The sequence below is a fragment of the Stomoxys calcitrans genome, chromosome 3 (assembly GCF_963082655.1).
Source record: "Stomoxys calcitrans chromosome 3, idStoCalc2.1, whole genome shotgun sequence".
Lineage (NCBI taxonomy): Eukaryota > Metazoa > Arthropoda > Insecta > Diptera > Muscidae > Stomoxys > Stomoxys calcitrans.
The window spans coordinates 91818057-91880747 of NC_081554.1; the positions used below are offsets into that span (position 1 = coordinate 91818057).

The window sequence follows — 62691 nt, forward strand, 5'->3', positions numbered from 1 at the left end:
CATTTGGATATCGGAAGGTTTTGTACAACTCACTGTTTCTAATTCCAAAGAAATCGAATAATAAATGCGCCTGCTATGGCTAAAATTGGTGGAATTCGAGACCATATTTGATTCAACAAAATCGGTTAACGAGTGCGCTTTTTATGAGCTTAAACCCCAAATCGACAGTTCGACCTATTTGGCAGCTATATCTAACCAAAGTCGTATGTGGATCATACTTGGTCCGTATATCGAGAGTCCTGATGCAAATCACTTTTCACATTTCAGCGAAATCAAGTTATAAATTCGAGCGAGACCATATTTGGCATAGATGTCAAGGAGTCTAACAGAACTCACTGTTCCGAATTTCAATGAATCCGGATTATAAATAGGGCTTTTGAAGGCTTAAGATCCAAAATCGGCAAATCAGTCTATTTGGTAGCTATATTCAAATATAGTTCGATATGGACCACAACTCTCTTTTCTCTTTAATTCGCTATGACAGAACATTTGTTCCACTAACCGACCATATAATAGCGTTCCAAGCGCCTCGATCTTCTGCGCTCATTCTCTGACACCAACTTTCGAGGTGTCTCTCACCACTTGTTCTTTCCATCGGGCTTTTGGTCTTCCCGGTTTGCGTGTACCACCGTGTTTGCCTTCAAAAGACTTCTTTGCTGGAGCTTCTTCATCCATTCTGACCTAGCCAACGCAGCCGTTCTATTTTGATGCGTGAAACTATGCTATCGTCGTCATACAGTTCATACAGCTCGTGGTTCATACGTCGCCCATATTCTCCGTTAACGCAAACTGGTCCATATATTTTACGAAGAATCTTTCTCTCAAATACTCCAAACACAACCTCATCTGCTTTCAAAAGTACCCATGCCATGGAACATATAACATATAACAACACGGGTAATATCAGTGTCCTGTATAGTGTAATCTTCGTCTGTCGAGAGGTGGCCTTGTTCTTTATCTGCTCGTTTATCGTTTGGGAGTTGAAACCATCCATTTCGTGTTATCTCCATTTACTGCCAGAGGCATTTTTTTTAAGCTGCAGTTACTACTTCCGGTGACAGACCTATGATAGCGATGTCGTCGGTATAGGCGAGTAGCATGTGTTCTCTTGTGATTAATGTGCCGCATCTATTCACATCTGCATCTCGTATAATTTTCTCCAGCAGGATATTAAAGAGATGACACGATAGGCTGTCTCCTTGTCTGAAACCTCGTTTGGTATTAAATGGTTCGGAGAGATTCTTTCCTATTCTTACTGAGGAATGCGTATCAGCAAGTGTCATCCTGCAGAGTCTTATTAATTTTGCAGGGATACCAAACTCAGACATGGCTTGAAATACCTTTGAACATAAAGAGGTATCTAAAGCCGCTTTGTAGTCAACAAAGAGATGGTAGGTGTTGATTTATCCTACTCGGATCTTTTCCAATATTTGGCGCAGTGTGAATATCTGTTCCAGGGTGGATTTACCAGGTCTAAAGCCGCATTGAAGGGGCCCAATTATCTGATTGACTTTGGGTTTTAATCTTTTACAAACAACCCACAGTTCCGAATTTTAGCGAAATCTGGTTCTACTTCCGCATGTTACGGCCTTAAGACCCTATACCGGAAGACAGTCTACATTGCTGCTATACCAAAATATAGTCCGATCTGGACCATATTTGTCAAGAAAAACCCACCGCTTGAAATTTCAGCAAAGTTGAATAATAAATGCGCTTTTTTTGGGTTCAAAACCCTAAATCAGTCTATACGGCAGCTATATCCAAATATGGTCTCATTAAGTCCTATTAAGAACATAGCCTGTTTACGGATGAAATACGAATCTGTGCAAATTTCAGCTCAATATCAAAATATTTTAAGTCTGCAACGTGACTACAATAGACGGACAGACAGATAGACATACGGGCATCGTTAAATCGCTTTATAATTTTACGACGATCAAGAATATATATTGGAGGCCACCGTAGCTCGGAGTTCGAATCCTGGCGAGACCATCAGAAAAAATTTTCAGCGGTGGTTTCCCCTCCAATGCTGGCAACATTTGTGAGGCACTATGCCATGTAAAACTTCTCTCCAAAGAGGTGCCGCACTGTGGCACGCCGTTCAGACTCGTCTATAAAAAGAGGCCCCTTATCATTGAGCATAAACTTGAATCGGACTGCACTCATTGATACTGCAGTTTGCCCCTGTTCCTTAGTGGAATGTTTATGGGCAAAATTTGCAGTTTACAAGAATATATAAACTTTGAAAGTTCGGAAATTGATATTTCGAAGTGTTGCAAGCGGAATGACTAAATGAATATATGTATCACTTAACCTATAGTGTTGGGTGCCGGGCCATAAGGGAGTAATAGGTAATGAAAGGGCAGACGATTTAGCGGTGAAGGCCAGAGGACTGCCGTCAATAAACTTGGTTAACCCGAAGCGATGAATGCGCATGCAACCCTGTGGACAGCGAAAATCCTATGGGGGATCCAGATCGTGAGAAGACGAGGCTATTACTAAAAAGAAATAAGAAGGAGGTCAGTATAGCTTTTGGTATCATAACGGGACAAACAGGACTACGAGTTCACTTATGTAAAATCGATGAGACAATGGGGGGAACTATTCGAATATGGGGAAGATGATGAGACGTTGGAGCATTTCCTTTGTCATTACCCGGCTTTCGCGTCTAACATACACCGGTACTTAGGTGGGAACACAATACCAGACATGAACCAACTTAGAGGATTTTGTAAGTAGCACGAAATTCCCAATATAAAATTTTCTTTTTCGAGGTTACTTTTTAGTTTTTTTCTGGCTTACGTGTATGTCCATAATGGCATGGGCGGATTAATTTCCACACCCTCTTTTCAACCTAACCTAACCTACGATAAAATTCTAAGAAAATGTTTTCTAAGACAAAATTTCTAAAAATATTGCCCTAAAGACAAAATTAAAAAAAAAATGGTTTTAAAAACACTAGTTTAATAAAAATTTGTCTTAAAACAAAATTTTAATAAAATTTTTCCTTGAAACAAAATTTTAATAACATGTTTTCTAAAACTTCATTTTGATTCAATTTTCTGTAAAACCAAAATTAAAATTTTGTTTTTTTAAAGAAAAAATTTTGAAATTTTTAAAACAAAATATTATTAAAAATTTCTTTGAAGTTAGTATTTTCATGAAAATTTCTGAAAAGAGAAACACTTAACAAAAATTTGTCGGAAGAGAAACATTTAACAACATTTTCTCGAAAGACAAACATATAAATTTGGGAAAAAAAATTTCAATTTTTGAAATATTTGATTTTCTTTCAAGGAAATCTAATTTATTGATAACGGATGGGGGCGGACCCTACAGTTACCCCCAAAACACCAACCAAAATCAAAAGTGGACCGATAAGGACAATATGGGTATCAAATGAAAAGTATGCGGGAGTATACAACGAATCTGGCATACAAATTAATTTCGATGTATAGGGGGTCACCCCACTTCCACAAAAACGCCTAAAATGGGCACATTAACCAATCACGGATATATGGGACTCGGTCTGTTTGTTCCGTATAGACTGAAAAACGGCAGGACTGATTTTCTCGAAATTTTCGCATATTATGTAGGTTGGTCTGGAAGGAAACATAGGCTTTATAATTTTTCGGTATCGGAAGGGGAACCCTCCCCATTATGCCAAAAACACAACCCATAATCAAAAGTGGACCGATCAGGACAATATACGTATCAAATGGAAGGTATTAAAGAGTAGATTACGAATATGGTGTTAAAATTTAAGTCTAAGTACTCATCGGGCCGCTCCACCACCAAAACTCCCCAGCGGGATTTGATATCCATATTTGGTCGAAATGTTTGAGGTGGCATCCCTCCCCTAATGAGAACATTGCCCTAAAGAAGAACATTTCCACCAGGAACCGAGAAGGGCCAAATTCTCACACATCAATGAGTGCTTTCCGATTCAAGTTTAAACTCAATGATAAGGGACCTTTTATAGCCGAGTCCGAACGGCGTCCCGCAGTGCGACACCTCTTTGGGAAAAATTTTTTAAATGACCATGCATGGCGTTGTTCCTCACAAATGTCACTAACATTAAGAGGGGATAAAAACCGCTTTGTCCGATGTTCTCGCCAGGATTCGAACGCGTTCAGCGTCATAGGCTACAATGGCACGAATTCGATATCCGCATTCAGGGCAAAGTGTCCCTACCCTACCCATTTTGGCTAGTACATATATATTTACATCTCCCTATTTGCACTTATAAAGCCGTAGTTATTACAATTTGTACATATTTGCTCAAAATTTGATACGGATACTATAACCCCTCAGAAAACCTCCGCCGAGGTCCATCTGAATTGGTCCAGAATTAGATATACCAGCATATAGCAGATATAGAACCGCCCGATTTTTGTCTTTTCTTACTGGTTTTGACACGTCGCAATGAACATATAAAAGTGTAACTCTATAAGAGAGTTGGGTCTACATTTGCAAAATGTTGTCCTGTATAAAAAGAAAATGTATTACTGTAACTTTTTTTTCAGAATCGAAATCACCATAAGACATCAGCACTGATATCTAATCGTGAACAGTGAAGATTTTTGATTCAGACACAATTTTTCCAACAACCTACGATGAATACAGATCAGTGACGACCTCTCCTGGTGCCCCGTTGTCCGTTGGAGAGTTTCCCGGCAAATTTGTGTTAACGAGTAGTTCCGGTGTTTCCCCACTAGACATTGCCACTCTAACTTCTGAATGTATCCTACAGGATTTTCCGTGGCCAGGCGTTAGATGTATCCTCCGCGGAGCTGCAAAACTACAGCAAGGATTTGTTCTGAGCCTTATAGCTCAATTCTCGTCCCGGTTGTGTAGTGCCCTTGTGGCTTTCGCCCTGTTGAAGAGTTATCTGCAACCATTCGTTAGACAAATCAGTTCTGGAGGCTACCCTGGCGGTCGCTGCTTGCCCTCTGTTCTCGAAGGCGGCTTCTATAAATCGTGTGCCATGCATAGAGAAGCCAACCAGTAATGAGACTTATTTATTTCAAGGCTAGTAACCAGAGATGGTTTGTCGGAAACTCCGACGTTTATGACATATATTTCCGACGTATTATAAATACATACGTCAAAAACCTCATAAACCTAGCCAAAGAACTAGTTTTTGACAGAATTGAAAAATAATTAGGAAATCGTACGATTATTTTCAACATTTGTAAATTTATAATATGGCAACACTGGTGCATAGGTTTACTTCTTTTTATATATGTAGGTATATGACGTTTTCGACGTTTACAACTTTTTGACAGCCGAAACCTAAAAAGCCGACATACAGACCATCTCTGCTGGTTCCTACTGAATCTTCAGTGCTAAGCGACGGAAGAAGAAAAACATTTAGACTACTCTTTGTCAGAAAAGTATTCTGTACTCTGACAGAGAGTACCTATTTTTCTTTGTTTTAGTGAAGTGGTTTTTGTGAAGTGTAAAATGATGGCTTGCTTTCATTTATCATTTATCAGTAGCTGAGTTGCGATCCGTTTGCTTTGCTATTTTGTGAGGGACACTTCATAGGAAAGCGAAGGAAAAAAATATGGTCAGATACCATAGATGCTAAGTTCGCGAGGGCCGAATCTTATATACACTCCACCATGGATCACATTTTTCGAGTTCTTTGCGCGGTATCACTTTTTAGGCAAACAAAGAATATTGAATAAGAACTGTTATGCTATTGGAGCTATATCAAGTTATAGTCCGATTCATTGTAGAAGTCATTGAGTATTATTTCAGTCCATTCGGATAAGAATTGCGACTTGTAGGCGCTCAAAAAGCAAAATCGGGAGATCTGTTTATATGGGAGCTGCATCAATCTATATATCGGTTTAGACCATATTGGACACGTATGTTAAATGTCATGAGAGAAGCCGTTGTACAACATTTCTGCCAAATCGGATGAGAATTGCGCCCGCTGGCGGCTCAAGAAGTCAAGATCCAAAATCGGTTTATATGGCAGCTATATCAGATTATGAACCGATTTGAACCATACTTAGCATAGTGTTTGAAGTGATACCACAACACTACGTGCAAAATTGCAACCAAATCGGATAAGAATTGCGCCCTCTAAAAGCTGAAGAAGTCAAGATCCCAGATCGGTTAAATGGCAGCTATATCAGATTATGTACCGATTTGCGCTATAGTTAGCCAGTTATTGGAAGTAATATCAAAACACCACGTGCGCCCTCTAGAGGCTCAAGAAGTCAAGACCCAAGATCGGTTTATATGGCAGCTACAATCCCAACCGATCCACACTAATAAAAAGTATTTGTGCAAAATTTCAAGCGCCTAGCTTTACTCCTTCGAAAGTTAGCGTGCTTTCGACAGACAGACGGACGGATAAACGGCCGGACAAGGCTGGATTGACTTAAAATGACAAGACGATCAAGAATACATGTACTTAATGGGGTCTCAGACGCATATTTTGAGGTGTTACAAATAGAATGACAAAATTAGTTTACCCCCATCCTTCACAAATGTCGCCAGCATTAGGAGCGAATAATTCAAGTAAGGTAAGAGTGGCAATCCTTTACAGACTCACTTAGACAATTTTAAGTCCATTGTGATACCACAGTAACGACATACCAAGGCTTATGGTGGGAATCGAACCCACGACCCCCGCTTGCTTTTTCTTGCTTAGTTTCTCCAGTTAGCCAGAAATTAACTTCATCGCTGAACATAATTTTTCGATAAGATTTATTATTAAAAAATACGACATTTTGGTAGGTCATTGGCGTCAGTTGTTGTACGTTGTTGTATTGAACACTTTCCACTTTCACATATAACGTTTGGACACAATTATCAGCCAGTGCTGCCAACCCAAAAATTTTATCTCGTTGTATTTGAATACGTTTATGTCATGCCTGCTTTCGCGGCTAACAGACTGCGGCACTTAAGTGGGGATACAATACTGGAAATCAAAATCGAGTTTCTGGTTTTAAACGTCTAGTTCCGACCATACTTAATTTATCTTGTTATGGTCGGTCGGTCCGTGTTCTCTTTCCATATCGTTTGTCCGTCTGTCTCGTTTTTGTAATCAGGATGGAGGTCGTATTTGTTATCCAATCATCACGAAATTTTTACCATATCACTTTTTTAGCCTAAAGGAAAATGCTACGTAAAAATCGGTTCAGGGAATGGCAGCTTTACAAGTTGTCACCACCGGTGAGGTTGGAGGAGAGGAGAATTCTAGATTGAGCTTTGCCAAGTTAAAGGCACTCAGAACCGTTTCTTCGTATTCCCCATCCCCTCAATCATCTACGATACTCCAGAACACCATTCAAAAATTTCTAGAAAATTGTCCTTAAATGATTATTCCAACAAACGAAACAAATTTTGTACCGTCAAATCACTCGCAAAAATTTTTATTAGGAAAAAGAGAGTAAATTTGTTTGCCAAAACAAAAACAAGTCCTTGAAGCATTAGTAACGGAAGAAATTGCCATCTGCCGGTTGACGAGAATAACCATTATTGACCATCTGTGTATGAGGTCCACTGTTTATTAACTTTACACTGTGGGGTGATATCTTCTCCTTCAAGCCGCCTTAATCACAAAGATACAAACCAAAAGGATTAAAACAGGAAAAACTCTAATCGTAATTTTCGAATGAAAAACTTACCTATTTTCAATGGATGCCCATTTTTCTCAGGTTTCGGTAATTTTATGTCGATGGTATTTCTAAGTACCCTGAATGTTTGCGGCATTTGACAGCACGTCTCTGGCTGCAGTACATAATCGATCAATTCAGGAAAAATCTCCCTAGAATGTATATAACGTGACTGCAGCTTGAAATCCAAGGAGTCCTTAGGTATCTGCGAAGTGGCAACGAAACGTTTGCTGGCACGAGCGGAAGCCAATGTTTGATGATAGAATAGACGTTCACAGGGCTTTAAATTCGCATGCCATTCACCATTCGAATCAACTTTTGGTGGCGAGGGCAAGGGGCAAATCAAACGTCCTTCTCTTTGCAAATGTGGTGCATAGGAATAATTGCGCACTCTTAACATGTTTTGTATTTTCTTAGTAGTTGTTTTGTTTTTGGCAATTAGTGTACGGGAGGAGTTTTGGTTTGTTGTTTAATTTTCAGGAATTAATAATGTTTATTTTTTGTGTATTAAAATGTTTTCTTGTCTGTTTGTTAGTTCAAAACAACAGAATTATAAATTGTTGCTTAGCAATCGGGCATTGTTGTTACTAGAGTTGCTAAATATTTTTTATACCCACCACCGAATGAAGGTGGGTATAAAAATACTTTATATGGTCGAAATATCCATTTCCGACCATATAAAGTATTCTTGATCAGCGTAAAAATCTAAGACGATCTAGCCATGTCCGTCCGTCTGTCTGTTGAAATCACGCTACCGTCTTTAAAAATAGAGATATTGAGTTGAAACTTTGCACAGATTCTTTTTTATACCCTCGACCATAGGATGGGAGTATACTAATTTCGACATTCTGTTTGTAACACCTCGAAATATGCGTCTAAGACCCCATAAAGTATAAACCGATCTTGGGTCTTGACTTCTTGAGCCTCTAGAGGGCGCAATTCTCATCCAATTTGACTGAAATTTTGCACATAGTGTTTTGATATCACTTCCAACAACTGTGCGAAGGTTGTATCGGCTCATAACCTGATATAGCTGCTATATAAACCGTTCTTAGGTCTTGAATTCTTAAGCTTTTAGAAGGCACAATTCCTATCCGATTTGGCTGTAATTTTGCACGTGGTGTTTTGGTATCGCTTCCAACATTTATGCGAAGTATGGTCAAAATCAGTCCGTACCCTGATATAGCTGCCATATAAACCGATCTGGGATCTTGAGTTCTTGAGCTTCTAGAGAGCTCAATTCTCATCCGATTTGGCACAAATTTTGTAAAACGGCTTCTCCTATGTCGAATCGATCTTTAGCTTGACACAGCTCCCATATAAACCGATCTCCCGATTTGGCTTCGTGAGCTCCGAATCGGACTATAACTTGATATAGCTCCTCCTCCGTCCATATTCATTATTCTTTGTTTGCCTAAAAAGAGATACTGCGCAAAGAACTCGACAGATGCGATCCATGGTGGAGGGTATATAAGATTCGGCCCGGCCGAACTTAGCACGCTCTTACTTGTTTGTCTATAAGCAGGTTGTGCTAAATCGGACTATTCCTTGATATAGCCCCCATATAGACCGATCCTCCGATTTAGGGTCTTAAGCCCATAAAAGGCACATTTATTATCTGATTTTGCTGAAATTTGGGACAGTGAGTTGTGTTAGGCCCTTCGACACCCTTCATCAATTTAGCCCAGATCAGTCCAGATTTGGATATAGCTGCCATATAGACCGATATCTCGATTTTAAGTCTTGGCCCAATAAAAGGAGCATTTATAATCGGATTTCACTGAAATTTGACCCAGTGACTTATGTTAGGTTCGGATCATTACCTCGTTGCAGCAAAGGTTCGCACCCGTTTGAACATGGCGAGGAAAGTACGATCTGACACTGCACGGAAACTGGACATTGAAAAGCTGCAAACACAATAAATGGCAGCGGCATACTCAACTCGACTGACCCAACTGCTTGATGAAAGCTCTCCTTTTTCCGTTGATATAATGGCGCAGTGGTAAACTATTGTCCACTCCACGGAAAATGCCGCGAAATCCGTACTTGGGTACCGGAAGCCTCCTCCAAGAAACCCATGGTACGACAAGAGTATCGAGATGCTACTGAAGCCAATAATGCGGCATATAGAGCAACCCTGCAATCAGTAGCAAAGGAGAGAGGAGAAAGACGTGAGTGTGAGCGAATTGAGATGTACAGGAGTCAGAATGAAGTCCCGAAATTCTACCAAAGAATTAAACATCAAGAGACAAAGAAGGAAATCAGGTAACTGACACAGATAACATGCTGAGAATATGGAAAGAACATTTTACCCAACTGCTAGTGTCCGATGTTGACGGCGAAGAGGATACGGCAGAACCAATCAATGATGATGGTATGGAATGTTTACCTCCTAGTCAGAATGAGGTCCAAGTAGCAGTGACCCGACTAGAGAACAACAAAGCAGCAGGAGCCGACGGGTTACCCGCTGAACTATTTAAGACCGGGGGCGACACGCTGATAAGGCGTATGCATCAGCTTATCTGCGCAATCTGGCTAGAAGAATGCATACCCGATGATTGGAACCTCAGCATACTACAATATGTCCCATACACAAGAAAGGAGACAAGACGGAATGTGCCAATTACAGAGGAATAAGTGTCCTCCCCATCGCATACAAGATACTCTAGAGCGAACTGTGTGAAAGATTGAAACCTAAAGTCAGTGAGATAATTGGGCCCTATCAATGCGGCTTAGACCTGGTAAATCCAACCTAGACCAGATATTCACACTGCGCCAAATCCTGGAATAGACCCGAGAAGGACAAATCAACACCTACCATCTCTTCGTTGACTACAAAGCCGCCTTCGATACTCCTTTACGTTCATAGGTATTTCAAGCCATGTCTGAGTTTGATATCCCTGCAAAATTAATAAGACTCTGCAGGATGACGCTTGCTGATACGCGTTCCTCAGTATCAGCAAGCGTCAAACGAGGTTTCAGACAAAGAGACAGCCTATCGTGTGATCTCTTTAATATCCTGTTGGAGAAGATTATACGAGATGCAGATGTGAATAGATGCGGCACACTAATCACAAGAGAACACATGCTACTCGCCTATGCCGACGACATCGATATCATATGTCGGTCACCGGAAGTAGTAACTGCAGCCTTTGAAAGAATCGAAAGAGAGTCAATGAAAATGGGTCTGGCTGTAAATGGAGATAAGACGAAATGGATGGTTTCAACTCCCAAAAAGCCTTGCATAACCGAGCAGATAAAGAAAATGGAGAAAGTTGGGAACCACAACTTTGAGACAGTCAGTAACTTTATCTACCTCGGCACCGACGTAACCGAAACGAATGACACCAGTTTTGAGATTAAGCGAAGAATAATACTGGCAAACAGATGCTACTTTGGACTAAGTAAGCAGTTTAGAAACAAGAAAGACGAAGGTGACACTATACAAGACACCCATACTACCCGTGCTGTTATATGGTTCTGAAGCATGGGTACTTGTGAAAGCAGATGAGGCAGTGCTTGGAGTATTTGAGAGAAAGATTCTTCGTAAAATATATGGACCAGTTTGCGTTAACGGAGAATATAGGCGACGTATGAACCACGAGCTGTATGACGACGATAGCATAGTTACACGCATCAAAATACAACGGCTGCGTTGGCTAGGTCATGTTGTTGGTCTTCCAAACCAGGAAGACCAAAAGCCCGATGGAAAGATCAAGTTGTGGGAGACACCTCGAAACATGGTGTCAGAGATTTTAGAATGAGCGCAGAAGATCGAGGCGCTTGGAACGCTATTCTACGTTCGGCTAGTGGAACAAATATTCTGTCGTAGCCATTTAAAGTAAAGTAAGACTTATGTTAGGCTTTTCGACATCCGTGTCGTGTATGGTTCAGATCACTTTATTTTTAGATATAGCTATTAAAAGATCAAAATTTTGTTATACACAATTGAACAATGATTTGTACTTATTAGTATTTGGTCCAAATCGGAACATATTTCGATATAGCTGCTATGGGGCATAAGGTATGCATTTTTCACCGGATTTTGGCGAAAGGTGGTTTACATATATACACGAGATGGTGGGTTTTCAAATTTCGGCCCGGCCGAACATAACGCCTTTTCACTTGTTAATATTATGAATGGTGCACAGCAACGTAACTATAAAAGTTAACCAACATTTAAAATATTTTTTACAGGACAAATTGTTGAAGTTAAACGGAAGGATCAAAACATCCGGAGACATGAGCCTTCTTGGATACGCATTATTTTGTTTGTTAAGAGTATGTTAATTGTAATCTACTTTTAAATAAATATCGTATAAGTGCTATACCAGATACAAAATGTTTCAAGACCCACAGGTCCTTGCATGGAATTTAAATTTATACTCAACTCCCAAGAGTTGAGTTCCAACCTTCCCGATCATTCTACATGCCAGTTTGAGGCACAGACATTAGAGAAGCTAGACATTTTCCTTGCGGGATGAGGAGGGAGGGGGCTGCAACCCAACCCAAAAATATTACTTTTTTTGGTGTTTTAAAAGAATGCAGTAGTTCGTGTACATAATTAAACTTGTCATTATGATCGTTCGTTTTTCTGGTCCCAAAATATAGAATAAAAAGCAAAATACCTTTCTCTTTCCATCAAAACTTGTTACTGGTCGAAAAGTTCCTGCTCCTATTATGCCTTAATTGGTGGACTGAATTCCTTGAACACCAGTAACTGGTGCTCTTGATGTTATTTCACGAAAGCTCCAAACTGATTGACTATTATAGACTCTCCAGCAATGATCTGATCTGTTATGTTATTTGTACTACATACGAGGGATGCGGAGTCGGGGTCTTGGAGTGGGAGTCGAGCAATTTTGCGTGGAGTTGCAGTCGGGAAAATTATCTCGACACTGACTCCGGACAAAGTAGTAGAAAAAAATGCAAAATTCTTAAAGTGTTTTTGTATAAGTTAGGTTAGGTTGAAAAGAGGATCCGTCCCATGCCACTATGGGCATACATCTAAGCCAGTAATCGGCTTGTTGTGTGCTCTAAATACTAAAAAAAGTAACCTCGAAAAGGAAATCTAAGTTGGAAATTCCGTGCTACTTACAAAATCCTTAATGGTTTTCCATACCCTTCCCCTATGTTGGTTCATGTCTGGTATTGTGTCCCCACCTAAGTACCGGTGTCTGTTAGACGCGAAAGCCAGACAATGACAAAGGAAATGCTCCAACGTCTAATCATTTTCCCCACATGCCCTACACATGCTATCACTATTGTGATACCAATAGCTATACTAACCTCCCTCTTACTTCCTTTCAGTAATAGCCTCGGCTTCTCACGATCTGGATCCCCCCCATAGAATTTCCGCCGTCCTACCGACCGTTTCGCTGTTTCACAGGGTTGTATGCGCATTCGTCGCCCATTTTCTTGACTCGGACTGCTTCGGCCCGATAAGCTTCGGGTTAACCAAGTTAATTGGCGGCAGTCCTCTGGCCTTCGCCGCCAAATCGTCTGCCCTTTCATTCCCCCTTACACCGTAATGGCCCGGCACCCAAACAATGCGGATTGTGCCATTCTCAGAGAAGGCGTTAATCTCCTTCTTATACTGCAAGACTATTCGTGACCTTACCGTCCTGGTTGTTATTTTACTGCCGGTAAAGATTTCACACTCGACGTCCTCGCGTTAGCACCACACCACTTCACGCATTAAGTGATAGCTCGGATCTCCGCCTGCAGGACCATATTATGGTCAGACCGTCTAAAACAGATCTCAATCCCTGGGTACTCAATATAGACCCCCAGGCTCACTTTGTCCTCTAGCTTTGATCCAGCCGTGTAACATGGTCTTCCAGATGGCAATACTAGGATTCCGTCAATCCAAGACTGTTCCGCTGGCAGCAGTGCCTTACACTCGACCTCAAGGTTCATCTCAGGTATCCGATCTGAAACCTTTTCCCTTCCTTCCAGGTTTTCTTTCATCGCCTCGATCAAACCGCGATGGTATGAGCTTCTCCCATCCTCAATCCATTCTACCTTCGCCTTAAGTCTCATTGCCGCAGCGGCTGCCTCACATTTAATCTGTATGTCAATGGGTCGGATATCTGGAATAGTCACCAGTGCCCTAGTGGGCGCGGTCTTCATCGCTCCGCCTATGCCAAGACAACAAGTTTTCTAAACCTGTTATATGGTCCTTATATTGGTCTAATCATGCTTCTATAGAGCCAGTGGACTATCCTCGGATTCAGGCCCCATTTTCTCTGGGTCTAGCCCAGTCATATGCCATACTCTTTCTGCCCTTCTGCATAGGTCGTTCGGATAATTACCCCTTAGAAGTATTATGACATCCTCAGTCAGCATACGTAATAGGTCATTTATGGTCGTCACCCATAGGAGTGGCGATAAAATGCCACCCAGTGGCGTGCCTTGCGCCACTTTCTCCCTTATATTTATGTCACGGAACACATAATTTATCCACCTGTTCCTTATCATATAATTTATCCAGTCTCTGAGAACCGGGCCCACCAGGTACTGGTCTAAGGATTGGATCAGTGTGTCGGTCCGCACATTGTTAAAAGCCCCCTTGATGTCAATGCATACCGTCAGTGTGTACGCCAGTGCACAACCTGGTACAGGGCAGTCTCCACCGACCTTCCCTTAACATAGGCATTCCGTTTGTATTTGAGCAGTTCGCTGGATGTCCTAATCTTTGTCATGGTGTCCGCAATACGTTCCATGGTTTTGAACGTATTGTAGACACCTGCCTCCTACCAGGCCTTTCGGATGCAAGGTGGTGTTTATACCCAAGCCAGGCAAGGCAATTTATCGACACCAAAGGCCTTCAGACCTATAAGCCTTACGTCCTTTCTACTCAAAACTATGGAACGTATTGTGGACACCATGATAAAGAATAGGACATCCATCTTTTTTGATTGTCAGAAGATCGGAGGTTTTGTGTGTTACGAATTAAAATGAAAAATACTTGCCTAGTCGAAAGCATTAATCCAATCAATCAATCATCATTCTTCGGTTCTTAGAAGCTGGCTTGACTGAAGTTTGGTATGTAGAATAGAAGTATGCCCTACAACTTCATTTATTTTGTATACATTTTTAGCAGAATCCATGGTGGTAGGTTCCCAAGATTCGTCCCGGACGAACTTAGCACGCTTTTAACTTGTTTAAAAATCGATTTACACATCATTTGGATGGATAGCGTGAGCATTTAACATCTGCTCCGAAACTGATTGACTCTTATATACTCTCCACCAAGGATTTGTTATGTTATTTGGACTACATACCAGGGCTGCGGAGTCAGAGTCTTGGAGTGGGAGTCGAGCCATTTTAGTTCGTCAAAGCCGAATCTTATATACCCTCCACCATGGGTCGCATTTGTCAAGTTCTTTGCCGGGTATCTCTTTATAGGCCAACAAAAGATAAAGGATAAGAATTAGTATGATATTCGAGCTAACTATTAGGGCTATACTTGACTTGGATGTTAAAGACAATAGTAGATCCCATTGTGCAAAATTTCAACCAAATCGGATAAGAATTGCGACCTCTAGGGGCTCAAGAAGTAAAATCGAAAGAAGGGAGCTACATCAAGTTTAAGACGATTTAAGCCATGCTTGGCACATACATTAAATTTTATTGAAGACGTCATAGTCCGATAAGAATTGCGCCCTCTAAAGGTTCAAAACGTCAAATCGGGGAGTCGGTTTATAGGGGACCTATACCAAGTTTTGGGCCGATTTGAACCATACTTGGCACGTAAGTTGGAGAAGTCATTGTGCAAAATTTAACCAAAATCCGATAACAATGGCACACTATAGAGGCTCAAGAAGAATAATCTGGAGATCGGTTTATATGGGAGCTACATCTAAATATGGACCGATATAGCATATTTATTCTAATCTAGGATGGAGGCATTCTGATCTAGTCATTCCGTTTGATAAAACTCTAGATATTCTTCTAAGATTTCATGATTTCCACAGACAGACGGACATGGCTATATCGACTCAGAACTTAACTTAGCTGAGAGCTACCCACAGGTTGCGGAGTAGCTGCAAATGAGGCCGCGGACAGTCAGCGATTTCAAGAAGAGAGTCAAAGTGAGGAGTCAGGTGGCATTGACTCTTAATTAAATACTGAGTGCCAATGATACTCGAGATGACAAGGCTACTTATTGGCGCCTTCAAATAACAAATGGCCAACATCAGCGTCTGTTCCCATGTTAGGGGCGGCTGGAGGATCTTTGAGCAAGCGGCTCGCGACATCGAGGGATACATATGCGATCCCACAAAACCCATGCGGTTAGGGTGTTGGGCCAGTAACCCGCCCCCGGAAAACTAAGGGTGTTTTTTTAGCTATTATCTTTTTTGGCAACACGGCAACACTGTCACTGTCAAACATCTTCCGTGCTTCTGCTATTTTATGTTTAATTTAATCGACCCACTGAAGCGGTTTTTCGGGCTGTTGTGACTAAATTTCGCACCAAATTTACATTGTTAGACATTAGAGTGCGAACTGAAGAAAATATCGCAGCTGTATCGGCCAGTGTTAATGATGACCATCAGTTATCGATTCATCGCCGTTCGCAGTAATTTGGCCTACCGCAACATAGAATTTTGGGTGAATGGGCTCTTGAAAAGTTGGCGAAAAATCCACATTTTTATCGGGAAATGGTTTTTAGCGACGAAGCTCAGTTTTTGCTCAATGGGTACGTAAATAAGCAGAATTGTCGATTTTGGAGTGAAGACCAGACAGAAGCATTGCAAGAGGTACCAATGCATACAGAAAAAGTCACAGTTTGGTGCGGTTTATGGGCTGACGGCATTATTGGACCGTGCTTCTTCAAAGGAGATGCGAATCGTAACGTAACTGTGAATGGTGAGCGCTACCGTGAGATGATATCCAACTTTTTTTTGCCCAAAATGCAGGAGATTAACTTCATGATATGTGGTTTCAACAAGACGGTGCACATGCCACACAGCACGTGTAACAATGGACTTATTGAGAGGCGAGTTCGATGAACATTAAATTGCACGTTCGGGACCGGTCATTTGGCAGCCTAGACGTGCGATTTAACGCCTTTAGACTAATTTTTTTTTTATTTATTTACTTATATTGTAAGTCAAGAAGATTCTTGTAGTTATAGATTGGAAAAGAACAATTGATTCCATTTAATCTCCATGGTATTGTTAACGTATATACATCCAAGGTGAATAATTAAATCGTTTGTAAAATCGTTTGTTGCAATTGCTGCTTGACAAACATCCAATTAATTGATATATTGGTAATAATTTGAATAAAATTGTCCAATGTAATTAATCAGCCACCATTTATTCAAAAGAAAGTCACGATAACTACGCCACGTGATAAAATAGAATTTCCCTTAGAACCTGTTTTCAAGCTTGCCATCTATGACAGATTAACCTTTAAATCACTTCACTAATCAAGAGCCATTTTCTATTCGGCACGAGACGTTAATGTAAATTTCCTAACAAATAAGCCACTATTAAATAGATGGAAGACTTCGAACTGGTGTCAATGAGTGCTGTGCAAATCAAGTTGTAGATAAATGTCCAATCAGAAGCTTTTCTACGCTTATGGCTGCCCTATAGACCGATCTCCCGATTTACGGTCTTTATCCTGTTTACTACCCGATTTTTTCTGAAATTTAGTTAGTTTAGATCAGCGATGCTGAGTCCTTTACGTTAGCGTCGATGGCAAGTAACACAAATTCTAATGCTATTTGTTTCAATCAGGCTGAGCGGGACAAATGAAGGGACATTGAGAGTAGAATACAAATCATACATCAAAATTTCTTATATATAAAAATCAATTTTGTGTTTGTTTGTCGGTTTGTTTGTTTTTGTGTTCCTTATAGACTCCAAAACGGCTGAACTAATATCCATGAAATTTTCAATGATGATGCTTAATGATCCCATGGTGAAAATAGTAATAGTGATATCTGAAGGGGGAGCGGAACCTCCCCCTTGCCCTAGTTTTCAGAATCTCCAGATCTCGATGACGGGTGTTGCGATTTATGCGAAGTTTTGTGTGCTCTCTTATAGTACCCCAAAAATAAAAATTTCGTATCCAAATTTCTGATGGGGTACCTAGGGGGCCGCCCCACCCTTAAACCTACCAAATATATACATAGACCAATCACGACAATATGGGACTCAAATGATAGGTATTTAGGATAAGAAAAGGGGCGAATCTAATACCCAAATGTGGGGCCAAGTGTTTGGGGGGCCGCCCCTCCCAAAAGAGGACAAATTTACTACCGTAGCAATATGGGGCTCAAGTGTATATAGGACGTATTTGCTGGCCATTCCAATATGGGGCTGTAATAGGAGGTATTTTAGAGTAGAACACGAATCTGATATATATTTTCAGGGCCAAGTCACCCGTCTTGGGGGATTTTCATCCCCCAAACTGGTCATGTTTAGCGACTATGGTAATATGGGCTCAAATGAGAGGTATTTGGGAGTAGACCACGAATATGATATCAAGTTCGGGACCAACTGCCTAGGCGACGTCCCAGCCCCATAACAACTCCCAAATCTGACGTATTTGCTCACCATGACAATTTGGGTATTAAAAGGAGTGGATTCGAGAACAATACTGATATATTTTCAAGGCTAAGTGTTTGGGGGACCATCCCAATCCCCAAAACACCCCTAATCTAGCATATTTACCGACCACGTCAAAGTGAGGCTCAAATAAAGGAATTTGAGAGTAGAAAACGAATCTGATATCCTAATGTGGGACCATGTATTTAGGGCCCCTTTTCTAAAACACCCCCCATAGAGTACAAATTTTGGGGCAAGAGTTTGAGGACGCCTCATCTCATAAACTCCCCTTAAACCAATGACAATGTGGGGTTTAAATAATTGTATTTGAGCACGATGCTGATATTTCAGGGCCAAGTGTCTAGGCGACCACCTCGCCCCCGAACTCACTCTAATCGGACATCATGACAATATCGGGCTGAAATAAAGACTTTTAAGAATAGAGTATATCAAACACGCAAACGTTAATGACTCAAAACCCTCCGAGCGAATTTATATTCTTATACTGTTAGTCAAGCGGTATACATATACTATTGGGTTGCCCAAAAAGTAATTGCGGATTTTTTAAAAGAAAGTAAATGCATTTTTAATAAAACATAGAATGAACTTTAATCAAATATACTTTTTTTACACTTTTTTCCAAAGCAAGCTAAAAGTAGCAGCAGATAACTGACAGAAGAAAGAATGCAATTACAGAGTCACAAGCCGTTGAAAAAATTTGTCAACCCCGACTATATGAAAAATCCGCAATTACTTTTTGGGCAACCCAATATTATCTTAGCATGGTATTTCACTAAAGGCTCTCCAATTGTCGAAAATACATATTCAAAGGATAATTTTGTTCCATATAAAGTAAAAGAAGGCGCAGCGGTTCAGCTAATTTTGTACAAAGGTAGGTATTAAGATCGTTCACTGTTGAAATTCTTCACACAACATTGTTTTCCTTGTTATAGAAATCCTTACAAAATCATTTTTTTGAAATAAAAAGACATATAGGGCAATCCTCCCATCGTATCATTTAACACCAGCATTATTTTGTTGCCTGCGAGTGTTATCACAAAGAACAAAAGTGGAAGAGCTATATTTGTTAGGTTAGGTAAGGTTTAAGTGACAGTCTGCCATCAGACTCACTTAGACATTTTCGTCCATTGTGATAACACAGGAACAGAAGAAGGAAGATGCCTTCTAGTTCCTACCGTTGAACCTTGCAGATCGCATTAAAAAGTCCAATAACTTGCGAATGTTCACCTCCTCTAAATCAGACAGGTTCTCAAAGAAATGAAAACCTAAAGTGGAACTTCTTCTGACTGCTAGTGCGGGACACACACGCAGAAGGTGTTCTATAGTCTCTTCTTCTTCGATGTCCTCACAGCTTCTGCAAAAGTCATTTGTGGCAACCTTCAGTCTGTCAGCATATTTTCCGATTAGACAGTGAACTGTAATGACGGCCACAATGACTGAGATATCTATTTAAGCGATAGACCTCTTCGAGTCTAGATTAGGCCACATAGTTTTGAAATACTCATAGCCCCCTCTTTGTGAACATCTATCATTCGTTTTCCTTCGGGCCTGATCCTGAAAACTTAGCTTACATGTCGCTGGAGGCAAGCCCACAGATTTCAGTATCCCTGAAATGTATAGGGTGTGTATCAAACGGAGATATGATGACCAGTTCCAGATCTTTAGAGTACACCGCAAAGCCCACCTGGTCGTTTAGTTTGAAACCATCCGTATAGAAGTCTATATGTAACTTCTGCTATCAGGGATATCGTACAATAGTTCCATTCGGTTCTATCAGGAATAGTGGTACAGTAATTTTTATCAAAAAGCGGCTCAGGTATGGTTAGGTTTAAGTGTCAGTGTAATCCACACTGCCTGAAACATCAAAAATTGTATCAAGGATAACACAGTGTCCGTAGCCGCCATATGTCCAATGAGAAAGCTCACTTAACCTCACGGCAGTGGTCGCTTAATTTGTCTAGCCGCAATGTCCAGAATGTCATAAAAGCATTATGTTATCATTGAAATTGTTGTAGTGTTTCAAAAAAGTAAATGTAACATGTGTTGTTACCTGTGAAAAACGAACATAGTACCATCCTTTAAAGCTGAGTATTCCGTTCAGCGGAACGTTGGCTAAAAATAGACGAAAAGTAAAGGGTGATTTTTTTGAGGTTAGGATTTTCATGCATTAGTATTTGACAGATCACGTGGGATTTCAGACATGGTGTCAAAGAGAAAGATGCTCAGTATGCTTTGACATTTCATCATGAATAGACTTACTAACGAGCAACGCTTGCAAATCATTGAATTTTATTACCAAAATCAGTGTTCGGTTCGAAATGTGTTCACATTTTGACAAATTTTGTTCAGCGATGAAGCTCATTTCTGGTTGAATGGCTACGTAAATAAGCAAAATTGCCGCATTTGGAGTGAAGAGCAACCAGAAGCCGTTCAAGAACTGCCCATGCATCCCGAAAAATGCACTGTTTGGTGTGGTTTGTACGCTGGTGGAATCATTGGACCGTATTTTTTCAAAGATGCAGTTGGACGCAACGTTACGGTGAATGAACACATTTCGAACCGAACACTGATTTTGGTAATAAAATTCAATGATTTGCAAGCGTTGCTCGTTAGTAAGTCTATTCATGATGAAATGTCAAAGCATACTGAGCATCTTTCTCTTTGACACCATGTCTGAAATCCCACGTGATCTGTCAAATACTAATGCATGAAAATCCTAACCTCAAAAAAATCACCCTTTATTAATCTGTCTATAGAGAGGAAAATTGCAAAAAAAGATAAAGTGGCAACACTTGAAACCATTTCCGGCATCATTTTTGTATGTTTTATTGGTTTCAATGGTTTGTTTTCCTTTTTTTATTGGCTAGAAAATAAATTAAATAGGGAAAGCAATAAGCACAGATAAAAAACATGTTGTGGTGTGGAATCAAATCATTTGGTTGCTGTCAAATTCTGCTCGCAGAACAATTAACAATATCCACGACTATACCGAAAGTAGAATAGAATACCAACCCTAAGGGAGAATCTGTATAATTCTTAAAATATGATGTCGTGCTCCCGAAGGAACCCTGCTTTGCTTGGAGGGGAGGAAATGAACTGACGGGCGCTGGCTGCTGGCGTTCGAGCACCGGCTGTGGCTCAGTCGAAAAGGGCGCGGTTCTTGCCAGTTCACCTCCTCCAAAGCAGGTGACAAAAAACAAAAATCAACCAGCTGATGGAGGGACACTGATACCTACACAACAACCATGAACAATACTAGACAGACACACACTACCATGTTGACACCACTTAGCATTCAGCTGGTGTCAGGACGCACCCTCCCCACCATGGTGCCCTCTTGCGTCATAATCTATGAGGACACCCCAAATACACCTGTTTGTCCTGGACCGGTAAGTTTGAGCTACCCTTTTTCTTACCTGCTTTTTAGCCTTCCATATTCATTAAATAATTAGAACAGGAAATACTTCGAAATAACGTTATAAACTTCAAGTTTTGGCTTTATTGCATTTCTGCAGTAACTAGAATCTAACAAATTTATAACTATGATTAAATAGGTAAGCGCAAATAAAAAAAACAAAGAGGAAAACCAAATAAAGCAATTCTGAAATTCAATTTAAAAGAATGAGTTAATTCAAAATTTCATGTTTTAAATTCATAATTCGAAATGGATGCAGGAAAAATAAAAGGAAAATTTCTCAGTTTAACAATAATTTAATTCTTGCTTCTTCTTCCAGGAATATGGGTCATCGAGTCTTCCTCGGATCTGGCCTATGGATGGCTATTAATGTTGAAGCTGGTTTCGTCTAGCTTCGGTGCTTGCCTTGGAGCGTCGTCAACCCTGCTTGCCGTTTACCCTATTTCCTGTCCGTCCGTCTGATAATGGTAAGTATCATGTGGGTATAGTCTTATGTAGCTATTTCTTTAAATAAAAGTTATGTTCTTGCAGGATTTACTGGGGTCGTGCCTCTACAGAGCGGACATCAATGTGGGAGCAATGGCTCGTAAGTGTCTCTATGTAAAATACTTCCTGGCCTAGGGTGAGCTCATCCTAACACTGAAAGTTCGCCTCCTAAGTTCTGGCGATGTTTTAAATAAGAACCTGATGTCTGTTCTGTCTCAAACCTTAATTAATTACTGCTTTTCTTTTATATTAAACCTTTATTTTAAGAGTATGTGGTCCAGTATCTGTCTGTCCGTCCGTGCACGTCAATCGTATTGTCTTGTTTCAAGTATGGAAATGGGATTCGAAAGTGGGTACCTTGGGCGTTGTCGGCTGACCAACGCCGTGTTGCTATCGCCTGACTGGCTGATATTCCAACGTTGGGACAGTGGAGGTGGAGTTTATGTCTGGGTGAGTATTTATTGATTTTCTTTTATTTTATTCTTTGCAGGTAACTTTATTTTCTTTTCAGGTTAATCTTTCCCCCCTTTTTATTTTCAGGGATTACTTTCTTTTCAGGTTTTCAACGTTTCTTTGCAGGTTTTCTTTTGCAGTTTAAAACAATTTTTAATAATTTTTAGTTATTTCATTTTTCTCACGAATTTCAGAGTTTTTCAATACTTTTTCTCAATATTTCCTTTTCAGATTTTTAAATCTTTTTGTTTCAGGTTTTAAATGTCTTCTTTTTCTTCTCTTAATGTTCGTTCAATTTGCCTTTAGATTTACAAAATTTTTTTAATTATTAGATTTCTTTCATTTCAGTTTCTTTTATTTCAAATTCACAATCATTTAACAATTTCCTTGTAGATTTAGCTGTCTTTGTTTGTAGATTATTGCCATTCTATTTAGCTTTAAGTTCATTACATTTTACTTTGCTTGTTTGGTAGCCCAGGCAAGATTATTAAATAAAAAAAACACTATTTCACCGCGGTTTCTCTGTCTTTTTATTTTTTTTTTATTCTTGGGCTTTCACTCCACCTCCGGTAGCTTCGCTGTCCAAATCCAAAAAGAACGCTTCATCTTGGGGACTCTAGCCAGCTTGGCTTTGGTTGGTCTCCATCATGAAGTTGGTCTTCCAGCCGGCACCAACAAAACATATGGGGGCAGCCATAATAACAGGTTGGTGTCAGCTGGTTGTCTCCCTCTCCTTGATGAGGGCCAACCATAGCCAGTAGGTGTCGCTGGAGTAAGGCAAGTCACAACCAGGTGGCGCTGTAGTGCCATTATTCGGCGCACACCACAATGAATCAGATTTAAAATTAATAACAAATAAGATAAGCAATTCAAGTTATGTAGATCTGAGAAGGACCCATGGCCGACAACAAAGTGAATCCATTTTATGACCGCAATAAAAAGAAAAATAAAAACAAATATAAATTTAACATCTTAGATCGTCATGTTAAATGCGTGTATTCTTTGCAATGCTATTAGCAAAAAAACACCAGTTGAACACCATACACGAATTTCAGTACGATCCACACACTCGTATTTGTGTGTACACATGCACGTAAGCAGCTGATAAATTTTTTGATACCATATTAGTTTTTTATGTAAATGGCAACATTTTGTCAAACCTACGAAAGAACGATTTACGGAAATTTTCCACAAAAAAGAACGTAGTACAAGCCTTACGGAAATTCTCCGCCAACAAAATAGTATCAGCCTTTATCCAGTAACAATTTGCCAATAAAAATTTGCAAAAGAGTAAGAAACTTCTACGGGAAAAAACAATCAGAAGACATTTGCAACCTTTCATTTACCAAGCTCTCCAAATGTTTTTCGCTCTTACACTCTCATTTACTTAAAAACAAACGAATGACTTTCCGTAAAAGTGTGTGCAATTTTTTGAGTACGCGAACACTCTAATTGCTGCGTAATGTTGCCATATCTTCTAAATTACCTTCAAATGTACGAGAAAACCAAATTTGTTAACAAGGGGTTTATCCTCACGATAAATTAATGATCCGGATAGCGAACTCAAATTTTATTTCATCTATGAGAAACCCACCCTTAGTTTCCAATATGGGTTTCTGTCTTTCTTTTCTTTTTGCTGTAAATTAGATTTTGAGCTGCCTTTGGCGAGCTGCCTTTGAAGAAAAATAATATAAATAACGACACATAAGCTTGGCATTTGGGATCCGATACTGAATGTATCATTTAAGATATATTGCGCCTATAGAGAGCGCAATTTTCATCCGATTAGGCTAAAATTTTGTACAATGGTTATTGTCTCGACTTCCAACTGACTTTATTGAATTTGGTTTTATTCGGTCTGTGTTATTATTAGAAATATCGAATGTTGCGATTATCGATAGTTTACCAGCTCTAATGGTCAATTTACATGGCACATCATGATGTGTGGTTATTGTTATAGAATTGGTGAAAATAAGGGTGTATGCGTCACATATATTCATAACCATCAGTCATGGCTGAAAAATCAAAATCATTGGATTTTTTCCATGATTGCCGTCTATTGATTACCGTTTACACATAAATGTATATATTGAAAAACACATTCTGTCCAAAAAAAAGTTATAACAAAAGAAGAAAAGTATGGAAAATTAAATAAAATCAAAGAAAAGAAATATTCGATGTACTTTTCTTGGCAAAAGCTGTAATCGACACATACGCACGATGAGTACGACCATGATGTATAGTATAAAAACCGAGCCATTTCAATGCATTATAAATGCTGGTATTATATTCGTTTTTAGCGAAATTTTTTCATGATTACTTTTTTTTAAAAATAGAATTTGAATCAATAAAACTTGCTGATTTCATTCTGTAGGACATTTCCTCACTACTTATGAAAATATTCATAAAAGTATTATGTTATCATTGAGAATTTTTGTAGTGTTTCAAAAAAGTAACCGTGAAAAACATGTTTCCTTTGAAAAAAAAATGTTGTACTGGTTCAATCTTACATTCATATTACACTAGGATTGTTTTTAAGTTCTCCTTTTAAGCCATTAGTAGCTTAAAAGAGGCATTTATTTATTTCACAGGTTTTTAGATTATATGTTTTTTATATGGATTTTGACAACTGTTCACATGAAAAGCCGAATAGAGAACCAACGAAGACAAAGTAGGAGTAGTTACCCAACAACAAAGAATGGAGTGCACTACCTGTCAAAACCAGTGATAAGTGCAACTCTGATTTTGAGTATGTTACTAGTTCGCGCCATTTTTCTTTGCTTATGTGTGCTATGGTTCTTAACTGTAAAGTACACACACACAACCGAAATCTCGTTGACAGATAGTGAACTCTTCGAAAAAATCCTCAGCTATTTGCTCTATACTACCTGTGTTAATTTGACTTGGTACCAACCCTTATAGAATAAAACGAGACGATAGATTTCCTATAGATGAATTTTCTCACTCTTTCATTGGCAACCACGACAACGATTAGAAATCTGACGTTTTTTTTGTTTCATTCTTAAGAGTAACCTAAGGGTTGGTATTCTATTCTACTTTCGGAATATTGTTAATTGTTCCGCGAGCGGAATTTGACAGCAATCAAGTGATATGATTCCATACCAAAACATGTTTTTTCTCTGCGCTTATTGCTTTCTCTATTTAATTTATTTTCTAAACAATAAATAAAGGAAAACAAACCATTGAAACCATTAAAACATACAAAAATAATGTCGGAAATAGTTTCAATGTTTACCACTTTATATTTTTATACCCTCCACCATAGGATGGGGGGTATACTAATTTCGTCATTCTGTTTGTATCTACTCGAAATATTCGTCTGAGACCCCACAAAGTATATATATTCTTGATCGTCGCGACATTTTATGTCGATCTAGCCATGTCCGTCCGTCCGTCTGTCTGTCGAAAGCACGCTAATTTCTGAAGGAGTAAAGCTAGCCGCTTGAAATTTGCACAAATACTTCTTATTAGTGAGGGTCGGTTGGTATTGCAAATGGGCCATATCGGTCCATGTTTTGATATAGCTGCCATATAAACCGATCTTGGGTCTTGACTTCTCGAGACTTTTTTTTATTGTTACTTTCAACAACTATGTCAAATAAGGTTCAAATCGGTTCATAACCTGATTTATCTGCCATATAAACCGATCTGGAAACTTGACTTCTTGAGCCTCTAGAGGTCGCAATTATTATCCGATTTGCCTGAAATTTTGTACGACGGATTCTCTCATAACCATCAACATACGTGTTTATTATTGTCTGAATCGGTTTATAGCCTGATACAGCTCCCATATAAATTGATCTCTCTATTTTACTTTTTGAGCCCCCAAAGGGTGCAATTCTTATTCGAATTGGCTGACATTTTACGCAGGTCTCCAACATATAATTTAATTGTGGTCCAAACCGGACCATATCTTGATATCGCTTTTATAGCAGGTCAAATCTTCTCTTATATCCTTTTTTGCCTAAGAAGAGATCCCGGGAAAAGAACTCGAAAAATGCGATCCATGGTGGAGGGTATATAAGATTCGGCCCGGCCGAACTTAGCACGCTTTTACTGTTTTTTTTTTTTTTGGCATTTTCCTCACTATAAGTGTAGTACTACTTTTCCGGATATTTTTAGCCAACGTTCCGCAAGCGTTTTTTTATATGGAGTTTTATAGCATTCCGCTCAAAAATCTGAACGGAATACTCAGCTTAAGAGAGAAGAAAAAGGAATTACAGAAAAACACAAGTAAATTAAAAACTAGGAGTTAACACGAAAGTTAAAAAGTATTTTGTAAAAAATTTTTGTAGAAAAGCAAATAAAATACCAACAATCATTTGAAAAAAATGTTAAATCACATTCGTTGATTATACACAGATTATCTTGAAATTCTCTCTTCTCTTTATTTTCTAATCTTTGTACATGATGCCTCTTAAAATAATCGATGGTTTATCTATAATCATTTACTGTATGTGAATAAGGATTGGTACTCTATTCGGCTTTTCGCGCGAACAACGGCCAAATGAAAAGTATGTGAAAAATTAAAATGCTTTGTTAAGTCTAATGACTTAAAAATAGCAATTAATCCTATTGTAATATGAAGACAGAATTGTGTTGGTGCAAAAAATAAGTTAAAAAAAATTAAAATATATTGTTGACGTTTTTCCACAACTAAAAGCAGAGTACCCTGCTTAAAACACAGCAATTGATTAATCGATTGTTTTAAACACATAAGGTCAATTTCGACTTCTTCACACAAAAAGTCTTATAATCGATATGTAGAAAATCGATTTTAGATCTCTGTAGTGGATGAAAATGAATAGAAGAAGAATTATTTTTTTCTGCTAGTGATTGAGTGATTAATGTTGCAATTTATATACTTCAAAGTGCAGCATTACTATTCGTGAATTTAATACAACATTTTTAGGAAGTAATTCCACTTTCTTTTAAAAGATTGAGAGCGGATATTTTACTTAAGCGAAATTGTGAAAAAGAAGCGACCCACATCGATTCTTTCTAAAGTTCATAATCGCTGTTTTGGGTGGAGTGGCGTGAAGAGCTAAAAAAAAATTTGCAAATTTGGAATTTTGCACAATAAAGTGTGTTAATGAACATTTTGTTGTACTAAAAAAAATTAAATTAAATTGAATACCACATAACAAAAATATGGAGGCTCTTATACCTGTCATCAATAAACTACAAGATGTGTTCAACACGGTGGGCTCAGATTCCATTCAACTGCCACAAATTGTGGTGTTGGGCAGTCAGGTAAGTGACCGCTGCGCGTTCCATTGTTATATGTATGCGTATGTAAATTACGGCAAATATATGTCACCATCAAAATTTGTTTTAGGAAAATTAACAACATTTAAGTAAATTTTATAAAATTATATAACTTCTTTCGCCGACCGGCACATGTTTTCTAGTGCCATTAATTATTTATTTCTATGATTAAGTGGGTACTTTTCGGTTACATTGTCAAATAGCCATGTTTTTAGAGTTTATGTAATAATAAGCGACGATTTTGTTTTGTTTTTGAAGAAAGCGAAGAAAGTCTACGAAAAATATATGTACATATGTGTAGTTATGTGTTTTTGTGGAACACAGCAAAAAAAATCAATAATCCTACGGCAAAAAAAAAAACATGAAAACAAATGTACACACATTTCTAGTATTGGCGGGGGGGAAAGAATAAAAACTTTTATTTATGTTTCTCTTTTCTATTACTTATGTGCTGCAATTTCGGGTACATGGACCGCCAATCCACAGCCGGTATTTTTGATTTTCTAAATCGGATTTTTTCTTCGTGTTATGTTGCTGTTTTTGTTTTTTTTTAATTTGGTAATGGCATCAGTTCTAAAAACAGCTAAGATGCAAAACATTGCCTCATTTCGCAATTCATGAGTTCTTCGACTTTTCTGCGTATTTTTATGCTAAAATTCTTAGTTTTCAAATATTCACTTTTGTTACTTGTTGTACCTATTTGTTTACATATCTTCAATTTCATATGTATAAAACTTGATATCTTAAAAACTTACATTCGCCGCCCACTTCTTTTTTGCTTTTTGAAACAAAATGTTACATATACAAAGACCACATTTTTTTTGGGCAAATATTTGTTAATGACTCAAATGGGAAAAATGTGTGGAAGAACTCTAAATTTCTGATTCCATTCACACTTGCTCGTATAAGGCCACCTTTTGCCTTGACTATTACTTCCCGAGTCAGCCAAAAAACGAGTTGCAACTTGCAAGCTGCACGTTATTAATCTGCCCCTATTTTGGTCCATTTTCGTACAATGGCTTTCTTCACCGCATCCATACTGTCATAATTTTTGCCTTTACTTACCCCCATAAAGCTGCCATTACACGATCAGACATGTCATATGTAATTTCAAAAATTGCAGCTCTTAAAGTTGAACACAAGTTGAACGTACCAAAAATTTAATATGACAAATGGATATTGGAATAATCGAGCTTTTATTTCATCAACTATACGCATAAAGGCCACTGTAGCTCAGGGGTTAGCATGAATCCTGGCGAGACCATCAGAAGAAAATTGTCAGCGGTGGTTTTCCCCTCCTAATGCTAGCAAAATTCGTGAGGTACTATGCCATACACATCTTCTCTCCAAAGAGGTGTTGCACTGCGGCACGCCGTTAGTACTCGGCTATAAAAAGGAGGCCCCTTATCATTGAGCTTAAACTTGAATCGGACTGCACTCATTGATATGTGAGAAGTTTGCTCCTGTTCCTTAGTGGAATGTTCATGGGCAAAAATTTGCAAAAATATACACATAAATGCCGATTAGAGCGCGCTCTATTCGTACAGGACGTAAATAAGACAAGTCTTATGAATACAGAAAGTGTAAAAGGAGCTAAATATGCAATATGCAAATATCAAATAGAAAAGTCCATCGGATTGGCAGTCACTTGTTGGTTCGTCCATGGTCTACTACCGAAATGTTTGCTTGCCTACGGCTCCAAAGCCATTTCCAAAATGTTTTCCAGATAATGAGCCTCAGTTCCAGATAATGAGTCTCATTTATTTTAATGGCAGGCTCGAAGAAAACGATTGGAGAGCGGCCATTGGCGGTTACAGCTGCCAGCCCGGCATGGAAAAACCATGAGTCTCGAGAAGCTGCTAGCTACCGCCCGGTAGCTAACAGCGTCCACAAGATGCGCGTAGTGGAATGCTCTAGACTGAGTAACTGTAACTGCAGTCGAAGTCGATATCGAGTAGAGAGTCTCAGTAAGAATTCGGAAGGCACATGACTTATGCCTAAATACTAAGAGCCTATATAACACGAGTTATTGGCACCTTTAAATAACCATTAGCCATTACGTTCCAAAGGCGATTGGTACTGTGCACCGGAACAAGATGTTATTGTAGCAGTAAGTTGTGTTCTATCTTCAGAAAGAACTGGGTCTGAGTCGAGCCAGACCGGGTATTTAAACAACGTGTAACGTGTGGTCCCATGTCGCAAACGGGACACACATCCTGTACGTTGGCATCAATCCTTGTTGTTGTTGTTGTTGTTAAGGCGGCTGCATCTGCCGGATTGTAATTGGGCTAGAACTACCCTGGTTTGCCGGGGAATGTTAATTTCTTCATATTAAATGGATGGCGGTCGTTCTCCAAGGACCACATTTGCCCAGTAGCTATTCACCGCACTTGCTATCGTGTCTGCATGAATGTTATTTTGACCCGCTATCTAGATGGTCTTTCTTGTAGTGTTGAACCTCTCGCTTTAAAACAGTCTCGGAGATATCACGGCGCTTGGGAAACTCCCTGTTTCACTCTACTGGGTCTCGACTTCTTATCACTATTCATAAGCTGCGACCGCATAGTTGATTTATGACCCAGCGTTTCAGGCCTGGCTGGAGGGACGTATTGGCGATGTCCTCAAACAGTTTGGCATGGCTGACGGTGTCGAAAGCTTTCGATAGGTTCAGTGCCACAAGGGCCTTCCTATAAATTGAAGCCACGACAAATGTGTGCGATGATGTCATGCAAGGAGTTGTTTTCGAAATCTATGCTGATACTTGGGGAATGGAAAATATCCAACGAGGCTCGGGAGCTGTCCATCAGCTCGGAGACCACGGATATGACGAATGGCTCTATTCCTAGCCTTGTCACTTTTGGGATGCTCAATAAATTGACCGACGAAAGACTCCATCGGTTCGAAGGTGATTTAACGGTAGGCCACGGCTTGCCTAAACCGGCACCTAAGCTACATTGTTTAAGTGTCCCAACCATATATTTCGCTTGTGTTCGTTGACTACCCTGTTTACTTCCAGATTCAGCTCGTTGATTCTGCGACTACTACAGGAACAAGTTGGCTCATCTATGTAGCCAGACGAAGATCGCTACTTGCACATACAGAAGCCATTTGATTGCCCGCGCAGGGTGGATTTCGGTGAATTCGACCATTCATCGCCGAACCATTTAAGATGTTGTTGCAGTTTTTTGATATTTTCCTCCCGGGGTACACCACTTGCACTGGGCTATAAAAAGGAAGCCGTTTAAGCTTTAAACTTAATTCGGGCAAAATTCATTGACATGTGAAAAGTTTACCACCATGTTCCCCAGTGGAATATACGTGAGAAACATGCAATTATATTAGACTTGGACCCTGTTTTTCATATCAGACTCGTATTATAGTCGAATGCTTTACTTTTGTTGTTGGTGTTGTCGTTATAACAGTGTGTTATGCACTGGGGTAGCAGCCCTTGCCATCTGGTCAATACGATACGTACAACCGGCTGCCATGAGATTGCTTTAGTTGAAATGGGCTATGACTACTCTATTCTAATAAGAATTCTAAAAAAATCATATATAATCCGCTCGTATCCGGTTTATATGTAAATTTCGGTCGGCCTACATATCTGGTTGTGGAGTTTAAGGAATGGGGATGGATGGATGAACATATATATGGCCTTAATTTGTGACATATTGGGTTGGTGTTTTGGGGTATTTCTGGCCTTCATGAGACTTGATGCCAAATTCAGGCATAATGTTGTTGTTGTTGTTGTTGTAGCAGTGTGTTACACACTTAGGCGGCAGCCCTTGTTGTACGCACCGGGTCAATCCGGTGCGTACAACCGGTTGCCATGGGATTGCCATACTCATATTTTGCTCTCAAATACCTTCAATTTAAGTCCTACGTCGCGATCGATTGATATGGAAGCTTTTAAGACTTGGCCTCTGTTATTGTTGCAGCCACATTTTCATGTGGAGGTGGCGATCCTCGTCAAGCTTCTGTAGGTGAGCAAGCTTCTTTCGGTACAAAGGATTCTTCGCCGAGGGAAGAGGGTGGCCATTGGTTATTTAAAAGCGCCAATAACTCGCCTTGTCACATCGAGTATCATTGGAACCCAATTATAATGTAAGAGCCGGTGCAGCCGGGCATCTCACTGAGACTCTCCGTCCGATACCGTCGATTGTCCTGCCGTTGCGGTTACTCCGTACGGAGCATTCCACTATCCGCAACCTATGGACGCTCGGTAGCTCACAACGAAGCTTATCGTGACATCGATGAACACCACACAGATCGGACCTGATCTTGCCTCTGTGGTTCTCACAACTATCCCCTGCCGGGAAGACTTGGCCCCTAATTTTAAGAATCGAATTCTAATGCCTTTAGTTTGAGTTCCACGTACCAATCTGTGTTTTTTTAGGGAACGGAAGTAAATATAATCTTGTTATTTCCCTATATATACTTGAATCCATGCAACTAAGTTTATTAGTCCTATTAATGAATATTATTAGTCCTATAATGAAGAAAGTGCCACATTTAATGCATTTCACGATGATAACCGCATGGCTGTGCACATGGTTAAAGTGGAAGTACTACTTTTAACAGCGATAAGATTTAGATTAAAATATAGCCACGATCAACAGACTAAGCGTGCAACGCTGTTAATTACTGTGAAAAATGTTTGAAGTCTTCTATTATCATCAAGAGCAAGGTTGTCCCCCAGCGATCAGTACTATGAAATGAATAAAACGGTTACCTTTTGCTACTGACCTGCACCCATGTATATGCTCTTTAATAGTTCGTCAATATCGATGCCGATTCTATCGTTTCAAGTACTAGGAGACACCTCGAAACTTGGTGTCAGAGATTATAAAAAGAGCGCAGAAGATCGAGGCGCCAATCCCATGGCAGCCGGTTGTATGTACCGGATTGACCCGATGAATTCCTTCATCGGCAAGGGCAGCCGCCTCAGTGTACCACACACTGCTACTACAACCACAACAACTGTTTGGCAAACTGTTTTAGAAGTCCTTTGTGGTATTTTATTATCAAATAAGTTCGATATGTTTATTTATATTTAAAATGCTCTGAATTTACGAACTATTAAAATTTTTGAATTCTAGTTTTTGTCTATTGTTACCCACTTGTTATTACAACACATTTTGTCATTCACAGCAAACTTTCGCTTGAATTCTAAAATTGTGTCAATGTTTTTTTATGGTAATGTAGTAGTTTTTATGTCGTCATCAACGTATATTTTTGGCTATAACAACTGTCTAGTGGTCAATTAATAGACATTTTAAACAAATGAATCAACAGCAACAGGGAAAATTTAAAGTCGCATTGCTTACCCCATGAGATTTAATAGGCGGATAGCAACCGACGAATCAGTGTTAAAGATAAGTATTAAGCCCACTCTAGACTCAGGTTATTTTTTAGTTTAGTTTTATTATTTTTTTTTTTTATTTTTAAAATTGTATTGTTTTTTATTGGAAATTCTAAACATTTGGTGTGTTTTACCTAAAAGCCAAAGTCCGAACGGCGTGCCGCAATGCGACATCTCGTTGGGGAGAAGTTTTTTGCCTGGCATAGTACCTCACAAATATCGCCAACATTAAGAGGTTACCACCGCTGAATTTTTTTCCGATGTTCTCGCCAGGATTCTAACCCGGGTGTTCAGCTTCATAGGCGGACATGCTGATCTCTGCGCTACGTTGACTTAACTTAGTAATCAACCGGAAATGTCATTGTGTTATGGATGTTTCCAAGATGTTGACTAAACTTGATAAATGAGAGGAAGTATCTGTGGCGTTGTACAAATTTTTCGAGGGCAACATTGTACAAATTTAGCTTCCCTGTTGACTGTTTGCAAACTGTTTTAGAATTCCTTTGTGTTATTTATTCCCTACACCACTACTGTGGTACAGGGTATTATAACTTAGTGAATATGTTGGTAACACGCAAAAGGAAGAGAGATAGACCCATTGATAAATATACCGATCGACTCAGAATCACTTTCTGATTCCATTTAGCTATGTCTGTCCGTCTGTCTGTCTATGTTAATTTGTGTACAAAGTACAGGTCGCAGTTTGCATCCGATCGCCGTCAAATTTGGTACAGGCATGTTTTTCGGCCTAGAGACAAAGCCTATTAAAATTGGTTTTGTAGTAGGTTTTATGTCGTCATCAACGTATATTTTAGGCTATAACAACTGTCTAGTGGTCAATTAATAGACATTTCAAACAAATGAGTCAACAGCAACAGGGAAAATTTAAAGGTGCATTGCTTACCCGATGAGATTTAATAGGCGGTTAGCAACCGACGAATTTGTTTTCAAGATAGTATTAAGCCCCACTCTAGACTAAGGTTATTTTTTATTTTTAAATTTGTATTGTTTTTTTATTTATTGGAAATTCTAAACATTTGGTGTGTTTTACCTAAAAGCCAAATTTAAATATAAGTAAAGTTTGCCATTCTTTTATGTTTCTTCATATACGTTTGCAAAGCGTCAATTTGAAAAATGTATATGCGTGACGAATATTTAATTGTGGTTAGTTTACATATTCACATATACTAACAGATGAATTCATCATTATGGCTATAAAAAAGCGAAAAAAAAATATGTAATGAGGAGAATTAGACCACTATAATGTAAATTTACCCTGGCAATTTTATACCTAGCACCGCAGGACGGGGGTATACTAATTTTGTCAAACCGTTTGCAACAGATCATAATGTTCACCTTCGTTCCTTTTTATGGCGCCCTCTCATGTGTTATAAAACCTCTCTTATATTGAGGTGTATATTTTCTTTCCTCATTAATAATTAAATAATTTCATTCAAATCAGTTGCCTTGTGTCTTTTCCGTCGCATTTTTCACATTACATTTTTAACCGAAAACATGCTACCATGTTGCAATATACATTACTTTTTAACTGAATGTGCTAAAGTGAATATAACTATTGTACTACATTAGGTTTGGCTAAAGGGTACCCGTGGAGCAATCTCGGTTGCAACACCCTTCGCTCGGAGGCCTTAGGTACATTGTGTTCGGCCCAAAAGCCAGCAAAGAAATTTGGTATGTAGATATGGGAATCCGAATCTGAAGTTCGTTTTTGGGGCAAAGGCACCTGGACCTCTTAGGGGTCGGGCTGATGCAGGGTGGCATTGATATTAAAAAAATCAGAAGAGGTGAAGTACTTCCTGCACCGCTTAAGAAAATCCAAACATTTGAATGCTTCTTTCGACAATTGGAATACGTATTTTTACCAGCGGGCGTCACACACTGTATCTTCATGCCCAGAAAATCAAGTGCATCTGACTGCTCAATATCTATACCGTCGATACATATCGACGATTGTAGTGAGTCAGTGAATCACTTGTGAGACAAGAAACGGCACTGCGTCTTCTATGCGATAAAGTCTACTCTGTTCACTCCACACCACTCGGAAATAACCAACAAATCTTGGGAGGGCGTCTCATCCATAATGCGCGGTCTCTCCACAATTTCCTGAGGACTGGGCGTTAGTACTGACTCCAAAAGCGACTAGCTTTGATAAAAGTGCACCGTGCCATACCCTATCAAATGCTTTGGAGATATCCAGAGCCACGACCTTACTCTCACCAAACTGGTGGATAGAGTGAATCCAACGTTACGACAGAAATGCCATTAGATCCCCCGTAGAGCGATTCCTGCGGAACCCATGCAGTAAGTATCTCACAAGATGGTCGTTAACCATAATCGCCATAACCTTGGAGAGCGCGGATCATATCGTAATTGGCCGGTATATAGTCGAGTGGTCGGTTGATGGTGAGTATAATGGAGGATTGATCCAAAGAAATGACGGCTTGCCAGCTGCTGCACAACCTCGTAATCCTCGTGGGACCCATACCCATTCACCGTGCAAAACGTGGAGCCTTTAATCTGCTTTCCCACAGTTATGTAACGAACATAGGAGAAAGTGCCATGAAATGCGTTGCGCATTAAAGTCTTCTAGAACCAGACGATTATGGCCAGTCAGTAGGCCACTAATGTCAGGCCTGTAAACATGGCCATTAGTTGGGATACAACAACCAACTCTATATCGGCAGTACCGGACTTGTCTGTTATCCCCATACATTCTATGTTGGGGTCACTAGCGCCAGGCGCAGGCGAGAAGGGTCTATACTGCACGGAATGGTGTACCACGAAGGCCAATTCCCCACCTCCACTCCTTCGGCGACCTTAGGTAGCACATTGTATCCGTGACAAAAGTGCATGCAACGCTGCAACCAATATATTCTTCCGACTCATAAAATATACTAATTCGTCAATCTTGCCTCGGAGACTGTTGCAATTTGATTTCAAGAATGGTACATTATCGGCACTGGCCGACATTATTGGATTATATTTAGATAGACTAAGGTAGAAAATGAATTGCGCATTTTATATTAAATCTTCAAAAAATACAATTTTTATTGTTAACGTGTCGTTTCTAATTTATATTCTCTTTTGAATTTTTATTTCTCTTTACAGAGCTCAGGCAAGAGTTCCGTACTCGAAAGTTTAGTTGGCCGTTCCTTTTTACCTCGAGGAACTGGCATTGTTACCAGACGTCCGTTAGTCTTACAGTTGTTGCACTGTCCATTGGATGATCGTGAACATCGTTCGGCAGAAAATGGTAGTTTTTATATTTTCAATCATTTGTACAGCTACAAATTGATCTCTTTCCTATCGCAGGTACCATCAATGTGGAAGAATGGGGCCGATTTCTACATACCAAAAAAACATTTACCGATTTCAATCATATACGCCAAGAAATCGAAGAAGAAACAGACCGTATAGCTGGTAGCAATAAAGGCATTTGCCCGGAACCGATTAACTTAAAGATATTCTCTACCAGAGTTGTGAACCTAACGTTGGTTGATTTGCCCGGCATCACCAAAGTTCCAGTGGGCGATCAACCTGAAGATATCGAACAACAAATCAAAGACTTAGTATTGAAATATATTGAAAACCCGAATTCTATTATATTAGCCGTGACGGCGGCAAATACCGATATGGCCACCAGTGAGGCATTAAAATTGGCCAAAGATGTCGATCCAGATGGACGGCGAACATTGGCTGTGGTCACTAAACTCGATCTCATGGATGCCGGAACAGACGCTATAGATATACTATGTGGGCGAGTCATCCCGGTAAAATTGGGTATTATCGGCGTGATCAATCGTTCTCAACAAGATATTAAAGACAACAAAGATATTGAAGACCAACTGAAAGATGAAGCTGCATTTTTACAACGAAAATACCCTACACTGGCCACTCGCAATGGTACACCATATTTGGCAAAAACTCTCAATAGGCTTTTAATGCATCACATCCGTGACTGTTTGCCCGACCTGAAGACTCGGGTCAATGTAATGTCTTCACAGTTTCAATCTCTCTTACATTCGTACGGTGAAGATGTGTCCGATAAAAGTCAAACCTTATTGCAAATTATTACCAAGTTTGCTAGTGCCTACTGTACGACAATTGATGGTACTGCACGCAACATTGAGACAACTGAATTGTGTGGTGGTGCTCGCATTTGTTATATATTCCACGAGACTTTTGGACGCACACTCGATTCCATTCATCCCTTAGCTGGTCTAAGCAAAATGGATATACTTACTGCTATAAGAAATGCTACAGGACCACGGCCAGCGCTCTTTGTACCGGAAGTGTCTTTCGAATTGCTTGTGAAAAGACAAATTCGCCGATTAGAGGAGCCTTCGTTGCGCTGCGTTGAGTTAATACACGAAGAAATGCAACGGATTGTTCAACACTGCGGCAACGAGGTGCAACAGGAAATGCTGAGGTACGTTTGAATATACATAGAAAAGAAAAACAGATAATGGTTGAAGGTATGCCAAATTTTATATGTTTTACGTACGAACCAATAACAGTAGATACCAGCAGCTGTAAGTCACATATTTAGGTTAGGTTAAGAAATATATAGAACCAAAGTGTATTTAATAAGGTGGCCGCATCAGCACAGCTGATGGAACTTGATATGTCAATTCATTTTTAAATTCGTTTTATAAAAATATAAACTTCAAAATAAACATTTTATAAATTAATATCTGTGTTTGCTGCAATAATAGGGGCCAAGTGGGCTGGAGAAGTTCTCTCCACCCTGCCATTTCAAGCCCCTATTGTAGTGAAGAATGGCGAAAGCACTAATTTAGACTGGAAAAAAGGTCTTCGTATAGTCATAGCCCTGCATCTACTCCCACAATTGCAGGTAGTGCCATACTAGGTACTCAACCGTCTATAATGCGTAAGTCCGCTATGTCCAGCTAGTGTGACGTCAAAGTCCTGAAACTGCAATTTCTTGTCGGACCCCTTTCAGTATTGACAGCGGTAGCTCCACCGGAGCAGAGGTCCCCTGAAAACACCAAGTTACCTCATGGTGGTGAATAGCACCAACTTTATCTTTTGGGGTTAATGTCAAGCCCATTGGCCAATCATGGCAGCATACCATATCCACTCTTAACGGCCACACACTAAAGGGAAAACGTCATTAACCCATTAACATATTTTAAAATTACCTAAAAATCCCAAATATCCAAGAGCCTCAAAAAGGGATACAAAAACCGTCCTTTTGGTGAATGAGCTCTAGTCATAAAAATGCTATTTAAGTACATTACTATTGGAACGCTAATTTTCCTGCCCATCAACATCGTATGAACTCAATTCATGTCCACCACACCAAAGAGTCATGCATTTGACACTCGTGATGTGTGGTCACTGGTTATAATCGAAACACACATGTATGAAGTTGGAATCAATCCCAGCCCAATTAAAATTGAACCATAACTACCCTGGTCTGCAGTGGAAAGTTAAAGGCATTCACTTGGTAGCTATTTTACCGCTACAATAACCTAGTCGGTAAAGCCTCCGGAGCCAGTAGGGATTCTGAACGTTTTTAAATTTCTTTTTCTTGCTTGACACTCCAAAATTAATAAACTTCTTTTTTCTTGCTCTGATTGATCGAACCTAATTTGCCGAAAACTTTAAATATCATAGTGAAACGAATTTTCTTCGCCCTGTTTACTAATTTTGACATACCCAAAAAAGATGCTTTGTTGTAACAATTCGCCGATACAGCTACCTTATAAATACGCCTTGTATAGAACATAACTAACTGGGACACATGGGACGGTACCGTCCTGCCCCTCACTTATGCTCTCCACTCGATACCGCTGATTGTCCGCGTAGCATTCCACTATGCCCATAGTTATCCAGGCACGGGGATAACTGTGGAACACGTTTCGTCCTTGGCTAGGTGACTTATTCAATCACATAAGGTGTGGAGGCTTCAAGGGTCAATCCCATGGCAGCCGGTTGTACGTACCGGATTGACCCGATGGAATCTTCATCGGCAAGGGCTGCCGCCTCAGTGTACGTGTTCGTCTTTTTTCGTCATGGGAGAGGCACATCCCGGAGTGCCTTCTCCGTATGCTTTTGGTCCGTGCCGGGATTGAAAAGAACCCCGGACCCTGGTTCTGTTCCGTTTGCCAGAACCGCCTTCATCATCGGTCAGTGTCGGTGAGGTGTAACAGGTGCTTGGAGTGGGTACATTTCCGTTCTTGCTCTAGCCTAACTTCGCTACGGGAGTATAGTCATACTGGCTATGTCGCTAGGTGCTGTGCGAACACAGCCAGCAGTGGGTCACAAGCGTCGCCGTCGTCGCCTTCGGCGTCCTCGTCGTCGGACTATGTGACCCCCCCGACCTCTCCCGTACGGCAATTTATGCAAAGACAGCACCCTAGCCCTACTATTGCCAGGCCAGTGTCGGGAAATGTATCGTTCCTGCAGTTAAACTGCAATGGACTGCGAGGCAAGATTGATGAGATTGTGGATTTTATGAGTCGGAAGAGCATATCGGTCGCAGCGATCCAGGAGACAAAGCTGACTAACACCTGCAGCTTGCACAGTTGTCACGGCTACAATGTGCTACGTAAGGATCGCTCAAGGAATGGAGGTGGGGGATTGGCCTTCGTTATACACCATTCCGTGCAGTATAGACCTATCTCGCCTGCGCTTGACGCTAGTGACCCATACATGGAATGTATGGGGGTAGCAGTCAAGTCTGGTACTGCCGAGATAGAGATATACAACGTGTATATACCGCCGGTTGGCAGCTGTGTCCCGATTAATGGCCAGGCCTACAGCCCCGACATAAGTGGGTTGCTATCTGGCCATGGTCGTCTGGTTCTGGGGGATTTCAATGCACATCACTCGTCATGGCATTCTCCCCTAGGCAACGACCAGCGTGGCATAGCTTTGGCAGAGCAGATAGATAGCTCCACGTTTTGCACGGTGAATGAGGATGCCCCCACTAGGATTACGAGGAGGTGCAGCAGCTCGCCAGACATCTCAATCGCATCCCCTGATCTCCTGAGTGACGTATCCTGGCAAGCCGTCATCTCTTTGGGGTCAGACCACCTCCCCATAATCCTCACCATCGACCGACCACCCGACTTCATAACCTCTGAGCGCCGAACGTTCATCAACTACAAGAAGGCCAATTGGACTGGCTTCAGAGAGTATACCAATCGCCGCTTCAATGAACTGCCACCCCCCTCTGATGTGCTTGTGGCCGAGAGGAAATTCCGAGACATCATCAACGCAGCAGCCGCTCGCTTTATACCAGCCGGTCGAATACCGCAAGTGCGACCCAATTTCCCGGCGCAAGCAGTGGTACTCGCAGACGAGCGTGATGGGATTCGTGCTATGGACCCCGCTAACCCCAGAATCAGCGAGCTGAATCTGGAAATAAACAGGGTAGTCAACGAACATAAGCGGAATTTGTGGCTGGAACACTTGGAGCAATGTAACTTAGGCACCGGTGCAGGCAAATTGTGGGCCACTGTTAAGTCTCTCTCGAACCCCGGTAGACGGGACGACAGGACCTCAGTCACTTTTGGCGAGTTAACCGTGACTGATCCGAAGAGATGCGCCAGGTTGTTCAACCGTCAATTTATCGTGCATCCCGAGAGAGACAGGGCAAGGAGGAGAGCCATTCGCCGTATTCGTGGTCTCCGAGCCGATGAACAGCCATCACAATTTACCGTGGGCGCAGTTACGAATGTCATCCGTGGCGCCAAATCTTCCAAAGCGTTGGGCCCCGACGGAATCTCTACATTGATGCTGAAGAATCTGGATTTACCTGGAGTTGAGTACCTTACCACTGTCCTTAACCTGTCATTGAACACTCTTATAGTTCCCGATGTCTGGAAAATGGGCAGAGTGATCCCGCTACTGAAGCCTGGTAAAGACCCGAGTTTGGGGGAGTCGTACAGACCGATCTCCCTTCTCTCACCAGTGGCTAAGACGCTTGAGGCATTACTCCTCCCGAGCCTCGTAGGAGAATTTCCATTCGCCGAGCATCAACACGGATTTCGGAGACTGCACAGCACAACAACAGCTTTGCATGCCATCACCACACACATTTGCCGTGGCTTCAATCAACCCAGGCCATGTGATAGGACGGTCCTCGTGGCATTGGACCTATCGAAGGCATTCGACACGGTCAGCCATGCCAAATTATTTGAGGACATCGCCAACACGTCCCTCCAGCCAGGCCTTAAACGTTGGGTCGCGAATTATCTGTGTGGCCGCCAGTCATTTGTGGAATTTAGGGATAAGAAGTCAAAACACCGTAGAGTGAAACAGGGAGTTCCCCAAGGCGGGGTGATATCTCCGGCTCTGTTTAACCTCTACCTATCCTCCATCCCACCTCCTCCAGACGGCATAGAGATCGTATCATATGCGGACGACTGTACGATCTTGGCATCAGGCCCCCCACCCATTGATGACATCTGCGATAGGTTGAACGTCTACCTTAACGAGCTTGCCTCATATTTCGCTGCAAGAAATCTGAAGATATCCGCCACCAAATCTTCAGCCACACTGTTCACTACAAATACGCGTGAGGTGAATTCTGAGCTGACTGTGATGGTCGATGGAGAATTGATTCCGACCATCAAGTGTCCCAAAATACTTGGCGTCACATTTGACAGCTCCTACACTTTCTCCCCACATGCCACAGCAATCTGCAATAAAGTCAAAAGTAGAAACAAGGTCCTCAAGTCACTCGCTAGCAGCACTTGGGGTGCAGACAAAGAAACCTTGTTGACCACGTACAAAGCAATTGGCCGGTCTGTGGTAAGTTATGCAGCGCCAGTGTGGTCACGTCAGCTTTGTGACACGCAGTGGAATAATATTCAGATCTGTCAGAATGCCGCCCTCCGAACTGCGACGGGCTGCCTCCTTAGTTCTCATGTGGACCACCTCCACCAGGAGACAAAGATCCTACCAGTGCGAAGACATAACTACATGCTGTCTAAGCAATACATTTTGGGCTGTTATCGCAGAAATCATCCAAATCATCATCTTGTGGATAGATACCCACCGCCCAGAAGCCTTAAGGTAGATCTACATGATCTAGAGCGTGAGGTCCAGCGCTACAAGAGAGAACCTCTAGATCAAGCGGCATATCAAGCGGGTCTGAACAACATTCATGCAGACACGGTAGCAGACGCGTTTACTGGCTACCGGGTGAATGTAGTCCTTGGAGAACAACCGCCACCCATTGCACCCGAAGAAATCGACCTCCCCCGGCAAACCAGAGTGATTCTGGCTCAATTACGTTCCGGCAGATGCAGCCGCCTCAATTTCCACAGAGCTAGGATTGATGCCGACGTGCAAGATGTATGTCCCGACTGTAACCAGGGACCGCACGATACACGTCACCTGTTTAACTGCCCGGCCAGACCCACTCGACTCAGACCCAGATCCCTGTGGACGCACCCTATCTTAGTCGCGGAGTTCCTGGGTCTTGACACTCAACAGAATCAAGCAGACGAAAGATAGTACACAATAAACTGCTACAACAACAACAACAGGCTTCAAGGGTAGTTCGTTCTTATCTTGAATATACCGCGAAAACGTATTTACGATGTAAGTACGACACTAACCAAGTTTAACACCTTTTACGGTGCCATGTTATGGTAATTTCCTTTCAACTATGACCACCATACAGGCTGGAACTTTGAGCTCCAATCTGTGGGCTGTTCTTCGTTATCGGGAGAAGCTTAGGGGTAGCTACCGAGCGTGCCCACAGGTTGCGGAGTAGCTGCAACTGGCCGGGCGGCACCGGCGCTTGCTTTTTTGTTGTTGTTATTATTTTATTGCTATTAATATACTTTTACTTTTATATTCATTCCTTCCACCTCGTGCAGATTCCCAAAACTTCATGAGAAAATTGTTGATGTTGTAACCCAACTACTGCGACGTCGTTTGCCAACGACGAATGTTATGGTGGAAAATCTTGTAGCTATTGAATTGGCCTACATCAATACAAAGCATCCTGATTTTCATAAGGATGCAGCTTTGGTTCCCAGTCTACTGAAGACGGATAACATGGAACCATATGGACAACAGCCAACCAGACGTTCAAATACTCCCAGAGGTACAACATCATCTCCACAGGTAATGGCCGTGCAGAATTTACAAAAGGAACATCAACAAAAACAAAATGAGCAACAATATCTCGACATAGGCGAACAGGTGAGAAAAAAGCAGCTAGCTTTAATAGAATTTGTTTTATAGTTTCTATCGTTTTCTTCCGTCAACAGAATCATATCAATGAAAACTCTACACATCCCAATAACTGGCTGTCGAATATTTTACCTCCAGCGCCCAACTCAAATCGCATTGAGAGCATTGAAAACTCCACCAATAATACTCCACAGCATAATTCATTGATGAGTCCTGTAAAGCCTGTCAATCTTTTGCCTGATGTGCCAGCTCATCAGAGTGCAAGACGCTTAACTGACAAAGAACAAAAAGATTGTGATGTTATTGGTATGTCGCAACAACGAGCTCATCTTATGGAAATCTTTTTCTTTTCACGCTTCTAATGCTTTCCATCTTTATTATCTTTCAGAGCGTTTAATCAAGTCATATTTCTACATTGTAAGAAAATCGATTCAAGATTCGGTACCAAAGGCCATTATGCATTTTCTAGTTAATCATGTTAAGGATAATTTACAAAGTGAATTGGTAACACATTTATATAAATCGGATGCCGTTGATACATTACTCAATGAGTCAGATCACATAGCGATACGTAGAAGAGAAGCTGCTGACATGTTAAAGGTGCGTAAGATTTTTATTATTTTTTTTTATTCAGCTAACTAACAAGTAGCAACGGCTCTTAGTATTAGGTTAAAACGTAATGATTTCGAAAAAAACAATAATAAATCAATTTTTATTTTATTTTCAGGCTTTGACTAATGCAAATCATATTATTAGTGAAATTCGCGAGACCCATATGTGGTAAATGATGCAAAAAACTAATTAAGCATAAGACATTTACATACACTCAAGCAACAAGAAACAGCATTACTATTCATCGTCTCTTAGGAATGAAATTATATTGTACTATTAACACTCTCTAATCGTTCGCGTTGCATGCAAGTTGACGCAATGGTAGGAGTTAATTGTGTCCTTGTTTATATACATTTTTTTTTTTCAAAATTGTGTCTGCATTAGTAAATAATAAAAAAAAAAACAGTTGTTAATGTTTCTCTTCGCTTTTCAGCCTATCTTATATTTTCTCTATTTTTTACCTTATATCTAAGTTATATTTATTTAAAGAGCACACAAAATAATATCTCATAGCTCCTGAACATTAAAATGAACTTATCAGTTTAATTTATGTAATCAGTCGCAAAAAGATTTCCTCTTTTAAAACAGTTTTTTTTTTAAGAAAAAAAAACTACAATATTCTTTTCGTTTAGTTTTTATTGATGATTCTTTTGTCGCCACAAATAGGGCGTTTGGCTAAAATAAAATGCGCTGCAAATGTTAACGAATCTTTTAAAGTTAAAAATCTCTTGGTTCTAAAGGAATTTCATCCGAAGTTATAGGCTAAACTTGAATCTTATAAAAATTAAACCTTAAGTTAAGGAACCTGATACATTTCGACATTATCCTTATTTTTGACAATGATACAATGATAGATAGCATTCACGCAGGGACGGTAGCAAAAGCGGTGAACAACTACCCAGTGAACGGAATAAAATTGTACTGATTTCCGATCAAAAATGGAATGCCCGAAATACCAAAGAAAGATGATCGCCAAAACAGAGGTCAGAGGAGACAAGGAGAGGTATCGGGAGAAAAGGAGAGAGGAGAAACGTCTATTCTGAAGAAAGAAAAAGTAAATGGATAGACGTGAGTGTGAGCGAATTGAAAAATTCTACCAAAGAATTAAACATCAAACCGATGGCTTTGGTGCAGGCACATTCTCCTGCATACCGATGATATAGCAGTGACCCGACTAAAGAACAACAAGGCAGCAGGAGCCGACGGGTTACCCGTTGAACTATTTAAGACCGGAGGCGACACGCTGAAAAGGCGTATGCATCAGCTTATCTGCGATTATTGGAACCTCAGCATACTATGTCCCGTACACAAGAAAGGAGACAAGACGGAATGTGCCAACTACAGAGGAATAAGTCTCCTCCCCATCGCATACAAGATACTCTCGAGGGTACTGTGTGAGAGATTAAAAGCTAAAGTCAATGAGATAATTGGGTCCTATCAATGCGGCTTTCGACCTGGTAAATCCACCCTGGACCAGATATTCACACTGCGCCAAATCCTGAAAAAGGCCCGAGAAGGACAAATCAACACCTACCATCTCTTTGTTGACTACAAAGCCGCCTTCGATACTCCTTTACGTTGAAATGTATTTCAAGCCATGTCTGAGTCTGGTATCCCTGCAAAATTAATAAGACTCTGCAGGAAAGAATCTCTCCGAACCATTTAATACCTAACGAGGTTTCAGACAAGGAGACAGCCTATCGTGTGATCTCTTTAACATCCTGCTGGAGAAGATTATACGAGATGCAGATAGATATGGCACACTAATCACAAGAGAATACATGCTTCTCGGTCACCGGAAGTAGTAACTGCAGCCTTTGAAAGAATCGAAAGAGAGTCATTGAAAATGGGTCTGGCTGTAAATGGAGATAAGACGAAATGGATGGTTTCAGCTCCCAAAAAGCCTTGCACAACCAAACAGATAAAGAAAATGAAGAAAGTTGGGAACCACAACTTTGAGACAGTCAGTAACTTTATCTACCTCAGCACCGCCGTTACCGAAACAAATGACACCAGTTTTGAGATAAAGCGATGAATAATACTGGCAAACAGATGCTACTTTGGACTAAGTAAGCAGTTTAGAAACAAGGGCACCTCTCGACAGACGAAGACACTGATACTACCCGTGCTGTTGAAGCATGGGTACTTGTGAAAGCAGATGAGGCAGTGTTTGGAGTATTTTAGAGAAAGATTCTTCTAGATGGATCTGGGTCTAAGTTGAGTGGGTCTGGCCGGGCAGTTTAACAGGTGAATCGTATTGTGCGGTCCCAGCTCACAACTGGGACACACATCCTGCACGTTGGCATCAATGCTTGGCCTGTGGAGTTGTGGCGGCTGCATCTGACGGATCGTAATTGAGCCAGAACTAACATGCTTTGCAGGGGGAAGTCAATTTCTTCAGATGCAATGGGAGGCTGTCGTTCCGCCATGAACACATTCAGCTGGTAGCTATTCACCGCATCTGCTATCGTGTTTGCATGAATGTTGTCTAGACCCGCTTGATCTAGAGGTTCTCTCTTGTAGCGCTGAACTTCACGCTCTTGATCATGTAGATCTGCCTTAAGATGATGATTTTGATGGTCTCTGCGATAACAGCCCACACGGTATTGCTTAGACAGCTTGTAGTTATGTCTTTGCACTGGTGGGATCTTTGTCTCCTGATGGAGTTGGTCCACATGAGAACTAAGGAGAATATTATTCCACTGCGTGTCCAAAGCTGACGAGACCACACTAACGCTGCATAACTTACCACAGACCGGCCAATTGCTTTATACGTGGCCAACAAGGTTTCTTTGTCAGCACCTCAAGTGCTGCTGGCAAGTGACTTTAGGACCTTGTTTCTATTTCTGACCATATACCAAATTGCAGTGGCATATGAGGAGAATGTGTAAGAGCTATCCAATGTGACATTTAATGGTCAGAATCGTTACACATCGACTGTCATATTCAGCCACCTAAATTCCAAAAAACTCACCTAAAGGAGCTTGACGAGAATCGCTACCTCCACATGAAAATGTGGTTACAACAACCACGCAGATAATTCATGACCCAGTTTTTCCTGCCTTGCTGGAGGGACGTGTTGGCGACTGGTTCGATAGATCCAGTTTCACGAAGACCGACCTTTCACATGGCCTGGGTTGAGTGAAGCTACGGCAAATGTGAGCGGTGATGGCATGCAAAGCAGTTGTTGTTCTATACAGTCCTCGAAATCCATACTCTTGCCCGGCGAATGGAAATTCTCTCTATGAGATTCCTTAGAGACAGGTTGAGCATCTGTGTCATGCACTCGACTCCAGGTGGATTCAAATTCTTCAGCACCAGTGTAGAGATTCCCAGCGCGCTGGACGACTTGGCGCTGCGAATAACATTTGTAACTTTCCTACGGCAAATTATGATGGTTGTTCATCAACTTTGGGATCACGAATACAACGAACGGCTCTCCTCTTTGCCTTGTCACTCACGGATTACTCAATAAATTGACGGCGTCTCTCTTAGGATCAGTCACTATTACGTCGCCGAAAGTGATTGAAGTCATGTCATCTCTTGCAAGGGTTCGAATATGCCTAAACAGTAAACCACAGATTGCCAATCCCGGCGCTTAAGTTAAATTCTTCAAGTGCTCTATCCATGAATTCCGCTTATGTTCGTTAACCGCACTACTGATTTCTAGATCCAGTTCCCTAATTGTGGTGTCAATATCATCGGAGCAACGAATCCCATCACCCTCGTCTGCTTCCTTGGTAGACGCGATAAAGTCTCTCATCGCAAAGAGTTGCCGCCTCAGTGCACAACACCCTGCTACGAAAGCAACACAACACTCGTCTGCCAGTACCATTGCCTCAGCCGGGTTGGTTTGTATAAAGCGACCGTCTGCTAAGTAAACGGTGTCTTGGTGCTCGTCTGCCAGTACCATTGCCTCAGCCGGGTTGGTTAGTATGAAGCGAGCGCCTGCTAAGTAAACGGTGTCTTGGAATTTCTTATCAGCAATACGAGGGAGGTAGCAGCTCAATGAAGTGGCGATTGATATATTCTCTCAAGCTGTTCCAATAGGCTTTCTTCTGATTAGTATACGTCCGGCGTCTTCAGAAATTATAAAATAGGCGAGCGAGCTCGTTCCGGTCTACTCAATCGATCGTCGCAACAATTTGATGGCCATTGGCTATTTAAAGGCGCCAAAAATCGCCTTGTCATATCGAGCATCATAGGCACTCACTATTTGTGCAAGAGCCGGTTGCATCCGGCCTCAGACTTTCCGCCCGATAGCGCTGATTGTCCGCGACTACAGTTGCAGCTTCCCCGAATGGAGCATTCTACTATCCGCAACCTGTGAACCCACCGGTAGCTCCCAGTTAAGCTTCTCGTGATAACGAAGAACAGCACACACATTGAAGTTCAAATATAATAGATATTTATTATTTATTAGGTGCTAATTTTATGAATGAAAAACAATTTAAATTAACATACAATTAGGATATTTTTGCGTTTTACGGAAGTAAAATTCTTGATCTAAATCCATCTCAGTAAAAGAACTGAACTCAAAAATGGCATTGACCAATAATACAGATCGATGGCTTTGAAGGGTTATGTTGCTTTTTGTTGTGACAAATAGCGCGTTTAGAAAAAATTAGTATATGGACTACCCACTTATGAACAATGTTTTCGAACTATCAATAAATGTAGAGTCGATTCAAGCGCGATTAGTGTCAGCTAACACCCGACAAATGCAACCAACTCCACCTTTCGCAAAAACTTTTTCATGCCATTGTAGTAAGTGGCCACTAGAACCCTCAGATGGTATCTCAAATCCGCGATATATATATTTCATCAGGACATCTAGTAAGTCAATTTGTTCCAATGTTTCTACGGCCTGGTCCATTTGTGAGGCTTTAATCGAAAGCAAAACTCTTAGCGTTATGTTCAGGGCGTGGTCCTGTGGGCGAGAAATAAAATATATTAGCCTATTTCCAAAGCCAAGAGGAAGGTTAATTATTAATTATTATGCCTAATTACTTTGACATGCTGTTGTTTACATCTTAAGGGGGCATTTTGTAAAACCGACACCAAAGCTTCAATGCATTTTCCTTGTGTCAGAAGATTGGTGATCTCGTTTTCATCTATCACCAAATTTGCCACAGAATCGGCCTCGTCTTCTTTAAAGTTGTCCTCATTGTATTGGTCGACATCAATTTTACGAAATGCTGAACTGGATGTGTTTTTGGCCATTGTATAAAGCAGTCTTTTCACTTTTTCTTAAGATTAAATTAATGGAATTCTCTTGACGGAGATAAAAACAGTGAATCACACGATGGAAACGATAAAGTATATATTATCGATTTAATTTTCTGTGACAGTTAGCGATTAACGATTAAACTAAACCGGCGAAGCGCAGTGTTCAATATGGCTTATTGTTTTGTATTAGTGCACTCTTAAAACAGGCAGTGGCAGGTGTTTAGAAATATGTGGACCCCAGAAAGCACATATAAGGTGATTTGCTGTGATTTTTTCTAAAATCTTTTAAATAAATTCTATTTGATCCGATATAACACAAATAAGCAACAAAACATTGTTAAAATGATGAAAATACAAACATAAAACACATTTAAAGAAGATAAGTTGTAAAACAAAGTTTATTTCTAAAACCACTTTGACATTTACATGTACGGCACTTGCCACTTGTTATGAAAGAAACATTTTTTGTTTATTTTAGATGTATATTTATTTATATTAAGATACAAATGTACCCGAGTAATACATGTGAGCAAGATCACTAACACAAACAAACACTTAGTATCAATTAGAAGTTATGCAATCGACGACTTGTTGCGCAGCGACTGCGGTTGTGCTCGTTTTTGGGCGTCGCGAAATGGAAATTTTCCCTAGATGAAAAAAACAAGTTATAGCGAAACACTTTTCATCAATACTTTTCGCTTATTATACCCACTACCATAGAATAGGGTATATTTTTTAATGTGGAGTTTCACCGCGAAAACCGAATATAGTACCTACCTTTAGGTAACTCTTTAAAATGAAACAAAAGAAAGCGTCAGATTTCTGATCCTTGTTCGTGGTTGACATATGTTTGAGAGAGTGAAAATTAATCTATAACAATCTATTGTCTGTACCTGATTGAACTAAAATAAAACACAGCAAATAATCGATTTCATATCGATTTTCAAATTTGATTTTTATATTGCTGCCTATTATCGATTTCGTTGTTTTTAAATCGAAAAATCGATTAGTCGAACACGGGTTATTGGGAATCAGGTAATTCTTCCTAAAGTTTTTAAGTTATTTTATTCACACTAAAATTCTAAACATACTCAAATTCATAGAAGATGTCTAAGTACCTTGGACTGGACCGTTTGGGCAAACTTTTTCAGATCGTTCGTCAAAATGGCGGTCTGAAAAATACCTATCTCAAATTGTATAGGTAAGATTGCCTAAAATTATATAATGTTATTGGGATTTGGCTAATACTTTGTTATATTTGTGCACATCCTGGTAATGCATAGAAATGATGATTTGAAACTCGGCACTTTGGTTGGAACTGACAAGTATGGCAATAAGTACTATGAGAATCCTTACTACTTTTATGGTAGAAATCGTTGGGTTGAATTTGCTGACCATGTGAATATGGATTACGATGGCTCACAAATTCCGGCTGAGTGGTTTGGTTGGATGCATTATAAGGTATGTTGATAAAAGTATCATTACTGGAATACCTTTGAAATCCTTTTTTTATATTTCTAGACCGATTTGCCTCCCATTCGCGACGGCAAACGCCCTAAATATAAATGGATGGCTGACCACAGCGAAAATCATTCAGGAACTGAAGGTAAGTGTTACTAATAAAAATGTCGGAATTAAAAAACTTGAAAAAAATTAAACAAAGTTTGTGCATCTCAAGTGTTTCAAAAGAACTATGTCGATATCATTCAAATAGACTCGTCATGTCAAAAAAGCTTACAACTAATTGGAAGTGAATAACAAAATCCGTCTAGATAGACGACCATAGTGAATGTCGTCCATTCCTTTCATTTTTCGATATCGACAAACAGGCTATCAGAGTTGGTTTCATCTAACTTGGAACGATACGAATTTGGTTTGCTGCACCATTCGGGTCTCAATTGGGCCAGAGTAGCTTTTGGTTTTCTAGGCAAGTCTTTCCCGCCAACTGCAATGGGTGGCAGCTATATTCGGTTGTTATCATATAGTCTAAAGTATTGGATACATCATTCAAAAGCATATCCTCCAAGCCTGTTCTGTATGAGGTTGTGAGTGGGTCGGTGGGTTGTCGAATTACGTCTCCAAAAATCCAGGTATTTTTTTACATGCCACGAAGAAGGTTCTATAACTATGAGATTTGGGTTATCCCTCCAATGGCAGCCCAGGAGAAATAGTTTAGAGCCACAATGATCCCTAACTTTAAAGTCCTCGGTCTCCTCGTTTAGATGGTCATTGTTTGTCACCTGGAGGCAGCCTGTGAAGGTCCTTTAGGCTGCGTTTTTACGGGTTAGTCAACTGTGCATTGTTCACTCACTTGAGTTGTACACTAAGGCGGCAGCACTTGCCTATGAAAAACTCCTTCGGGTCAATCTGGTACGTACAACCCGGATGCCAAGGGATTGGTTTTAGGTTTCATTGTTGTTGTTGTAGCAGTGTGCTGTACACTGAGGCGGCAGCCCTTGACGATGAAGGAATTCATCGGGTCAAACCGGTAACTATAACCGGCTGCCATGGTATTGGGATTTCTTTGTCCATACCCCAAGTGCTGCTTGCCATAGATTTGAGGATTTTGTTTCTTGCCTTTTGCATATTGTACAGGATGCGCCAGAGAAACTTACTTATTGGAAAGGTCCACAAAAACAAAAGTACTTCAGTTATTTTTTAAATTCGTTTTTATTTAAGAATACGATATCTCAATTTTCTATTGAAAATAACATCGGGTAAATAGCAACCGTCTTTGAGTTTACACTGAATAATTCGATTTTTAAAATTCGTGTCCACTCTTTGCAGCATATCATTCGGCATGGAGACCCGAATGTTGTTCTTGAGGTGTGCTATGGTCCTTGGTCGATCGACATAAACCACGGATTTCAAATAAACCCATAAAAAGAATTCGCACAGGCTCAAATCTGGAGAGCGTGCCCGCCATTGGATATCGCCTCTGAGAGTGATCGCATTCAGTTTATTCTTGCACAGCAGCCAATTTATGGGGTTGAAATTTAAGGTCTTGATGGAGAATTCGTCGAACAGTGGTATAAGAAATTTCCATAGCAGCTGTGTGTATGCGAGCCGAACGACGGGGAGAACTCGCAACTGACTGCTTCAAAACAATTTTGCAAATTTGCCTATGAACATTCCATTAAGGAACATGGCCAAACTTCTCGAACCCAGGCGTTCAGTGTCATAGGCGGACATGCTAACCTCTGCGTACGGTGGCCTGACTGCTTCACTCTTTCGATATTTTCCGGAGTTCCGATGGTCCGACAGAAAAAAATTACAGCCAAGAACTGTCAGCTGGTATTTCAAAGTGAGCGCGGAAGACACGTTACGTAGCAACAAGTGAGCGACCGTTAGAAAATAAACTATATAGTAGGCGAAGGCCTACTGCTCCCCAGGCCAGAGCATGAAGGTAACTGAGTGGAAAGTGAAACAAACTTGGGAAATTCCCCGTCCAGATGCGCCTGCTCTGGACCCCTCCTCGACCAACTGACCGATTGGGAGTTTTTTCAAATAAGTAAATTTCTATGGCGCACCCTGTAGTAACATGGGCTGACGACGAGAATAAGGTTTCGTTGTTTTATCCGGTGAGAACCATGCGGCCTTATACATAAATGTTGAGGTGGTGCATCTGACAAGCATATTATACTTTTGCAGCGCCAATTTTCTTAACCTAGTTTCGTTATCAGGTGTTTCTTCGTGCAGGCTGAGTTTTCAAATACTGATATTAAAGTTACACTCCTTTCCTATTTTCTGATGGGTACAATCTTAGGGCCAGACCATTCAAATTTTGTCACTCGATTCGTTCGTCAATTCATCGAAATCAGCTGATTTTATAGAGGAGAAACAAATGAGATTTCAATGAATTGGCAATCGCCGCATCAAGTGACAAAATGTTAGTGGTGCTGACCCTTAATGACATTTTAATGCTAAGCCTTTATTGCCTTTACCGTTCCATCGCGATTTTCTGTATGGCGCGAATCAAACTAATACTTCTCTTCTACATACGACAGAGCTTCAACAGACATAAAGGGTCTTGACAGTTGCAGATTGACTAAATCAATTTTCATAGTTTGGTTTCTCACATAAACATCAGTGTTTTTTTTAATATTAACAGGAAATACTTAATTTAAGATAGGAAGTAGTAACTTGCGTGCGAAAAAAAATGTGAAAGACCCAAATATAATAAGGTGTTTGGCGTTGTTGTTTTGAACTTGACTTTGATTTGGTATTATAAACTTTAACTTCGAAAAAATGTCAAAAGGTTTGATCTTTGATCAATAAAAAATATTAGTAAAATATCAATGTAATAGCTATACTGTCAGTTGAGGCTTATATAAATTTACATTTACATAATTTTGAACTGTCATTCAAATAAAAAATACGTAAAATTTTGGACGTCTTTACACTTAAAAATTTATTAAATAGCTTAACACGAAAACTTTTTGCATGTTCAACTCATTAGATGCAGTCTTACTAAAATTGTGTTTATTTTTGATTTTTATACTTGCAGAGCAATATATGCCATATTCCACCACCCGCCCAAAAATTGAAGCTTGGGATCCCAAAAAAGGCTCAGGTTCCAAGTAAACTAATGGATTGTGTTCCAGCAGGATGGTGCAAGTTGTTAGTATAATTTTAAATGTAAAAAAAATATTTTCAAAAATATTTAGAAATAAAAACCTGTAAAATGTAACAATGCAAAGTTTATACATACATAGATATATATAAAATTATTTAAAAGAAAACACTTAACATAAGTATAACACAATTATATACACAGTTTAGGATGTGGCAAGAACTATGAAACTAGCATTTCCATCCGATTCTGTCTTTTCTTGTTTTTTAGATGTGTCTGAGAATTTTGTAGTGATTGTCGCATCTATTTCCCGCTCTGTACAATGAAACTTACACGGCGTATAACATCAGACAACTTGGCGGGATCCAATTGCATTCTCGTAGGCCTTTTACGACCATAAAAAGTCGGTGACGGTTTTCCAGATAGAAAATGCGTAGCTTAAACATCATTACTGAATACGAAATCCACATGTTGCCTCGTAGCTGTATCTACAGAAGTCCACGTTATTCTTGTGGGTGATTGTGTCTCGACATTTAGCGATAAATTATATCTCCTTTTTGTTGAGGGTTACACATAGGCAATTGCGGAAAACTCATTATACTCATCAAATGGTTTTTCTTTTCACAGACATAGATTTTGCTTGTTGATGTCCGCAATTATTGTTCCTACGTATTTATTACTAGTTGGTTTTGAAATTCTTTTCACTAAACATCATATTGTTGGACAGAATTTGGTAATGTTTTCCGGTGTTTTCAACTTATATCCATCTTTTCCACTTGCCTTTGGCACACCTGTCTGCATTAGTATAATCAGATACATATGGACCACTAAAAATATTCTATTTATAATTTCGCACAAGTTTAACGAACACAGGTAAAAGGAGCGTTTCTTGAATCTTACCTGTGCACGATAGCCAATTTTAACAAACTATATATTGTACGAAACTTTTGTTTTCGCACTAAAATCTTTCTTTTTGTTTTTTATTTTTCTTAAAATTAATAATCCTGTGTGAAATATGCACAGGCTATGTACAAATTCCAGATACGTCAATAAAACGATATATGGGTGTGTTATTATCAAAATAATCGTACCAAAATTTAAACACAAATGATTCATGTTGAAGAATCTGGATTTACTTGGAGTTGAGTACCTTACTAGTGTCCTCAACCTGTCTTTGAACACTCTTATAGTTCACGATGTCTGGAAAATCGGAAGAGTGATTCCGCTACTGAAGCCTGCAAAGGACCCGAGTTTAGGGGAATCATACAGACCGATCTCCCTTCTCTCACCGGTAGCAATGACGCTTGAGGCATTACTCCTCCCGAGCCTCGTAGGAGAATTTCCATTCGCCGAGCATCAACATGGATTTCGAAGACTGCATAGCACAACAACTGCTTTGCATGCCATCACCACACACATTTGCCGTGGCTTCAATCATCAGGCCATGTGATAGGACGTTCCTCGTGGCACTGGACCTATCGATACGGTCAGCCATGCCAAACTATTTGAGGACATCGCCAACACGTTCCTCCATCCAGGCCTGAAACGCTGGGTCGCGAATTATCTGTGTGATCGCCAGTCATTTGTGGAATTTAGGGATAGGAAGTCGAAGCATCGTAGATGGAAACAGGAAGTTCCTCAAGGTGGGGTGATATCTCCGGCACTGTTTAACCTATCCTCCATTCCTCACCTCCAGACGGCATAGAGATCGTATCATATGCGGACGATTGTACGATCATGCCATGGAATAATATTCAGATCTTTTAGAATGCCGCCCTCCGAACTGCGACAGGCTGTCTCCTCAGTTATCATGTGGTCCACCTCCATCAGGAGATACAGATTCTATCAGTGCGAAGACTACATGCTGTCTAATCAATACCTTTTGGGCTGTTATCGCAGAGACCATCCAAGAGACCATCTTATGGAAAGATATCCACCGTCCAGAAGCCTTAAGGTAGATCTACATAATCTAGAGTGTGAGGTTCAGCGTTACAAGAAAGAACCTCTAGTTCAAGCGGCATATCAAGCAGGTCTAGACAACATTCATGCAGACACGGTAGCAGATGCGGTAAATGGCTACCGGGTGAATGTAGTTCTTGGAGAACGACCGCCTCCCATTGCCCTTGAAGAAATTGACCTCCCCCGGCAAACCAGAGTTGTTCCTACAGAGCAAGGATTGATGCCGACGTCCAAGATGAATGTTCCGATTGTAACCTAGGACCGCACGATACACGTCACCTGTTTAACTGCCCAGCCAGACCCAGATCCCGCAGGACGCAACCTATTTTAGTCGCAGAGTTCCTGGGTCTTGACACTTACCAGAATCAAACGGACAAAAGATAGAACACAACAAACTGATATAACAACAACAAATGATTTATTCTGGAGACTTATGAAGTCAAGTTAAAGGACGATTTTACATGGGAACTATATTCAAATCTGATCCAACGACATATGTACATACATACTTCAATCCCATGGCAGTCGATTGTAAGTATCGGATTGACCCGATGGAGTCCTTCAACGACAAGGGCTGCCTCCTTAGCGTACAACACACTGCTACAAAAATAACAACAACATACAGAAGAAGTATCAGAGTAAAATTTTTAGTAGTCTAATGTCAGCATCGCCAGATCCATCTACATTACTATTTCAATTTTGGGTATTTACCCGCCTTCTTGCAGTAGCACCCCATTTGTTACGTGCTATTGCATCATCATCACTCATATCAATCTTAAAACTAACGTTCGTTGTTTCTTCAAATCCAACAAATTTTCACGACTACGCGTCGATGGCATATTTGAAAAATTTGAATAAAAAATGTCAATAAATCAATCTACTACTAAACTCAGTCTTACCGATAGCACAATCATGAAAAGAAAATATTTACCAGTACTACTAAAGGAAAATCGAAATTCATAAAGTAAGTTACTTAACAAGTGTGTTGAACAAGATTTTTCTCATAAAACATAAATCCCGATTTAAACAATTCGCCTAAATTGCAAATTTTGCCCATGAACATTCCACTAAAGAACAGGGGCAAACTTCTCACATATCAATGAGTGCAGTCCGATTTAAGTTTAAGCTCAATGATTAAGGGGCCTCCTTTTTATAGCTGAGTCCGCGCCGCAGAGCGACATCTCTTTGGAGAGAAGTTTTACATGGCATAGTACCTCACAAATGTTGCCAGCATAAACTCGCCAGGCGTTCACCGTCATAGGTGGACATGCTAACCTCTGCGCTACGGTGGCCTCCTAGCCTAAATCATACTCCATCTCTAAAATGTCAATGTGAGTCAAGTCTGAAATTATAACCAAAATTTGAAATCTCTAACACTGCAAATCACCGTAGGAAGGGGGTGTATTTATTTAGTCTTTCCATTTGCAACATATCGAAATATCAATTTCCGACCCTACAAAGTATATATATTTCGGATCGCCGTAATATTCTTTAGGCCTCTCTCCGTCTGGACGGACAGACGGAGAGACGGAGAGACACACAGCCTTCAAATATTGAGATATTGAGTTGAAATTTGGCACAGATACGTCTTTTTGATGCACGCTGGTTAAGTTCTTGAACGGGCCAAATCGGACCATATTTGGGTATGGCTGCTATATAAAGGGTCTAATGCCCTGACGATAAAGGGTCTAATGCCCATAAATGCTTTTTTTTATCCGATTTCGCTGAAATTTTAAAAACAGTGAGTAGTTTAAGCCCTCCCGACATCTGGCGTTATGGGGGTGGGGTGGCCCCATAGACACTTTTCCCGAACATTGATATGAGATTCGTGCTTTACTTCCAAAGACCTTTCCTTTGAGTCCCATATTGCTGTGGTCGTGAATTTGTCTTTATTGGGGTATGTTCTCGAGCGGCCCCCAAAACGCTTGGTCCCACATCTGGATATCAGATTCGTATTCTACACTCAAATACCTTTTATTTTGGGGAAGGGGAGGACCACTAGAAACTTTGGCCCAAATTTGGATATCAGATTCGTATTTTACTCGCAAATACCTTTCATTTGAGTCCCATATTGCCATGGTCGGTAAATATGTCCGATTTAGGGGTGTTTTGGAGGTTGGGGTGGTCCCCCTAACACTTTTTCCGACAGTTGGATATCAGATACGTTTTCTAATCTCAAATACCTTTCATTTGAATCCCATGTTGTCGTGATTGGTGTATATATATATATTTAGGTTTTGGGTGGGGCGCCCCCCTTCCTCCCCTAGGTACCCCATCCGAAATTTGAGTACCAAATTTTTGCTTGTAGCTTACTATAAGAGAGCACACAAAATTTTGCTTAAATCGCACCAGCCATCTCCGAGATCTAGCGTTTCTGAAAATTAGGGTAAGGGGGAGGGTCCGCTCCCCCTTTAGATATCAAAAAATGTTGTACCCTATTTTCACCACGGGATCATTATGCACCATCAGTGAAAATGTCAAGAAAATCGGTTCAGCCGTTCTGAGTCTATAAGGAACACACAAACAGACAAACAAACACGAATTGATTTTTATATATAAGATTTCGCTGAAATTTGAAACAGTGAGTAGATTTAGGCCTTTTAACATAGGGCCCAAATATGGCCCAGATAAAATTTTAAACAATGAGTAGCTTTAGGCCTCCCAAAATAAGACCCAAATGTGGTTCAAATCGGACTATATTTAGATATAGCTGCCATATAGACCGATCTGCCGATAAAGGGTCTGAAGTACATAAAAGCTTTTTTATCTGATTTCGATCTTACCCATATCTGACATAAATATGGATAAGATCGGACTGTATTTAGATATGGCTATCATATAGACCGATAGGCCGATTAAGGGTCTGAAGCTCATAAAAGCTTTATTTGTTACCCGATTTTGATGAAATTTGAAATACAAAATTCAACAGTTACTTATATATATTAGACCACTCAATGTCCATGCTGAATTTGGGTGCATAAGTTATCCAATTTTCACTGGATTGTGACGAAAGGGGATTTACATATATACCCGAGATGGTGGGTATCCAAAGTTCGGCCTGGCCGAACTTAATGCCCTTTTATTGCCCAAAAAGTAATTGCGGATTTTTTAAAAGAAAGTAAATGCATTTTTAATAAAACTTAGAATGAACTTTAATCAAATATACTTTTTTTACACTTTTTTTCTAAAGCAAGCTAAAAGTAACAGCTGATAACTGACAGAAGAAAGAATGCAATTACAGAGTCACAAGCTGTGAAAAAATTTGTCAACGCCGACAATATGAAAAATCCGCAATTACTTTTTGGGCAACCCAATACTTGGTTTCTATTAAAATGTCCGCAGAGACCTCAAACCATTTGTCCCCCAATTTAGAGATCTCCTGGGGTAATGAAAATAAGTTATCAAATAGAGGGTTTCACCTTTGCGATTTGATAACTGGAAGTATTGATGCAATTTTTTCGTAAAAATATGTCTATATTGTTCTTCATATATCTCCTACTAGAGTCAATACAAATTATAAATATTGCATTTAAAACGCATCTACATCTTTACACTACAATAAGCCAAGTTTTCTCTATGGAGACGAAACAACGAAATTACATTTTTCACGAATGCCCAAAATTGCCTTTTTTCAATGTTTTTGATTTGAAACTCGCATAACTTTTGAATGAAGAATCGGACCTTGGCATAAATTGCAGAAATATATTAAATTTTGTAATCGGTTCAAAAATACTTTCACAAACAAAAAATAAAGAAGCAGTCTTTGCGAATATTACAATAAAAATTTTGTTTCTCCAATATATATCGCATGTTGTTTTGTGACGGGTTTTCAAACACTTTCCAGAAAATTCCAAATTTTTAAAATCTGACCATAAATGGGCTTTTGACAACCCGAACAAAATTTTGGGCGAGACGGCCAACTTTGAAGGTCCACCAATGGGCCCGGCCCATCTAGAGTACTGAATATGGTTAATACCTCAGCTATAACCATTTAATTTCGTAAAGATATTTTATCCGTTCAAACATGGCAGACTTATTTCCACTAATTTTTTTCCATCGCACTGTGCGTCATTCGGAACAAAAATTTCTTCAGAAAATCGGTCCAAATTGCCGGAATAAAAATATCCTCAGAAAATTAAACACAATTTGGAACGATCTTATCGGAGGAGGTCAGAATTTAAGACTTTTTTGTTATCCGATATTTGATTCGCTAAGATATTTCTTAAATTAGAGAGCCCCGGTAGCAGGTAGCGTGCGTGGATTATCAGTTCGTGGTTTGTGGATTTGATTCCCAACAAAGGTTTTGGTCTGTTGCTACTGGGTATCACAATGAACTACAATTGTCTATGTGGGTGTGTTTAAGGACTATCACTTAACATATTTAAGTTAACACGAGACACAGACACACGGATTTAAAAAGTGCATACCCCTATTCATTGGCCTGGGTTTGCTGATATCAGCAAACACTGTCTGCTGACATTAAATTAAACATTTTAAACTATTGGGTGGATGAAAGGCTAGCCACAATCCGCATTAAAGACAAATTCTTCAACATCAGCCGTATTTATGCCCATGCCCCAACAGAAGACAAGGGCGAGCAGACCAAGGATACTTTCTACGAGCGCCTAGAGAGAGAATATGACCGCTGCCCCGCCCATGATATTAAAATCGTTCTGGGAGATTTTAATGCGAAGATAGGGAATGAAGACATCTTTGGTCCAACAGTCGGAAAATTTAAAACGTTCAGTACTTGGTTGAGGCTGATAGATTACGCCGCGGCAAAAAACATGGTAGTTTGTAGCATCCGATTTCCAAATAAAAATATTCACAAAGCTACATGGCTGTCACCCGATCAAAACACGAGAAACCAAATTGATCACGTTGTGATAGATGGAAGGCATTCATCCAGCGTACATCTGTACGATCGATCCGTGGACCGAATATAGATTCGGATCATTACCTTGTTGCAGCAAAGGTTCGCACCCGTTTGAACATGGCGAGGAAAGTACGATCTGACACTGCACGGAAGCTCGACATTGAAAAGCTGCAAACTCAACAAATGGCAGTGGCATACTCCACTCGACTGACCCACCTGCTTGATGAAAGCACTCCTTGTACCGATGATATAATAGTGCAGTGGCAAGCCCACTGCATGGAAAATTCCGCGAAATCAGTACTTGGGCACCGAAAGCCTTCCCCAAGAAACCCATGGTACGACCAAGAGTGTCGAGATGCTACTGAAGCCAAAAATGCGGCATATAAAGCAACCCTGCAATCAATAGCAACGCGCCAGATAAAGGAGAGGCATCGGGAATAAAGAAGAGAGTCTATTCCGCAGAAAGAAAAAGGAAATGGAAAGACGTGAGTGTGAGCGAATTGAGATGTACAGGAGTCAGAATGAAGTCCGGAAATTCTACCAAAGAATTTAATATCAGAGGGAAAGAAGGAAATCTGATAACTGATACAGATAGCATGCTGAGGATATGGAAAGAACATTTTTCCCAACTGCTAGTGTCTAACGTTGGCGGCGAAGAGGATACCGCGGAACCACTCCCTGATGGTAGTATAGAATGTTTACCTCCTATCCAGAATGAGCTCCAAGTGGCTGTGACCCGACTAAAGACCAACAAGGCAGCAGGAACCGACGGGTTACCCGCTGAACTATTTAAGACCGGAGGCGACACGCTGATAAGGCGTATGCATCAGCTTATCTGCTCAATCTGGCTAGAAGAACACATACCCGATGATTGGAACCTCAGCATACTATGTCCCGTACACAATAAAGGAGACAAGATGGAATGTGCCAACTACAGAGAAATAGGTCTCCTTCCCATCACATACAAGTTGCTCTCGAGGGAACTGTGTGAAAGATTAAAACCCAAAGTCAATGAGATAATTGGGCCCTATCAATGCGGCTTTAGACCTCGTAAATCCACCCTGGACCAGATATTCACACTGCGCCAAATCCTGGAAAAGACCCGAGAAGGACAAATCAACACCTACCATCTCTTTGTTGATTACAAAGCCGCTTTCGATACCCCTTTACATTCAAAGGTATTTCAAGCCATCCTTAAGTTTGGTATCCCTGCAAAATTAATAAGACTCTGTAGGATGACACTTGCTGATACGCGTTCCACAGTAAGAATAGGAAAGAATCGCTCGAAACCATTTTCTACCAAACGAGGTTTCAGACAATGAGAGAGCATATAGTGTAATCTCTTCAATATCCTGCTGGAGAAGATTATACGAGATGCAGAAATGAATAGATATGACACACTAAGCACAAGAGAATACATGCTACTCGCCTATGCCGATGACATCGACATCGTAGGTCGTTCACCGGAAGTAGTAACTGCAGCCTTTGAAAGAATCGAGAGAGAGTCAGTGAAAATGGGTCTGACAGTAAATGGAGATAAGAAGAAATGGACGGTTTCAACTCCCAAAACGCCTTGTACAACCGAGTAGATAAAGAAAATGGGGAAAGTTGGGAACCACAACTATGAAATAGACAGCAATTTTGTCTACCTCGGCACCGCCGTAACCGAAACTAATGACACCAGTTTTGAGATAAAGCGATGAATAATACTGGGAAACAGATGCTACTTTGGATTAAAAAACAAGGCCACATCACGACAGACGAAGATTACAGTGCTTGGAGTATTTGAGAGAAAGATTCTGAGAATATGGGCGACGTATGAACCACGAGCTGTATGACGAAAATAGCATAGTTATACGTATCAAAATACAACGGCTGCGTTGGCTAGGTCATGTTGTCAGAGTGGATGAAGAAGCTCCAACAAAGAAGTCTTTTGAAGGCAAACACGGTGGTGCACGCATACCGGGAAGACCAAAAACCCGATTGAAAGATCTAGTGGTGGGAGACACCTCGA

General features: G+C 40.3%; 4 protein-coding genes and 2 long non-coding RNA genes across 7 annotated transcripts; 3 read left to right on the forward strand and 3 right to left on the reverse strand.

The window, feature by feature from the left end:
* Positions 1-7363: 7363 nt before the first annotated feature.
* LOC106090849 (cilia- and flagella-associated protein 276) lies at positions 7364-8169 on the reverse strand. The gene is made up of 2 exons (XM_013257182.2): positions 7650-8169; positions 7364-7573 (listed from the first exon to the last, which is right to left on the reverse strand). The coding sequence occupies exons 1-2, from the start codon at positions 8035-8037 to the stop codon at positions 7452-7454; spliced, it is 510 nt and encodes a 169-aa protein (XP_013112636.1). The 5' UTR covers positions 8038-8169; the 3' UTR covers positions 7364-7451.
* A 13107-nt stretch (positions 8170-21276) lies between these two features.
* LOC131996364 (uncharacterized) lies at positions 21277-23094 on the forward strand. Of its 2 annotated transcripts, none has more exons than XR_009397801.1 (5): positions 21277-21612; positions 21958-22105; positions 22170-22224; positions 22392-22574; positions 22636-23094. It is a non-coding gene; the product is annotated as an uncharacterized LOC131996364 (long non-coding RNA). The 2 variants fall into 2 exon arrangements; XR_009397802.1 differs by having other exon boundaries at positions 22665-23094.
* Positions 23095-27390: 4296 nt separating this feature from the next.
* LOC106090853 (dynamin-1-like protein) lies at positions 27391-44747 on the forward strand. Its single transcript, XM_013257188.2, has 7 exons — positions 27391-27851; positions 36358-36502; positions 36562-37678; positions 43110-43437; positions 43506-43734; positions 43817-44028; positions 44156-44747. The coding sequence occupies exons 1-7, from the start codon at positions 27750-27752 to the stop codon at positions 44210-44212; spliced, it is 2190 nt and encodes a 729-aa protein (XP_013112642.1). The 5' UTR covers positions 27391-27749; the 3' UTR covers positions 44213-44747.
* A 3684-nt stretch (positions 44748-48431) lies between these two features.
* LOC106090846 (actin-related protein 2/3 complex subunit 5) lies at positions 48432-49365 on the reverse strand. Its single transcript, XM_013257180.2, has 2 exons — positions 49051-49365; positions 48432-48970 (listed from the first exon to the last, which is right to left on the reverse strand). The coding sequence occupies exons 1-2, from the start codon at positions 49261-49263 to the stop codon at positions 48728-48730; spliced, it is 456 nt and encodes a 151-aa protein (XP_013112634.1). The 5' UTR covers positions 49264-49365; the 3' UTR covers positions 48432-48727.
* Positions 49366-50217: 852 nt separating this feature from the next.
* On the forward strand, positions 50218-53979 carry LOC106090855 (probable NADH dehydrogenase [ubiquinone] 1 alpha subcomplex subunit 12). Its single transcript, XM_013257189.2, has 5 exons — positions 50218-50304; positions 50373-50470; positions 50553-50730; positions 50791-50875; positions 53777-53979. The coding sequence occupies exons 2-5, from the start codon at positions 50376-50378 to the stop codon at positions 53851-53853; spliced, it is 435 nt and encodes a 144-aa protein (XP_013112643.1). The 5' UTR covers positions 50218-50304; positions 50373-50375; the 3' UTR covers positions 53854-53979.
* A 2218-nt stretch (positions 53980-56197) lies between these two features.
* LOC131995884 (uncharacterized) lies at positions 56198-57322 on the reverse strand. Its single transcript, XR_009397673.1, has 2 exons — positions 56513-57322; positions 56198-56401 (listed from the first exon to the last, which is right to left on the reverse strand). It is a non-coding gene; the product is annotated as an uncharacterized LOC131995884 (long non-coding RNA).
* Positions 57323-62691: the final 5369 nt, after the last annotated feature.

What these genes read in the sequence shown, in the direction of transcription:
- LOC106090853 (XM_013257188.2), top strand. Translation starts at nt 27,750, where the DNA reads ATGGAGGCTCTTATACCTGTCATCAATAAACTACAAGATGTGTTCAAC. An exon ending in GTGCAACAGGAAATGCTGAG is followed by an intron (nt 37,679 to 43,109) that starts GTACGTTTGAAT and finishes CACCTCGTGCAG; the next exon opens with ATTCCCAAAACTTCATGAGA. An exon ending in AAGCTGCTGACATGTTAAAG is followed by an intron (nt 44,029 to 44,155) that starts GTGCGTAAGATT and finishes TTTTATTTTCAG; the next exon opens with GCTTTGACTAATGCAAATCA.
- LOC106090849 (XM_013257182.2), bottom strand. Translation starts at nt 8,037, where the DNA reads ATGTTAAGAGTGCGCAATTATTCCTATGCACCACATTTGCAAAGAGAA. An exon ending in TGGGCATCCATTGAAAATAG is followed by an intron (nt 7,574 to 7,649) that starts GTAAGTTTTTCA and finishes TTTGTGATTAAG; the next exon opens with GCGGCTTGAAGGAGAAGATA.
- LOC106090846 (XM_013257180.2), bottom strand. Translation starts at nt 49,263, where the DNA reads ATGGCCAAAAACACATCCAGTTCAGCATTTCGTAAAATTGATGTCGAC. An exon ending in GTAAACAACAGCATGTCAAA is followed by an intron (nt 48,971 to 49,050) that starts GTAATTAGGCAT and finishes TCTCGCCCACAG; the next exon opens with GACCACGCCCTGAACATAAC.
- LOC106090855 (XM_013257189.2), top strand. Translation starts at nt 50,376, where the DNA reads ATGTCTAAGTACCTTGGACTGGACCGTTTGGGCAAACTTTTTCAGATC. An exon ending in ACCTATCTCAAATTGTATAG is followed by an intron (nt 50,471 to 50,552) that starts GTAAGATTGCCT and finishes GGTAATGCATAG; the next exon opens with AAATGATGATTTGAAACTCG. An exon ending in AAATCATTCAGGAACTGAAG is followed by an intron (nt 50,876 to 53,776) that starts GTAAGTGTTACT and finishes TTATACTTGCAG; the next exon opens with AGCAATATATGCCATATTCC.